We start from the raw sequence: 60,948 nt of genomic DNA, 5'->3' as shown, positions 1-60,948 counted from the left end.
AGGTTTTTCTGACAAAATTTTGTTTCTTGAATATGTTGTAAGGGTTGATGATAGGTACTAGAGTATCTTCTATCTGTACGTTATCAGGGATATGGGAGATCTCAACAAGATGATCTATCTTGTTAGATATGGTTTTCTTACAAGAGGGAGATAATTGAAGGGTAGAAGTATGAGAGGTAATTTCGGTTGACATAGTGTTTAGGGTTTTCTCTTCTTCTATCACAAAGGCTCTGATACCAATAGGGGAGCCGAGAGCTGTTATGGCATAATCCTCACGTCAGAACTCAAAGCATGGATGATCCTCAAGTTAAGGCCATGGGGTCTTTATACTCTTTTGGATCTTTGAATTTGCTGAGTTAGCTCTTTTGGATTACCACCAGAAACAGATCGTAGCAACTATTAGAACATTGCCATTGGATCAAGAGAAGAGAAAGGAGAAAGTTAGAAAGGCATAAGAGAGTATATAAGAGAGAGGAGTTTTCTTAGAGAAACTTGCTTGAGATCTTATTACCAAGGACCTCTCCTTATATAGAATGGAGAGTCGGTACAAACCAACAAAAGATAGTGGATATCCCACTAATTCTAATAATACAGCAAAAGTTAGTGGATATCCCACTAATGCTAACAAACAAAAGTTAGTGGATATCCCACTATCTCTAATAATACAGCAAAAGTTAGTGGATATCCCACTAAGGCTAACAAACAAAAGTACACCACAACTATAGCGGCCTACCACTATCACCCATAATACTTCATAATAAAGACACACACAATAATACAAAAGAGTGGCCGACAGTTGCATGTGAAACACAATTATACAGAAGAGTGGCTGACGTGATCGTAAGACGCCATCATACGAGTCATCATCCATTGGTCACGGGAGTCTTGCATGAGAGCTTCTTGCTGTGCCCTGGTTAAGGTAGGGTCATCCAGAGGAGTTGGAAGATCAGAGAAACAGAAATGTTCAATGGATTGTCCAGTTGATTGATGTCCATTGAAAGTGCAGACTAATGGTGCGAGACATTACCGTCCTTAATTCATTCCCTGTATTGCAGGGCCCGCTTTAGTTCTTCCGTGATCACGGAGGAGCAAGATGTAAAGGGCTATCAAGTGTTCTCCAATAAAGGATGATATTTTGAGTTGCATATGTGTCTTCCCGATAATGGAGATAAGGCCTGCAATATGAAAATAGCATGGTATTCAAGATCCGGAATTGTTTTCTGAGAATAACTGTTGCTCATGAATAAGTTTAAGGAGATCTCTTGTCCATTGATATGGAGTTTTGAACCAGGTAAGGAATCTCCATGGATAAGACCCCGAGTTAGCTTCATTGTTGAAGAAGTGTAAGAGATTCATAATAGGCACCTCTATAGCATGATGATGATCGTAGATAGGCACCATAGAAACCATAACTCACTTTCATGCTTTGGATGTTCAGGGGATAAGTGGTAAATCAAACACCAAGGGTAGTCTGGAAAGAAGAAGTTGGGTTGTATTGGGAGTGAGAAGGTTTGTTGAAAAGTTGCCAGATAATGGAACATCATGTTCCGGGCAAAGTCTGTGACTTGTTTGGTTGTAAGGTTGTTGGGAAGATCTGGTGGTGAAGGAGGTTGTAGGTTGGATCTGGAGGATGAGGAAGCCATAAAGATTATGGGAAGATTTATTGTAGAGGTGAGAAGAACTATAGGCTGATTCTGAGGCTTGGAAAGTCTGGATAGGAAATCCGGGATTAGGTTTCTTATCCCTTTTATATGCTCAACCTTAAAGTCATAGCTTTCTTTGACACTGGAGCTCAAAAAAGCATGATGAATCCAATGGTTCTCCCATCAGAGTATTGGAAGCCCCATGATCAGTTCTTCAGGGCAGCCAACGGTCAAACCTTCAAAACCACTCTGATCACAAGACAGAAGATCGGAATTCAGTTCTTTCCTGATTGCGTTGTATGGACGCACATCATTGGTTCAGATCTTCCAAACAAGGATATCCTGATAGGATTTGATGTTTATCACCAAGCTCAAAAGCTCCAAATCCTTCCAAATGCCTAGAATAGATAAAATAATATTAAAATTCCGTTTCATTTCTAAATTAAATAAAATAATATAATCTTTCTTAGTAAAAAATGCTTGAAAAAGATCAATAAAATTTGAATTTTGATGTATGCTTTTAGAAAGGTCTTATAAAATAAAAGTTCGTCTTTGTTTTAAAATCCTGTAAGGGTGCCCAATGAGAGATAATTTGGATTCAGTATTCTGTTTTATCACATTAACTAACTTGGTGTTAGTTCCACTTTTCTTGTCACCTCCAAACAATACGAGTTCGAGCTCGAGACTCCCTCCATTTCTCATAGGGTTAATTCTCGTAAAGTGAAAAAAGAACTAGTAAAAAGTATGAAGTTCATCCTGCTAACACTAACAATTAACATATACTGATATTCAATAAAAATCTAGTAGTAAAATTCAAAGTTATTTTGGCATACTTGTCAAATAATAATACTTGATTGCCCTCTGCTCTGCTGAAGTATATGATCAATTTGTTTTCTGCTTCTTTGCAAATTTAATATTTATAAAGTTTATGGATAGAAGGATATAAAGTAGTGCAGAGGGCATGTCCATGCTATTAGCACAGACTTCATACTCCCATCTTCTAATCATTCATACAACACAGCTTTGCACATTATGAAACTCATCAAGTATTACAAACACGACTTTCTTGAAATGGGGAGTCCAATATTTATTAGAGAAAGCACATTCTTCCCTCATAACTGCAATTTCAGAACTTAATTTATGAAATGAACCCACAAGTTTACAGATTAATTCAAAAAAAAAAATTGACAGATGAATGGTTATGGATACATACTGCATGCAAATATAATGAAATAGTGTTGCTACCAGCACAAAGAAGGCAACTTAAAAGAGAATGAAGAGGGCAAGTGGCCAGTCCTCCTTATATAATCTGCCCTTTCAGCTGTCCTTACAGCTTTCTCATTCAGTTTTGCCTCTGCATTTGCACGCTTCTCCTCAGCCATTCTTTTTGTTGTGGCAAGTTTGCTTGTCAACTTTTCTTGGGCACGAGCTTTTATTCTCTCGGCCTTTACCTACGAAAAAAATGCAAATAATCAGGCAGCTGGAATTTCATCTATGAACAATTTTTTATGCTTCTGATCTGTGCTTTTGGTTATTACTTGAACTATTCTGGCTATGTGGCGTTGTTTTATAAAAGAAAATGGTCAACAGAGAGGTGAAAGTACATGATCATGTACAATAACCTAAGCATGCAATTTTGTCCATTTATTTTCAAGCTCTCTTAAAGGCTGGCATGGATTACAGTTGTCAGTTAATACTTCAATCTCAAGAGCTCCGAGACATTCTTATGCTTCCAAAATTATTTTGTTTCCACTGCAAGGCTATGTGGGTCTTAAAGTGCCCCAAGAGATGAGATCTATCACTTGTATGCCCATCCAAGATTCTTTGTATTACTAAGAGCAAACTTTCATTTTAGAAATATATATGGTGTTGAATTTGATGAATTTTGTTTACCCAAAAGTACAAGAACATACACTAATTTCTTAAAATTTTGGAGGTGGAGACGGAGATGCTCAAGATAATGTCACAACACTAACGAGACATGTTGGTCTTGCAAGCAATATTATGAGAAAGGCTCTGGACCCTACTTTTTGCAACATTGTGAATAAAGCATTTGACAGAAAGCAAGAGATCCATCCAAACTAAAGTAAAGTGTGTGATTAGTCAATTGTCAACCATCAATCTAGATAAAAAGAGTACCTCCATCTTCTTCATTTCCATTTCTGCTTTCCTCTTCTCATGATTTTCCCAGGCTTGTATCTTCACCTCTTCTCGCTTATACCTACAAAAACAGAAACAGGGCTTATCTTGACATATAAGTAGAGAATTGAAATTCCTTTACAAAATGAATCTTATATTATAGAAGATGGGTGATGGGTCACCTTGCCATATATTTTGCACGCTCTGCCTCATCCCAAGCCGTAGCTCTCATTTCCAAGGGATTCAGGTTTCTTGCTTCATCTAAATCCTTATTCTCAGACATCTTGCAACCATTGGGTTCTTCTCCATGACGCCCTCTGGAAGCAGAACTGGGCTCACCTCCTCTGCTTTCAGTGGATGCTAAACCTGCTTGATATCCCTGATCAGTGCACTGCAGCCCATGCTGACACCTTACAGGAGTGGAGGATCCTGAAGATATAGGGCTCCTTGCTACTGGAGTTCCAGCTCTAATTGGAGTTGCTGTTCTTGAAGGCTCTTGACTAGCAATTGGGGTCATCTCAGTCCCCATATCCCTAACACAGATTGATCTAACAGCTGATGCAGTAGAATTCTGCACCGTCTTATTGATTCTCCAAATGGGCTCATCACAATCTACCTTCTTGGTTTCCGTTGAATCAGGCCAACCATTTGCTTCCTCTCCTTCAACATCATCTCCTCCACTTAAATAGTCTCGTTCTTGTTGTGGAACTGGAGCTATCAATCTCCTATCATCCGCATTTGAGTTTCTTGGCTTGGATTGGTTTTTATCTCCTCCTCTTGACAAACCAACTAGCCATTTTTGTGCATCATCCCATTTAGATGGTGTTGGCTTGCCTAAGGCTGTTCTATGATGAGAAGTACGGTTAGCTCCATTCCCTTTATGAAACTCAAAACTGATTCCATGGCTAGTTGAAATCTCTTGAATTGGTCCATGATTGTAACACCCTTTATCCTCTATAGATCTCATTCTCTAACACAAAGCTTTTCTTGACTACTTTATTACTCACAGAACTGTGTGTGACCAACTTAACTTTAGTGTCAGTATAATGAAGAGTCTAATGCATAACTACCTAGGAGCAGATTTCAAGCAAGTAAAAATGGTCCAGATCCTATTTCTTGAAATCTTAACCTATATAGCTAATACTTTAGGCATTATACTATCTACAGTAATAAAAGATCTAGAAGCAAAGTAAATGGACCAAGATTCATTCCCCAAGAAAAAAAAAATCACTTACTGTTGTTGCCTTATTTTAAACTTAATGAGAAGTATAACAAAATAAAAAGGCATGCGACGCGTTGGAACTTAACCAAAGATTTCGAAGCCAGTTAAATCTTCTTCACTCCATACGTATATCAAACACAATGGACCCATTAAATATCTGCCCACTCTTCAGACAGGAAACATAAAGGTATACTTTATCAAGTAATAAAAGCGCATCTTCACAAGCTTGTTAGTTTTTATATATCAAACAAAAAACAGTAGTGCCCAATAGGAACTTCCATAACATCTCAAACTTACTTCACAGTAGCTAGGGACCCGATCCGTGTGCATATACATACATCCTGATGCTAAAAAGCTTAAAAGCATACAGATTTGCATTAAATTAAAAACAGAACCACCCCATCAAACCTTCATGATTGTCTTGAGCTACTAAAAGAGACTAACACAGAAAAAAAAATATCATATTTTGGTTTCAAAACAAGGAGAACATCAAACTCAGAGAAGGGTTTTAGAGGAAAGCACATCTGCAGAGAATAATACTTTAAAAAACCATGAAATGTTTTTGACACTATCTAAGCTGCAACAAGACAGTAAAACCATAAATGGGAAAGTTTAGATCCATAATGCATTAAAAAACTAAAAACAAATAACATATATTCCAGTTAAAATTAAATAAAAAAATCACAGACAAAAAGATTTACAATACTGCATTGAAACTTGTGTATAGTTTCCACTTAGTAAATGTCTAAACTATACATGTGTACAGTGTAGTTCAGGGGCGGGTGACCTTTGGGGGAGGTTTTCTTTTTTATTTTATTTTTTAATACGGTTGCTTACCATTAATTTAACGGTAACTAGAGGGAGGGTTAAGATATGGATGGGTGAAACGTGGACGGCATAGATTTGATAAGCTGTTGTCTGATTTGGGTTTCTGAACTTTTTCCACATGACCATTATGGGGCAATGAAGGGGTACACTCTTTGTGGGGGTACCCTTAACCCTTTTTCAGTTTTAACCAAGTTTTTAGGAAAAACTTGATACAAATACCACAATCGTTTTAACTACATTTATATAAACAAAATAATTATATAAAATAAATAATTTAATTAGATTTATTTACATATTCAAATATATGTCTCGACTATTTAAACTCATTTAATTTTATTCGAATTCGAATTCAAAAAGTTTAATTTCATAAATAAATTTAAAATTTTTTTAAATTTTGTCGGGCCAAAATTCAACCCTGCCTTAATTTTGAGAAGGCTTACATTAAATGTAAAATATTTCAATTTGGGAGTCGTAACGTGGACTATTTTGCAAAGGCCCATTGATGACTTGGCTAGGTGTACAACGACGTATGGCCCACAACTATATAAAACATAAATGATGAATCATTTTTGTAGGGACCACCATTTGCTAAAAGGGACCACGTGTGATTGGATTGGATCTATTGCGGGTCCTACAATAAGGGATGGTCCAGATCTTTGGCCGTTGTGGACATTTTTCTAATATGGATAATATTAAAAGTGTTTGCATCTTGCATAATATTTTTCTTTTTCTTTTTCTTTTTCTTTTTTTTGAAAGTTTTGAAAAATCATTTTGCTTGCCTAATGTATTGTTAAGAACTACAAAGAGGGAAAGGAGAGATGTTGTACATTTAGAAAATTAATCTAACCAAAATATTGTTATACAATATAATTAAATATTTTATATTTTAAAATATTTACTTCTTCTTATATTTTTAAAAATATAAATAATAAAATAGATTATCGAGTTATTATATAATATAAATTATATATTTATGCAATATAATTTTTTATTTTCATACGGTACTTAACAATGTTAGTTTTATGTTGTGGCTCGATCCTCTAAGATAATAAATAATAAAAATATAATATCGGCCACGCGATTAATGAAGTAGTAAATAATTTAATTAAAAGATTGTTGGTAAATAAATTATTATGAAATTAAGCTGTGGCAAAGTGGCTGTAAAAATAATGAATGGCAGGGTGGTTTTTTCCTCATTCAAACCCACATGCATGCATAATATCAATTAACTCATTTATTAGTTTGTAAAGAGATATAATATTAGGGTCATGAAAATAAATTTATATTCAAAATTAATTAATTAATTAATTATATTTAAATTATTTTATTGAAGAAAAAAAACACAGCCAACAACTACCTCTAGTTATTCTTTTCTTAAAATTAATTTTCTTTAAGAATAATTATTTATATCAATATTGAAAAATAAGATAATTCAAAATCTTTTTTCACATATGTAATAAATGACAAACAGGGATTTTATTGTTTATATTTTTTCACATATATTTCTATAATAATAATAATAATAAAACTTTCTTACTAGGACCCGTTTATATGTTGAGGGCTTGAAGAAAGTGTACCAAACATCCCAAGTCCATAATCATAATGGCCCATTCAGGACAACAATAAGAAAGTTATGTGTCTACCTCCTCCTCCTCCTCCTTCTTTCTTCTTCTTGTTGTAAAGGTTGTCACTTCATTCAATTGAATCATTACATTTCTATGACGAAACTGTGAAAGCTAGAGGCTTTTCTCCATTTGGCTCTTATGGGTAGTGTCATCAACAGAGCTAAACCCAGAAACAAACTATGCTCTTATGGTTATTACTCCCAAAGCAGAGGCTTATCGCATTCCCAAAGCCTCAATTCTGATGATTCAATACTTCCGGTTTTGATTGTTGGTGCAGGACCTGTTGGTCTAACTCTCTCTATACTTCTTACTAAATTAGGTAATGTATCATCAAGATTCTACGTTGTTACATATGGCTTATCATTCCTTTTACAGTTTTAGTGACAGGTATTTGATGTGTACTTTCTCAGAACAAAGTTTATTTCTTTAAATTGGTTCGTGAAGTGCTAAACTGTTACGTAAAAGTCAGCTATGAGTAGAATGTTTTGTTGCTTTGCTTTTTCGTTCGTGCTCCTTCTAAATTTTTGTTTATTGAATTATGGATACAGTTTTCAGAGGATAGCTGGAACCATTGTTTAAATAAATAATATTGTTTATGGTTTCAAACAGGGGTGAAATGTTCCATTTTAGAGAAGAGCAAAGCCTTTTCGAATCACCCACAAGCGCACTTTATAAACAACCGCTCTATGGAGGTTTGATTTTTTTATTTTTTATTTATTAATATATGATATTAATATACAATGCATTCTGTAGCTTAAAAGAAAGAACTCAAGAGTCATATTTTGAATTGGTAGATATTTCACAAATTGGAAGGCCTTGCAGAGGAGATTCAAAGGTCACAACCCCCTGTAGAATTATGGAGGAAGTTCATTTATTGTACTTCACTAACTGGTCCAATTCTTGGGTCAGTGGACCACATGCAACCTCAAGGTTTGTTTGATTTTCACGGGATACTGTGTTGTCATGTAGAATGCAGCTTGATCTTAGTCATATAACTGTATGATCTAGATCACTGGACAAGTATGCACTATTGGAGGGTCCTCAATTTATAGGAGTAGACTATTGAAGATACAAAATCATCTTTTAATGGCTTTCGAAATTTATTGTTATGCATATGTGAATAGAGATTTATTGCTGTTGTCAATGGGCAGATTTTGAAAAAGTTGTCAGCCCAGTATCTGTTGCACACTTCTCTCAGTATAAATTAAGTAGGTTGTTGCTTAGGAAGTTAGAAGATCTGAACTTCCATATTTGTAGACCCGAAAGCGTGCGAGGCCTTGGCGATGGTCCACTCAAGGGAAGAGAAATATTAATGGGACATGAGTGTATATCGATGAATGCCACTGATTACTCTGTTACAGTAACTGCCTCCCATATTGTGGAAGGAAAGTATATGGAGAAAGATATCAGCTGCAGTATTCTTGTTGGTACTGATGGTGCTGGAAGTACCATACGGAAGCTTGCAGGCATAGAGCTAAGAGGTGAAAAAGACCTGCAAAAGCTTATTAGCATCCATTTTTTTAGCAGAGACCTTGGACACTACTTGCTCGCTGAGAGACCTGGCATGCTGTTTTTTATTTTCAATACTGAAGCTATTGGGGTCCTTGTTGCACATGATCTCAAGCAAGGAGAATTCATCTTGCAGGTATAGTAATTCAAGATACATGTTTGTTCATCTCAAATTTCTCTAGTGTGAACTGAGAAGTGAGAACTGGCAGTATTAAGTATTGTTTCATTGCTTATTGTCTTATAGGTGCCATTCTATCCTCCTCAGCAGGATATCAATGATTTCAGTGCAGAGGTATTTCTCTTCATCATATATAGGCTTTCTAAATTAGGATAATCTTTTTTGACCTCCTCAGTAGTTTCCATAGTGTGATTAAGTGTGAAGTTATATAGGTTGAGAATAAGAACTTCTTAACTCTATGTTCATCTTAGCTGTATAATTTGTAATGATAAGATTAAAAATGTAAAGAACATTGTCTTCTCCATCTGAAAAATAATTTCTTTGAAGGGCTCAACTTCTTGTAGATATGCAGAAAGTTAATTCTCAAATTGGTAGGTCAAGAGCTTTCAGACATTGATGTCACTGAAGTAAAGCCCTGGGTAATGCATGCTGAAGTTGCTGAAAAGTTTGTTAGCTGTAACAGTCGGGTTATACTTGCTGGTGATGCGGCTCACCGATTTCCCCCGGCTGGTGGTTTTGGTGAGTTGCTACATTGCATGCGGTTACAAGTTTTTTTTAAGCGTGCAGCTTATGCAAATTTATGTGCTATAACAATAGATTAAAAAAACATACATAGAGATCATCAGCAAGCCCTTGGATTGCATATATATATATTTTTTCTCTTTGCTGTAAGGGAGAATTAGTTGTAATAATTTCTCTGATGCATGTCTTGCCAAGGAAAATTGGAAGTCACTCTATCAGTTGCATTTTGGTTCTCATTATTCATGCACCAAGACAATTATCTAATGAACGTGGATCTATTCTTTATTACAGGAATGAATACTGGCATTCAGGATGTTCATAATCTTGCTTGGAAACTAGCCTCTTTTATGATGGGTATTGCACCATCATCAATAATTCATACTTACGAAATGGAACGGAGACCGGTATTGGTTGTCTTTTCACTTCCACACCTTGTATATTTATTGTAAAGTAATAAGGATCCTTGATATTAACATTCTTTTTCAGATTGCCCTTTTCAATACAGCTCTTAGTGTCCAAAACTTTAGAGCAGCCATGGCAGTTCCTGCTGCACTCGGTCTTGATCCATCTGTTGCAAACTCAGGTAAATAATATTACTATTCCTTTTCTTCTTTGTGATTTGTTACTACTTCCTCCGTTCCATAAAGATAGGCTCACTTTCCTTTTCACTTGTCCCACATTGTAGCCCACTTTCCTGTTTGAAAGGATAGTTAATTTATTAATTACCTAATAAGTCCCTATTTATAGTGTATCTGTATAGACAAACCCATTACTTCAATAACATAAACCATCTAAATTTAGTGGAGTAATATGAGTAAACAGAGGGTTATATTAGCAAATGTCTAAGCAAATCTATTACTGAACTATATTAGCTTTATGCCTTAAATCTATGTGAAAATGAAAGTAGGACTTCTTTACAGGATGGTTTGAATCCTTTCTATGACAGTTAATAGAAATATTCTCTTACTTCTTCCAAATGCTGGCCATGAATTCTTTCCTTTTAACCCCTTTCACTTGTTAGCAAAATGGAAGGAAGGGTCCTTACTGATTTTACCCCCTGTCTTGTCAGTGCATGAAGTAATGAATGATGGGGTTGGTTCCATTTTACCATCTGGACTACAGAGGGCCATTTTGGATGGAATCTTCATGATAGGTCGTGCACAGCTCTCAGAATCTCTTCTAAATGAAAGAAATCCGCTTGGATCTTCAAGGCTTGATAAAGTGAGGCGTATCTTTGAAGAAGGAAAGAGCCTTCAGCTCCAGTTTCCTGCTGAGGATCTTGGTTTCAGGTATTACATGCCAATCATCTTCTTACAAATGTCATGACTCTAAATCTGGTTGCTGCTACATCCTGGAAACTTCTTATAGTAAAAGTTTACTAAGAGCTCCTGATATGGACTGAATTGAACAAATACCTACCTCTGTATCACATTACTAACATTATTTACAATTTTGACAATTTATTTTGTTATCTCATATATTGATCATGGGCCTTTCATTTAAGGAAAAGATCGACAAGTGACTTTCATGTCAAGAACCCTAAAAGCTTCATCATGTGATCTTGTTCCAGTTGTAAAAGAATACAAGTCAATTTGGCAATTGTAAGGAACTTTCTGTGTTTTTCTTTTATTTTAGGTACCTTAAAGGAGCACTTGTACCTGATAATGATAGCAAGAAAGGTGTTTTAGAACCACCAACTGGTCGTCGAAGGGACTATATTCCTTCTGCAGATCCAGGGTCAAGAATGCCACATATGGATGTTCGCGTATTGTCGAATTTATCAAGTGAGGTATGTGGATGTTTTTGTTTAGTCGTATTCTATAGTTATCAAGTAGGAGATTACTATTGGATTTGGACTAAGGCTGACGAATGCCAAGTTTTAGCTTGCTGATTCACAAGTGAATTTGGACATTTTTTTATGGAAACATGTTAAATTTTATAGTTTGTCAATCTAAGGCTGGTTCTGCAATTATTTTCTAGGTGACTATTTCTACGCTTGATCTTTTGTCTGGGGACAAAATTGAGTTCCTTCTCATTGTCGCACCACTTGAGAAGTCCTACCAACTTGCTCGTGCTGCATTGAAGGTGGCTGAGGTACTCAAAGTTTCTGCTAAGGTTTGTGTAATGTGGCCTTCTGACTATGCTGATATATCTGAAGCATCTAGTAAGAAAGCATTGGCACCTTGGAAGAACTATATAGACGTTTTGGAAGTTAAAAAATCACCAAATCTGCCATCATGGTGGAGTATGTGTCAGATGACTGACAAAGGAGCAATTTTAGTCAGGCCTGATGAACATATTGCTTGGCGTGTGAAGTCAGGTCTTGATAATGATCCTGTTTCAGAGATGACCAGGGTTTTTTCTGCTATAATGGGGGTCAAATAACCAAAATAAAATTAACCATTCTGAAAAGACACACACTATAATTCTGCTTATGCTTTGAAGGAGCAGTAATCCCTACAGGGAAATTTCATGGATGCTATATGTAATTGGAATGGCAGAAAATCCTTTGCAACAATTGAAGAATAGATGATTAGAGGTTGTCTGCAGAATTTTCATGGCCTAAAATTATTTGGGTGCAAATCACCATGGTGCCAGCACTAGAATTTTGCGTCAGTTAGATATAGAATTTGTAGCAATAAATATGATTGCAAAACATTGTTCTTTGGGATCATATAGAACTTATAGTGTGCTGCAGTCATTCATTTCTTTCCCTCTGGGCATGTCTAATGAGGGTTAGCACATGTATAGCATGGTTGAACTTGATGAGTAGGATAGTCACATTGTAGTAATGCTGTAGTATATGCATGTATCCTCCAAAGAAGATTGAAAATGCTTTGTTTTTTTTTTTTTTTTTCAGTTTTGACGAAATTGTCCTTGACATTGATGGATTGATACAGCACATTCTTTCTGAGTCTGGCACTTTGTTGTCTGTTAATCACTGATGTAAATTACAGTTTTGTGCACTTAACAGTTCATAGGCATATTATCATCAGTAACTTCTCTCAGAAAGCCTCTAGGGGTGAGTCAATAAACGAGTTGTGAACCAATCTGCCTGGATTTCTGTATTTTTCATTGCAATTAGGCAGAAATTGTTCAGTATATGCAACAGACATGACTATTACAACCTATCCTGCAATCAATCAAATTACATCTTTGAAATGTTACTGTTAGAATGAATATATGGTATGTTTAATGCAGAATATGCCAAGTTAGAGACAGCACAAACTCAGCAATCAAACTTATATGACCCCCCTTATGGTCATAAGTCTGCAAATTTTCCTTCTGCCCTGGTGTGTGATCAGAGTTTTAACCATCAGATGTACTGCTAAAACAACTGTGAGTTCCTTGTGCATCAACTTTGACTGCTCGCCATTCTAACAATAAAATGGCCAACGACTGCTGTAGTAATTCCAAGCAAACAACCGGCAATTACCTAAAATCAAAGAATAATTCAGATACCATCATTTACACAGGAGAGATTGCAGGCGTGTTTCAATAACAATAAAAAACTATGTGTGGCCACCTGAGGAGGGGTGTGACCAAGAAGCTCTCGCAGTGGCCTGCTCTCAGCCAAAGGATGCTCAGCAGGAAGCTCGTACACAATTTGATTCAAGACCTAACGAAGAAAAGAAAACAGATAAACAGTTTTTAAGTACCAGAAGATAAAAATCCCAGTGCATATCTCAATGGCTCAATTCTATCTGAAAAAGAAATCAATGGCAGAAAGAACTCTTTAACACATAGCATACAGCCAAATGACATTCTGTTAGTGAGACATGTGCAGCAGAGGGAAACAAAGGAGAAGAGTTGTGAGAGAAGGACAGAGAAACATGATAAGAGGAGTAGGTTAAGCATTATACCTCTGCTTGGCGTCCAGCCTGTAGTCTTACACCAGTCGCATCATACATCACCTGCCCACCAAAATTCTCTACATTAAAAGATTTCTCTACATATGTTTATACAGTGTTTCATCAATGAAAAGCTATACAAGTAAACAGGAATCATAGTAATAGAGGAACGAAAGATTTTTACAACACATGCTAAAATCAATGCAGCTGCAAACAATGATCCTCCGAACCCTTCCTGGAGCCCGATGGCTATGGCAAGTGCAGTAACAGTGGCAGAATGTGATGATGGCATTCCACCGGATCCAACAAGTTGCTTGAAATCCCATCGCCTTTCTTTATACCTGCAAATTTAGGAAATCTTAAGACTCTTTAAGGTAATTAGACTAAAAAATTATCAGAAAATTTGGCAGCATTTCTTCCATCATTATCAAGAAACACATCAACATGCAGATGGACTACGAAGGCCTTTGCTGTATCAGAGTCATTAAACAAACTCATAGGTCGAAATCCCTCTACTGAAATTCTACGTTGCAACTGAGTTTATAAGGAAAGATAAGAACATCAAGACTATTCCAAGAATAGCAAGTCACCACCAATACTAAATTGGTTTGATTCATCAAAATGGCTACTATATCCATCCTGTAGTCTTTCCCAATTCGTAATACCTCCCCTTCTCCATCCCTATGCAACTTGACAGTGTTGTAGTATTCCAGAATTGCTCTCTCTATCCAGCCCATACATTACAACAGACCGAACCTAAGACAATCAATAGTTAAGTTGTCCTTTCTTGAAATACAGCATTATTGTACCTAAAGCAAATGAAAACGTATAATCTGTTTTGTTGCTGGAGATGACAATATTAGCTCAAAAGCTAATTCAAATTCGTTACAAGATCTAACCAAAACCAGAAAGAAATAAACCACCGGTCTCATTGACAAACAAGTAAGGACTAAGAAGCCAAGCTATCTTCCCAAACAAGAATAAAGAAACAGAATACCAGATCCCAAAAAATTGATAAGATTCCAAGAAGAGAATGTGATGCAAGTAACATACCAGGAAGTGAAGACCTTGGTAGATTGGGCGATAGCAAAAGCAACAAGAGCAGAAAGAAGAGGATAATTGGTGTATATAGATGAACCAGACGATGAAGAAACCGAGTTATTAATGGACGATGACCCAGATGCTGCAACACCTGCAATCTCCTCCATCTTTCTCTATAATATCCAATACTTGAAAAAGAAAAAGAAATACAAAATCCTGTGTCTTTCTTTATTTTCTTTCTTATATCTTTCTTTATTTTCTTTCTTATACAAAGAAACTCAAGAATTCAGTATTTTCTTTTAAAGAGAGATCAAGGCTTGAATTTTCTTGAAATAATGGAGGAAGTTAACAGGCGTTGTTACAAGGAGCTATGGTTGATTACAATTCAAGAAAAAAGAGGAGAAAGGTGAGGGTAGGTTCCTGGTTTTGTATGTTAAACAGGGACTAATTGTTAACAAGGCTGGTTCTTGATGGTGGCAGTCTCTCTTTTTTTTTTTTTTCTTCCTTCTTTCTTCTACTTTTTTTTTTTTTCTGTGTATGAGTTGTTAACTAACGGTCTTTGCTACTCCTTCTCTCTCCTTTCTTTTAACTGAATATGCCTCTACTTAAAAATTTGGATGTCTCGCATATACCCCTAAGGCACTGTTTGGATCCCCACAATTCTTTAATATTGTCACTAACACTATTAATCCTAGTATTACTACTTGCTAGGAACTCTATTTTATAATTTTCTTTTGATGGGTTCTTCTTTTTTTTCCTTTTCAAGAGCGGACTTAGAAGAGGCATACTAATGAATGTTATTTCAGGACTTGAATTTTACTTGTATAATTGATCGTTAATATGTAACTCATCATGGTAATTATTTTGTTTCTCTGAATCTTTAAGGGGTAAATAAGTAAATAAGTAATGTGGAAAGAAATAATATGTAGTTCTCTAGAAAATGGTCCTAATTCTCTAAGTTGTGAAAATTGTAGCAGATTTGACCATCACTAGCTATCCATGCCACAAACAGAACGAAAATGAAGGTGGGAATTTGTCAATCATTGAAAAGTGAGAACTGAAGAACTCATTATAACCCAATTTTCCAAACAGTTGAACTGAACGATATTTTGTCCATTAATCCATTCTGCTACTTATTATTCAATAATCAAATGTCGCTCTCTTATATGTAAGAGATTAAAGCTATTTTATTCATTATGATGATTAAATTTCAAATAAATAAATAAAAATGCAAGAAATTAAAGATTATAATTTGACGAAAACAAAAGCTACTTGCAAAGTACAACACTTTAGAACAATAATACTAATGATGTAAAAGACTTCTAAAAGGGGAAAAACTTTTGAGGTTTTCGATCAGGCCCTTTTCATTTGATAATGGAAATTTAACTGTAGAAAGATGAAAGAAAGAAAGAGAGAAGAAGAATTGCCCATGAGGCAGGCAAGTTGCAAGTTTTGAATTTTAGATTTCTTCTGTTTTAAGCATTGGAAAAAATTTGTGCACCTTCAAACAAGTCACAACATCCTCTTGCGTACACAGCACTTTGATAACTTGATTATTTGACCTATTTTTTATTAGGTTTTGATTTGATATTCAACAAAAAGATAAAAGAGATGTAAAAATGGAAAGAAAAGAAAAAAGCATAATCCAGATTCTTTTAACTTATACTCATGTGCTCAAACATCCTTATCTACAAAGCCAATTCTCAAAGTTAATGTCACTACAATTTGATGATTGGAGAAAAAAAAATAGTACTATGAATAGAAGAATATATACATTGATTCTACTATTGACACCTTCATTGCTTTAATGTCTTTCAATAATTTGATCTATAGCAGTATAGCACAGATTCTCCAGTCTCGGATAATTCAGTAATCCTGCCAGGTTCTTTTTTTGCAGAAAGGAAATCATAAGCCTCTCAGGTAAAACCAGACTGAAAAGAATTGGCATAGTAATCTGATTCATGCTGTGTTTGCAAATTGTGATTCAACTCCCAATCCATAAAACCTCTGCAAGGAAACAACTCAGGTGTTGCTTTATTTAACTAAAAGAGATCAGCTCAGGAAGAGCATGGCTTCAGTTCTAATGTTCTATCTCCTCTAGTTAAGTAGGAGGGCATGTCCAGTACTTTTAAAAGCTACATTGCTTCTTTCCCAGCAAAATGCATTAATTCTGTCTTTGCAGCTTCCATAACCACTTGAAAGTCTATATGAGTATACCTTCCCCTGCAATTAGAAATCAGCATACACTTTCACCATAAAAATGCCATGCAGCAACCAATTTTTCCCATGTAAGAAAGGCGTCAAACTTTATACAGCTAAGTAATTAACCAAACTATTCAGATGAAAACAAAAAAGGAGTAAATACCAGAAATGAGTTTTCGACCAAGTTGCAGATGGATAGGCTGGGCTAGGAATGCCCTGCATTATTCTCGCAATGGCTCGGGGGGTAAATTTGGCTTGTGAGTTACTCTGCAGAAAAACCTGCATGCCAGACTCACTATTAACACCACTAACCATTAGTTGCCTCGAGCAGTAATACGAATAAATCAGAGTAATATCCTTACCTTTATATCCGCTCGCAAAAATGGGCTGCAAATACAAGTGTCACTTTTTTATTAGCAGTGAAATGACAAAAACTCTCGTAAAAAGAATAATATCAAATATATGAATAAGCAAAGCTAATAGTTTGATTTTGATTTTGATTTTAAGAATACTGCCATTTACTGTTGTTTTTCTCTCAGTTTGTCTTATTGAGGAAAAGAAGGAACTTTGCCAACCTGCTTTGACGCATCTTGTTTGTAATATCATTTCTACCATCTTCCTTAAAGTAATCCAAAATCTTCCTTTGCAAGCAAGGAGTGTGCTGGGAGTCATTGCAGCCTTGCATCTTCTCACACTCATTTACAGCAAAGACTGCAGCATTAAACATTGCATCTAATCTTCGAACCTGATTTCAGAGATGAACTATATATAATTTGTAGATTGAGAAGAAACAGGTAAATATGAGAGTACCCAGAACAGTCCAGTAAATTGGCTCATTAACTTGGACAACAATGATATGATCTAATGGCTATTACAAAAGAAAAGATGATCCAAATGGGGTTAACTCTGTACTGGTGGCTATAACAGGTATTGAGTTCATAGCTAACTACACCAAAATCCATATTGAAATTGAGAAACAAATTTCAAAACCAAAAGCATAAAATCCAATCACCTTAAAACGTTCCAACTCTGATAACCATGTCGTAAGATGGGCTGAGAGAGAGCAAAAATCCCCAGGAACTTGCATAACTGAATAACAATAAGCCGGGTCCTTAACCTCGTATGTTATTTCTCCCTTCAACTGAAATAATCCCAAAAACAAGTCAAAAGGAGAGTTTTATGCTCACCACCCTATACAAATAATGATGTCCTTTTGTCTGTAGGGACAAACTTTTTAGTGTAGCATGTAAGGAACTTATTTATAAAGAAGTGAACCTCACAATATCTTCATACGATAAGCCTAAGAAGTGGTTGAGGAAATTGGAAAGGTGGCTGCTTGGTTTGGTGTTAAATTATGCAATTCCAATTGAAAGAACAATGTTGCAAACTCTCAGAGATTACGTGGCAAGTAACTAAAATGACATTCCAATAAAAGAAAGCCAAAAGATTATGGTCATTTTCAAACCTTCACCATCAGGAAGGATTCACAATATGTTGATCTCATTAAATGTCATGTTTCTGAAGTATAGCCAATTATAAAACCTGGTCTCCCCACTCTTGCAAAATTATCATCAATATACTTCTTCCTTTTAATTCTCTCAGGTGTTACAGCAATTCTCATTATTTTCTACTAATATAATGATGGTCGATTTCTGGCAACTACAATAAGCATGAACCTGAAAAATTAACAGGAAATGAGAACACGATTTACTTCCAGAATTCAAACCTTCAAATTCTGCAAGTGATTTGATAGTTCAATTGCTGTAACCCCAATGGTATTCGCAATAGTAGGTATGTCAAACACATATTGCCCTTGCCTTGTTTCAGACCTGAAACATGATTAAGCAAAATTCACTAATCCAAGATCTTGCACCCTAGAGACGGTGTAAGTCTGTAAGATAACTGTTACAGTCAGAAATCATGATTACTCACTTTTTTAGAATTGCTGAAACAACGATATCCTTGTCAGCCAGCAGCACTGGGGCAGTCTGCATTTACATGTCTCATGTGCAAGTAGATGAGTACTATGAACAATAACAAGCAGATGATTTTCCAAATTATTGTTGAAAATTACTATTTACTCCAAATATTGGAATTAATAAATGCATAGGAGACAGATTCTGTCACTAAATTAGGGCGGAAACTATGAGATTGAAACTTTTCAAAGCTAATGCATTGCTCATTCAAGCAGCTTGTTGTTTTCTCACAGCAATATATTAAGCCATTAATATATTCAAGGAAGAATATTAGAAGTCCAAGACAAGTAGAACTCAAATGACATTTCCAACCAACCTTATAGAAATTCAAAGTGCAAGTTACATTTAGCTCTGGCAATAGACGCAAGTATTGCACTTCACCCAACTCCAACTGTGTTAAAATTGTTAGCATAACCTGCCAGAATCAAAGATCCACTGTCTTTTAATTTAACAAACAAATAAAAGTTAATGAAGGTGGCTAAAACTCAAATTTCTGAAACTAGATCCAGCAGTAATACATGGGAAGTACCTCTTCTTTGACATCCAATGTGCGAGATGCAGATGCTTTGATTATTGAACAAATTTTCCCACATGTGCAGTTGGTAAACACTTCACATAGGAACTTGCTTACAGTATATTCATCTATACCATCACTGAGAACACAATTTTATAAATCAGCTCCAGATATTTAATGGAATCCCATATTTGGACAATAATATTCATATATAATCACCTGTGCATAAGACTTCGAAGCTTGTAATATGTGGTATCATCAAAAAAGAGATGACAGTAGGACAACCTTCCATCCCGTCCAGCACGCCCGATCTCCTGAAAAGAAAGAAATTTATATCATTTCAGTGATCTCTGTGACACAGAATATCTCTTCTAGCAGATAGTACTAAAGGAGAAATTTCAACCTGAACATACTCTTCCAAGCTTTCTGGCAGACTATAATGAATTACCTGAAACAGACAGTTAAAGAGTTCCAGAATTTATTCCTCTATGATGGCACCAAATATAGTGCATATAGTGATCGCAAAGATGCTCCTCCAAGGGCAGCAAAACATACAACTTTGTGATCCTGTGTGGAATGTGGTAACGTGAATGCAGAGATACCACACAAATGAGAGTACAGTTTTTGTTCTTACAGCTCCAACATCACTCTTGTCAAGCCCCATGCCAAATGCCACAGTTGCGACGACCTTTTTATTTACAAATTCATCAGAAAGAGTAGAGAGGACACGTTTACTCAGTCTGCCGTAATTTATATAATATACTAAGTACATTTATAGAGATGATAGACTCTTCTCACCACTCTAATCTTGTTAGAACAGAATAACTCCTGTATGCGACTGCGATCCTTAGAAAGGATAGCGCTGTGGTAGCTCTAGATGTATACACAGAAAAGAAAAGGTCAGATTGGCATACTTTTTGTGCAGCAATAAATCACATGAATCAATTATGAAATATGAAAATTATGATCACAGTACTAACCTTTGCCGAGATATTGTTATCACATAAGTATCTGCTTATTATATCAGTTTCAGACTGCACAGAAGTGAAGGTGCAGCATTAAGCTTTATCAATTACCACACAAAATTTCAATGGGTATTCAATAGAAAGGAAAAGTATAATCAAATTTACAATTGTGACCAGATTTTTGGAGTGTACTAGGATAACCTATATATATTAGCTTTCTTAGTGCAAGTTCTGTTCAAGACAATGACATTGGTATTAAATAAAAGAATTTCTGAGACAGTCCTTTTCATTCAATCGAGTAGATATCATGTTAAAAACCTCAGTCTAGGTGATGATTTGGCGATTAAAATAATAGTACTTATCCAGTGAGGCACTCTTGTTTAAATGAACAGTGCGATGATTAATCCAGTGCAGCATGACTTCAACGTCATTTTAACAAAGCACTAGAAACGAACAAGAAAGGAACATTTTAAAAATATGCGACAGATCACCTGAAATTTGCAATATACAATGATGCTCTGGACATCCACGAAAGGGGAAGACTTTATCAATGTTACCAAATCTTTCATTCTGTAAAATACAAGGCGTTAGTTAGTAAATGGTAAGTTTAACCAAGTCATTCTAAATAAGAAACCCAAGCTTAAAAGAAGAATCTGAACTTGCCTATTTCCAGTCAAAGATACCGATAATTGTAAGTTATCCCTCAACTGGGAATTTTGAACAAGATTCGAGGAAGGAATGTCTAAAGCAGACATGATAACATTTAAAGTTGTGGTTGTGGCAGTTGCAGTCATCGCTATAATGCATCCAACTTTGAGAGTAGAACGAAGTAAAGATGCCCTAAGCCTCATGTATGAGGGCCGGAAATTATGTGACCTATTAACAATTTTTTACCGCATGAATAAGTTTCTCGGAGACCAGAAAATAAAAACGAGATGCAGCTAAGAAAGCGAAGAAAAGGAAAAGCTACAGCTTAAAAGAACTGACCATTCAGAAATACAATGAGCTTCATCAACAACAAGAAGGGATATAGAAGTAGCCGAAATAAATGACAAGAATTCAACATTTAAGAACCTCTCTGGTGAAACAAAAAGCACCTGATAAGCAACAGATTGCAATTACATAAGTTTCCTATAGAAAGACAAAATTATTTCCAACAACATTAAAGTAAACCAATCATAAAATTTAATGTTCCTAAGACATGGATAACCAAAAACAACCAAAAGAATCACCTTTATGGCCCCTTCTTTGACTAAGCTGAGAGTTTCAGCAGCCTCTTGAGGAGTCTACATGGTTCAAAAAAAATCTCTTAAAACAAAAGACCCAATTACATATATAACAAGAGAAAATAAAAAAATAGATTAAGGGACCATAAAAATGACCTGACTACTACACAAAAGGCCACCTTGAATACAAGTAGGCAAGTGTTTGAACTGGTCAATCATCAAAGCGACTAATGGACTCACAACCAAAGTAATCCCAGCCAAAACCACCGCAGGTATCTGATAACACAAGGATTTACCAGCACCAGTAGGTAAAACTAACATCGTAGACTTGCCATCAAGCACCATTTTTATTGCTTCCAATTGTCCTTCTCTAAATGAATCAAAACCATATATCGCATTCAACAACCTCACCAAATTCTCATCAGAGGCTTCATCTTTAGCTGCCAAAACCGCCTCCTCAATTACTACACTACCCTTCCCATCCTTCACCTTCTGTTGTACAATTTCAGGAACAAAAAAATTATCAAGATCACTCTCCTCTTCAGCTTTATTTTTCCGTTGGCTTCTTCTATAAGTGGTTCGTTTTTTATTTTTGAACTTGCGTTTATAATTATACCGATTCGTATTAAGTTTAACAAAATTACCTTCACTGCCATTATTGCATTTACGCAATTTTACTGGAGGCAAAGGTGCATTAGCACCTATCAGATTAACTTTATGAAGCTTCTTCTTCTTGTTATTGGAATCAGATCCAGCAGAAATCGGAGGGCCAGGATCGTTTTCAATTGCCTCAAAATTGAGAGAGGTTTTCTTTAATTTTGAGAAAGAAGTGGATTTCGAGAAGTAACCGGCGGGGAGGGTTTCAACAGAAATGGAATTGTGATTTTGAACAAAACGGTGGCAGATTTGGAAGGGGGGAGAGGAGAGAGGTGAAGAGAAAGGTTCAGTTTCAGGTTCGCGTTCGGGTTGAGAGGGTTTCGCAGGTGGTTTTTTTGAACGGGAGTTGGATTTGGTAACTTTGGCTCTGGATTTGAGGGAGGAGACTAGAGTTGGCGGCGGAGGAGGAGGGGATGCCGGTGATAGTGGAGGTGGTTTTGAGTTTCTTGGAGGAGTGGCGGAGACGTGAGAACCGTCGGAGTTCGAATCGGATTCCATTTTTGGTAAAATGAAACAATGAGAAGTTCAGAGGGGAAATCATATGATTTAGAATTTTCCCGCCAAATATTTTCGTGATTCTTTCTAATCTTTGGTAAATGTCCAATATAGGGCTATAAATTATGCGGCTCTAAGCCCATCATAGCTCAGATAAGGCAGGCCCAGGTCCAGGATTATGGCATAGGATAAGCAACGGTCAATTAGGTTCAAAAATCCAACTAAAAAACTGAAGTTCCTCAAATTCTGAACTAAACTGAATTTTTATTTTTTATTAATTTATAATTTTTATTCTTTTATTATATTTATTTGAGAAAATACTCGTATTTTAACAAAAATCAACGAAATTATTTATTTTACTAGGAATTAGTTGAATAATATAAAATATATGTATAATATTTTATTAATAAAAAAAAAGTTCGACGAGTTTAATTTAACTGAAATTTTAAAGAAAAAAATCAAACTAAATAGATTGGTTCGATTTTGTTATTGGGTAATTGAAAATTGTTAGTGGCTCCTAATTATCAAAATTTTCATATAGTAATCCTATTAGTATTGCTATAAATTAGTGTTAGTTTTTCTATTTTTATTTTAATTAATTTTTGAATTATTATGTAACAAAATGATTTATTCGCTTAAAATGCATTTTTTATTACAATAAGAAAATAGCAGGCTTGATGTAAAGAACATTATGAATATGATTAGTATTTTTTATTTTAAATTATTATGACTCTTTTATTGTTATAAGTAATAGTTCTAAGGAAAATCAATAAGAAAAGAAAATCAATAATTGGAGGCATTCATTCATTTAAAAAAGGAAAAAACCATTCAAACGGCTAGGAATGTGGAAACAGAAAAATTATATAATTGGAATATTTTTATAATAACTTCACCTAAACCTAGCCATGGACATGGACATAATATTGGACAAGCAAATGAAGCTTTTAACAGCTATAACGAATATGAATGATTTGATTTGTTTTTCTTTTTCCTTAATTCACACTTCTCTCTAACAAAGGACTTTGAATCAAAAAGGTTGGGAGTACCTAACAAGAATGTGGCAACTGGAGCAGCAACAAACACAAAGTCTCCATTGCCTTTTCACTAATATCAACCTAATAACAAATAAAAACTTTACAATTATGTCACCAACACATGCGTGGTGTTTCTTACAAATAAATTGGAACCAACAGAAACCAATCGCCAATTATCTAGAAACAGCCCTCTCAAACACAGTCAACACCATTAACATAATAAGCACCCAGTTAACCATATGGCTGGCTGGAGGTGAATTGAGTAGCAGAGTTATGTCGCGAGCAATGTCAGTGCGGTATTGATCGAAAGACTTTCACATTATTGTGCAATTACACTTGGATTCCAGCTTTGGAGGCTTACTACTGTCCATGTTATTGGGAAGGCCAACGTTACGCACCATAGGTTCGTTGGCATTTTCATCATTCTCGGTCTTGCTAGAAGGGGATTTTACATCCAATTCCATTCGTTTCTGTTTGACTTTCAGAGGTTTTGATGTACGTTTCCCACTAGTTCTGCTGCGTGAATCCTTTCTGTCGGCGGTGGATTTTCCCAGAATTGTAACTGTTGGTCGAGAAACTTCCAGAGGGCCTGAATCTTCTTTCTCAATGGCTATTGTTGCAGCCTGGTAGGCCAGATCATGGACAATGGAGCTACAGAAAAGTATTGTATCTGTTGCTTCTTCAAGGGTTAGGCTTCTTGCCTTGCTTCCTCCATGAACCATTACAGTTGAATCCTCTACCACAAGCAAAGAATTTGTCAGAGAATTGAGCTTTGTACTAGTCCTATGTCAAAGCTGAAATTAGCAATAAAATGTGTTGCATGCACATAGAAATTGCAAAGCATCATTCTATAGATCTAGTAGAACAGACAAACATGTCATTCTAGAATCTAGCTTTGCAGGTGTAAAAACACTACATTATTCTCACCAGAAAAGATTCATTGAAAAGAAGATGCTATACTAGGCACTGCACACATATCAAGAAAAAAGCACCTTCATCTATAAGAGACATGTTTAAGCCAATTATAATTTCCAGAAAAAGATTATATAAAAATAATCAGAAATAATGATATCACATAGTTAAAATTGCAAGAATATACATACCGAATATGCCTTGTATGTGATCTGAGTTCTCTTGCTCCAGAACAGAATCAGATGCATCCTTGTCTGGAGGTGTAGGAACTGAAATATCCTGAAATTCATTTACGGAGTTGCTCTTTGAATTTGCAGAGACATCATCATTCTCTGAGCCAGAGGTACTTTGACCAAAATTCTCAGTTTCTATTTCTGATATTGAGGCCAAAGAACTATGAGTGGGAACCCCAGCATCATTTAGTCCATCATGACTAGTGTTCAACATGGTATGTTCCAATTCTATATTGGGATCTGGAGAAATAACTGATGCTTCTACATCTGAGACACTGCCTGCATTATTTGGGAAATCATCTTCATTTTCATGTGAATGACAGTAGTCATAATTTGGAAATGATGCTTCTGAACTTCCGTCTAAATGAATGCTATCTGAGCGGCATGCGAAACCTGAGGTAGCAGCATCGGTTAATCTATAACTCTCATTCGGTTCACGTGAGCCTTCCTCATAAACTATGGCATCACTGAAAGATTCATTAGGAGCACCCAAATCTTTGTTTTCTGAAGCTACAAATTTTCCACAAGAAGTTACAATCTCTCCTTCTAATCCGTCTTGTCTCATATCACCAACAAAAGCCTCACTGTTCTCTTCATGGGTGCTTGTTACTAGACCTAAAGCACGGTGAGTGTGGCTCAAAGTTCCAGAAAAAGATGACCCGGTGCTTTGAGGTCTCTCATATCTGTAGTTCTCTATATCAGATTTCCTACCACTTAACTGCCTCTGAACACGATTCTCTACATGCCTAGCCGAACCGAAATCAATAGAGGATGAAGCAGAGGTACTGCCATGTCCAATGGAGCTTCTCAAACTGTTTGCACTGTCTCTAGTGTAAGAGAAATCATCATAAGTAATGGTAGAGGCAACAAAAGTCCTGGCCTGAACAACAGGCCCCTTGCTGCTGCTTGACCTCTTAAGCAGTACAGAGATGCCAGCACCTTCTGAAACATCCATCTTATGACTTCGATAATCATTAGAACGCATCAATTGATGACCTCCAGATTCACTATCAGATCGTCTATGATTACCAGCTGGCTGTCCAGCTCCATGCTGGTTAGCAATCCTCTGCTCATCTCCCTCCACCAGCAACCTAGCAAGAGAACTGTCAGGGGAGAAACTATCACTTTGCTCCTTGTATGAAGTTTGACCGTGCTTAACATTGTCTTCCTGCTGGGTAATTCTTGCCTCTACCTCGTCAGAAACTTTTGATTGGGACTCAGGCATGGGCAACTGGGTTGGAGGCTCATCAAATGGTTTGCATTCTTCAGAAATATTCAGAGACAAGATTGAGCAATTCTCAGTAGTTACTACTGTTGTCTCTGGACTGGTGACAGCCATGAGATTGTCTTGTCCACTGCAATCTGGACATAGGTTTATGTCCCTTTCCACCATTTCAATGGCACAATACCTGCTACCACATTTAGAACAAATTTTTGCGTTCTCATGACTATCAACTTCTGAAAAATCAGCTTTGACACATAAAATCTCAGAAGCAGAACTGATTTCCATATCAATCTCCTGATGGCTGAATTCTTCGGAGTCATTAGGCTCATATTCAATTGCAGGATTTCTGTCAGAATCACCGCTCTGAAAGTGAAGTGGACCATCATCAGTCTCATGCTCAACATCCTTATTTAAGGCATCTACCTTATCAAAGGCAAATACTTCTTCCTGAGCATCAGAATATGTTGTTTTTCCACTTTCTATAACCGTATCATCCTGGTGGTGATCACTTCCTTCAGTATCATGTGCAATACTGGTACCTTGATCAGAACTTGCATTGCTACTTGTTGTAACTGAAGAATTCCTAGATATGAGAGGACGGTGTGCAGAAACTCCTTGCCCAACATAAAAGGTAGAACTGGGCACACTAGATAAGAGTGGTCTGAACATGTTCTGAGGGCTCTTCCGATGATCCTGTACAATTTTGATCAAGAAAAAGATCAGTTCATTACTACTTCTATAAGTATTAGTGAACACGTGAAAAGAGTACAAGACAGTCTCCTTTTTCTTTTTGATAATCTTATGGCATTGGCAGCAACGAAATATCTACTGCTTCAAATTTCTGACAAACTACATTATCCCCCTGGATCCCAGAGAAACTTCAATCTGGACAAAAGTTTAGGATGGCCTAATCTTTCTGGTTTTTCGTCATCACAATTAAGCCAGTCTCTTTTACTTTTCTGTAATTACAGAGAGCTGATTTATTCAATATTTAAAACAATGATTCTATCCTTTTTCATTTCTTTAAGAGGAAGGTGGAAATTCTCAGACTGATTTTGAATAGGATGGGTTGAACTTACAAGGGCCTCCCACATGTTTCCAGAAGTTACAGTTCACTTCCTCATGGCTTCAGGTGTAATAAATGGTTTAAATCTTGATAGTTGGCTTACCAGGGAGAATAACTGAGGCATTTTATTGTTCAATGGATATGTTAATCCATTTGAAAAAGCTTTTGAGTTTGAAGTCATAAGTGAGAAGTGAAAGGAAGGTTGTTGAACACGTCTGCTAAACAACTTGCAATTGCAAGGGGCACGTAATTTCTGAAATACCAAGAAGATTTTTGCACTTAATGCCAGAGAACCAATCATAAGATTTATGTACTTAGTCTGATGCTATAGAAGCTAAGTTTTATTATTCTAAGAACATGAGAAGAAATATTGTGACGATAATGTGAAGCAATGTAAAAACAAGCAAATGAACAACTCAGCTAATCAGAACTTTGTTAAGAATCACATGAATGCAGTTAATCAACTGAAGTAAGTATGTATACCAACTAATTATTTAGGCATTTGAAAAGAGAATACTGATTTCTAAGAAATTTAACAAGGAAGGATGGAATTCAGTTCCAAATGACACAGAAAATACCATTTGACGAAGAGCAGAGTCAAAGGATCTCTTTGGAGCAGAACTTGGGGATAATATTCTTGTTGACTTCTTAGAAAATGCCACCGCTCTATTATTTATAAATGTGCCAGTCTTCTTTGAAGCTAACTTATCTAAGCTACCCACATGAATAGATTGCAGAGAGTCCACATCATCATCACCAGATGAAGCCACAGATCCTCTACTACGTGAGCTAATTCGATCTCGATCCTGACTCTGTGATGAACTAACACTTCTAGTAGCAGTTGGCGACATTGATTGCCTGCCAAATTTTGAAGTTGACTCCCTACCGTTCCTAGATGCTGGTGAGGAACCCCTTACGTATGATGCCGGTCGATCTGCCAGAGAAGTGCGAAGATTAGGTGGTGCTTCAGAGGAGAAACCCGGGATATTTGACTGCCAAGCCCTTATTTTTGGTGATGCAGAATTCCCACGACTTGTTCTTACAGGGGAAACTCCCCTGCCTCCCGACCCTGTGCTTGTCCTGCTTGGAGTTGGAGTTGAAGACCTTGGAGCAGGTGTTGACACTTTACTTGGGGGAGGAGAAGGTCTACGAGATGGAGTAGCAGGCCGTTGGGTCTGAGTTGGGCTAGAATGAGGTGCTGATGATGGCCTTCCCCTAGACTGGAATGAACTATTACCAGACCGGGGTGATGGGCTTAAGCGATTTGGACTTGCACTTCCCCTACTACTTCTATAACTCTTCTCCATCTGCATATTCATTTACAGGAAAATCGAGAAGATTAAACATCTTTTTCTTTTCTTCTTTCAAATAACCTTTAGGGGAACACGAGCAAACATTGTGCTTTATTATACAAAAGTTATCAATGACCTACCGTGGATGATCTTGATATAGTAATAGGCTGACTCCTGGGTCTGCCCCTAGATGCAACATTAACTGGTGGTGGTTCATCATCCAATGAAGGAAAAAGAGGAGTGTCCGGAGGAGTTAATAACCTAAACATCAATAACACCAGGTAATCAGCAAGAATAGAGAAAAGCACTTATATGGCAAGAAACTTAAACTATCATCCATGACAAATCCATTATTTCAGACATATGTGGATCTCAGTTTGTAGCCAACCTTTTCCTATATAAGAAATTGCAGGATGTCATAAAGCCTTAACAATCTAAAGCTCACAGAGTAACTAGAATGGGAAAATTATAACCCACCAGTCATAATCATTCTTCTCCCCATCTGCATTAAGCAGTTCGCTACTCTCTCCCCGAACAGGAATTGAAATTCCAAGCTTGAAATCTGAAAAGTGTCTCAACTTTGATGCTGAACACAACAGTTATAGAGCAAATAAAAGAAAATAAAGCAACATCATTAGCCAGAAGAAACAGACAAATACTTAACATAAACCAAAATAGTGAATAAAGGTCGGTATAGAAAATTACAAAATGTGTCTTCTAAGTCGTCAGATGACTGAAGCAAAAAATTCTCTCTTTCTCTGGACTGCATTTCATTGAACAAAGCAAGATCATCATCTTTCTCCTTGAAAAGCAACCCACCTTCAAGACTTCGGCCTCTCTTGTGAATCTCAGCTCTGGGATCCCTCCCAGGAGAATATCGCAATGCCGGAGACGGAGGCATATCCACTACAACTAAAACTTTCCAAAATAATAATCACTTCAACCTCTCCTTGCAGCCACAGATAAGATGATCATTTTTCCATACCCAATTGCCCATTTTTTGCATACAATCACGATAACCTAGCCTTGTATTCAAAGTCCCACTAATTTACTCTCACTTCAAGAAAAAAGATTGAAGCTTTAGCCAAAAAAACAAAGCAATTATCCTCAAACAGTTTACAGTAACTGAAACAACTGTACCATTCAAAAAATGCAAAAAGCTCAGCTACCCATATCCAACAAGAACCAAATCAATAAATTCATCACCTTTCAATCACAGTCTTTAAGAACCCTAATGATCCCATGGTACCGAAAACCATGAAATTTCTCAAATTTCACCCCACGCCCCATACCCACCAATTCATACTCAAATTCAACTTCTATTACCCTTGTAACCTTTCACTAAGCCTCAATTTCAGTAAAAACTCACCATTTTAAGCTCATTGAAAACAGCTTGACTTTACCAGACTAGACAAAAACCAGAAACTCTTAAAAGTCAAAAAAAATCTTCAAAGAAAGAGTTGATTGCTAATAAGATCTCAAATTATAAGAAACAAACAAACTTTAAATGCTAATTACAATGCCAAGAATGTTTGGTAGCTAAGTTGGATCTAAAGACATTTAATGTCTTTTGTGGTTTTAGTGATAAAAAAAGAGTGTGGAGATCGGAGATGATCGATTAGAATAAAGTTTCTAGCTTTCTCTCTCCTCCAAGAAAATGAGAGAAAGTTACAAAAAAAAAAAAAGTATTGAGACTATAAACAAACTAGCCTCTCCCTCTCTATATCGTGTTTCTTTCTTTTTTTTTTCTCTCCTCTGCTCAGATTTGCTTCTTTCCTTCTTAGCAAGCTTTGATTTTTTTTTTTCTTTTTCTTGCTTTTTCTTTTGCTCTCAGATTTTTTTCCTTTTTATTTCCTTTGTTGTTATGTTAATATTCATTAAGACACTGATTTTGTTATGTTAATCTTCATTAAGACACTAATTACATTTTCTGTAATAAAAATAAAAAATTTAAGTAAAAGGCTAATGGTTAATTGTGATATCTCTGATTGGTCTTAATTATAATATCTCTGATTGGTCTTTTCTTTTTCAATGAGTTTAATTGTTAAATAGTATTTTTCTGGACACGTGGCACTGTTCGATAGGATAGTATCTTACTTTCACAAACATTATGCTGGAATTAGAGAATTTTAGCAGAATTAATTAATTTTGTTTTTAAAATTATGTGGAAGCCAGAATACAAGAAGGGAGTTATCATCAGCCATGTCCACTAATGGAAAGGTATAAAGAGAATGATGTCGTTTTAATTGGTAGGTGATAGAGAAAACTTAAAAGGCTTCTTCTAGCATAATGATAACAACTCTTTACTATCAAGGTTTTGGCTTCCAACAAATTTTATTGTGTATTATATGTAATATAGAAATAATCATTTTGATATGAAACAAAAAGGTAAAATAAAAAAAAAATTCTGATATAATAAGATAATATTCATTCATCGATCGTTATAAAAATAATAAATTTATTCTGAATTTAATAAATATTAATTAAAATTATTTGATTTTTTTTTTGTAAATAAAAACATTAATCACAACCCTCTTTGCAAAAGATTTTAGTGTTTCTATACAACAATACTAAAAGTGTATGCCCATTGAATTTGATATTTGATTGGGAATTTGTAAGTTTTTGTTGATGTTGTGATTGGTAGCACATAGCTTGGGGAAAGATCAATATTTGATTATAAAGTCCATATCAAGATTTATTGTACAACAAAATCCTTATTTCTCATTATTTTTCTACATTTAGACCCTTCATCTATTTTCTCCAAATACTTGTGATACTTTTTGTTTGTATAATTGACATTATAAATATATATTTATTAGTGTGATATGTTTTAATTTATTTATATTTTCTTTTTTTGACATTAAATCAAGTGTATGGTGCTACTACTGTTTATGGAGTAGGGGATTTTTTATAAATTAAAAAAAAAAGTTCATAAACTAAAAAGAAAAAAGAAAAAAATATAACAAAATGATATCCTATTTTATCAAAATGGGAAGTGATATTTTTCAATTAGAATTAGAGAAAAAAAATAAAAAGAAAAAAACTAAACATGTATTAATACTTGATAGTAGACGACGCAGTTTTGTAGGTTTGACCCGTTCTTACTTTCTACTTTTTAGCAAAAGTTGCACGTGAGGCTTGTGTTTTCCCGTTTTCGTTAATAAAAAGCTCAACACCTTATTTGGATGAAGGGAAAGGCTAGGGAATGAATGCATGGGAAAGAAAGAAAGAAAGATCGGGAGATTAGTATTTCCCTTCAAAAAATACTGAGGAAAATAATGTAAAGAAATTTACAAAAATAACTTAAATAGATTTTGGAGTAATTTATATTACTTATTACAAAAAAAAAAAAAAATCTTTGGTTTGGTTATTGACAGAAAAATGTCCATTAATTTAAATTTATTTATTTGTATCTATTATCATAGACATTAATAGGAATTTATCTTTTGTAATACATAATATAAATTAATAATTTATTTTATTTTATTTTTTTATCGATTATAAAATATATTTTAACATTATATTTTGGTTTTTAAATTTTAATATTTTCTTTTTTTTCTGCTTTTTGAATTAAAATATAATTATTATTTTTTTCTTTTATCCAACCGTTTCCAAACAAAATTAGAAAGAAAAATAAAATATTTTTCTCATTACATGCGATTTCTTTGCCCCATTATTCTTTCTCTTCCTGTTCTTACCCCCCCACCCATTTCTTTCTTTCCCAAACATGGCATAAAAAATCTAATAATGATGGAGACAAGTGGATCGCATCTTTACTTAACAAAATGCCTCTCAATGAAACGTGGCATGCTCAATGGTAAATTCTGGTGGATCCAACGGCTACAAACCGCTGAATAATATGTTTCCTTTTTAACATTTCCGAGACGGGGCATGTCTTCACCCTTCACTAGATTTGTCTGATAATTGACAATTTTCAACGATCTCACCGGTCAAACTTCTACCCTGTACGGCCAGACAACCGCTAGATTCTCCTTTCATTTATTTATTTTCTTATTTTAATCCTTCTTTTTTACTTACTAAATAAATCATAAATTATATATTAATAATAAATTATTTTATTCCTCATTGTAAAAAAAATTATATGATAAAATACAACTTACTAAGACGTCACTGTCATGACACAAAATTTAAATCCATAATTATTATTTTAAATCTATTATAATTAATAAAAATAACTTAACCGGTAATTAATCTGAAAAGATTAGCTCAAAAACTGTTTAATATAATTTTAATTAGCTGAAAATATATATTTTAAAGTTTATCCATTAGGGAATTAATAAAACTAGTAAATAATGATTATTGAAAGTTTAGGATGATAATGAATAAGTAATGATGTCGTTTATTGCCAATAGTGGGTGGTTATCAACTGTCGTGGATGGTGATTGTAAAACAATGACGAGTCAACTATTTAATTATGGTATTAGTTGTATATTATAGTGAGTGATTGATTGATGATTGAGATTTTAAACCATATAAAATAATGGTGGTCCATATATTTCACAACCATTTCTCATTTTCTTTAGAAAGAAGCTGCCTTGAGTTTCTCTATTAATCAACAATTCTTTTTTTTTTTTAATATAGTGGAAAAGGTTTAGTTCCACTTATTATTTTGTTGAATTTATAAGAAATTTGCTAATTATTTATAGAACAAAAATATAAAATTTGATCATGTGATTTAATAGAAAAAATTATATAGTTTCTTTTGTGACACTTTAGTACTTCGAGAAATAAAAAGTTAATAATTTATATTCAATTTTAATAATATAGTTAATTCAATAGTTGTAGTTCATTTTTTTAGTGTTAATTGGTTGAGATTCTAACATAATTCCACTCGTTATCAATTTAACTTTCAATCCAAGACTAACCATGTTAATTGTTATAGAGTTTTGTGAGAAAAATCAAATAAAAAGAAAATAGTCTTATAATTTTTTTTTTTTTATAGTCAACTCCAACGAGTTTTATATGATATGACAAAATCATAGAACTCTATTTTCATTATCTATTCGACAGTACCAGTTTTATAGCCACTGGACTTTATTTAAAATTCAATTTTTAGAACTCTTAATGATGTTAATGAATTTCGATACAAATTGATAATAATATTAATTATTATGGTATTAGAGTATAAAAAAAATACACATAATCTCTTATGTCAACAAATTAGATCACACGGTCAATTTTTATATTTTTTAAATTATTTAATTATAGTTTAAATTGTGAATATGAATTATTTAAAGCTAGCAATGTTGTCTTAAAATTGATCCTCAATTTTAAAATTATGAATATAAATTATTTAAATAAAGAATCTTTTGTGTCAAAAAATTAAAATTTTGATATTATTACAGTACTCAACTCAATCTATTAGCGTTATTAACTTATGATTATATATTGCTAACATGATATTAATCATATTTATTAAATAATCTTTATTAATAATTATTGTTAAAAATGATGTCTTTTAACTAATTAATATGATATAAAAGATTTCATATTCTTTCTTATGTAGTAGAATTTAAATTTTAATCTTCATTTTTAAAATATAATTAATTAATCTCACTTTTACTATTAAAACTAAATACGAATAAATATATAACTAAATACTAATAAATATATGCATTGTACTACTATATTTAAAAGTATAGGACAATTTTTCTATACTTAACATATTATATAGTTTTATTTTTATTTTTATAATATCAAATTTCAATATTGATATAAAAAATAAAAATATTGTATATGAATTTTAAAATTCTTTTTACTGCTAGCATAAAATGCTAATATTATATAAATATTTTAAGAAAAAACTACATAATTTTAATAAAGACTACATATTTTTAATATAACAAACTAAAAAAAAAAAAAATTATAACACATGTGGAATCTTAGATATAAACTCTAATTCTAATTTTATCTAAACCTCACGCAGCTTCCATCCTCACAAACTCTTTCTCTTGTCGCTGTCGTCCTTACTACAGTGGTCGTCGCCCTTGCTGCAGTCGCATCCATCCTTGATTATAGTTAAAGATTTTGATGCACAATTAATTGTTTGATCTTGTGATTCTTTGTAGATTAGATATAGCATTAGTTGTTGTTAGTTAAGGGCATGTATGATTTTCTTTCATTTATGCATTTTCTTTTTCTTTTTTTTTTCAAAAAAAAAAACAAAAAGCATATATATAATATATTTGGTTTGTTACTGTAATATTATTTAAGATTGGTTTGTTCTAAAGTAAAATTTTGTAATGTTAAGTGTAATATTGTTTCTTTTTTTTTTTTTTAGATCGTAAAATGTCAAATGTAGATAATACTGTTGAATGTGTAGATAGTTGTACACATTTTCAAGCGATAGATATCTCATCGAGTGCGTTTTTGAATGTTCACTGCAAATATATAATAGTTTATTTGGTAATATAAATAGAGATCCATTGAAGTGCGTCTTAAAATATTTACTACTGCATTTTATGGCTTACAAAATCTACCGGCTGAGAAATAGGGCATTCATAATATTTTAAAATGTAGTAGGAGCTGGTTGGTTACGCATCTGATTTGATATCCATAAAGTATATTTAATAACTATTTAACTTAAACATATTTTAATCGAGTCAGATAATATGTGAATATTCATATTCGAATTTCGGACAAGTTTGGATATGCATCTTTCAATGAATTCCAAATTTTTTAATTGGATAGATATCCAACCTATTGCGGTTTCTAATTAAACTAAATATTTTAAAGTTTGGATTGTAATTTGAGCTCAATTTTAAGTTTGAGCCCAATTAATAAAATAAAATAAAAAAATCCCTAATCTTGTAAATAATTAACTATGTTAAATTCAAGTTATTAATATATATAAATTAATTTATTCATTTGTGTTTTTTATTTATTAAATTAACTCACATTATAAATTTTAATGGTAATTGCATATTTCATCGTGATATAGCTCTGAATTTCGCCTTTCCCTCCCGTATATACATATATTTGTAATAAAAGAAATTAACTCTTATCCCAAAATTTAAAAAAAGAACTAACAAAATTCCAAACGTCGTCGTATACGGCAGTACCGTCGCAGTTATACACGAGCAGAGCTTTGCTGCGCTCAAACGGCTTCAATTTGTGCAAGAACCAATGTTGGCGGCGCTGCGATCTCGATCTTTCAATTTATCAAGACAACCAGCTTCACTCCTCCATGGATCATGGAAGCTAAGGTTTTCAGGTTCTAGCCACGTATTCTCTTCATCAACAATGGAATCCAGCAGCGGTATCAGCATAAACAAAGGCTTACTGGACCTAAATGAGGTTGAGAAAGTTCTCACCGACGTGAAAGCCGACGACGTGAAAGTGATACCAGTTCAAAAGCAATGTGATTGGGTTGATTATATGGTGATTGCCACTGGCAGGTCTACGTGGCACGTCAAAAACATCGCTCAAGCCCTTATTTACAAGGCAGGTTTCGCTTTGCTCTTAAGTTTTGTTTTTCAAACACTAACTTTCTGTTTGTTTCTCGAGAATTTTTCCTAATTATAGTCCGAATGAATCATTTGCAAGAGTTGATGTAACTTGTGGCGGCATGAATTCGTATTTTTTTTTTCTAAACATAAAATAATTGACTAAATTGATTCAGCTGAATTGTGTTCTTGCATTTTTACACTTTCCAGCACTGTGATTGAGTTATATCTATATCGATAATTTTGTTAAGTAGATGTTTATTTTTTTATTTGTTGTAATTGAATGAATAGTCTAAGCAAAAGCAGAAAGGAGCTCAAAGGATGATGCTCCCTAGCGTGGAAGGGCAAGAGGCTGGAAAATGGATCGTCGTAGACTCTGGTTTGTTTTGCACCCTATTGGATAAGAAATATTGAAAACTTAATCAGCTAATAAACTTTTTTTATGGACCTTTGGTTCAAAGTCAGGAATGGGAATGAGAACCGAGAGGAATGGGAATGGAAATGATTGTCTTTTATATGGTATTTGGTTCAATATGGAATGGAAGTCGATTTCCGATTATTATGGATGCCAATAATGATGTTTAATTATTGTAAAATAAATTAATGTTTGATTTGTTATTATTGTATGCAATATGTATAAATAATGTAAATATAAATAACAAGTCATTATTTATTTGTTTGACAATTTATTATTAGTTTAACTTGATTCCATTGGCAAAAAAAAGTTCAATCCCAAGGGGAAGAGAGGAATGGGTGATTCCTATTGATGGGGAATTCCATTCAGATTCCAGAGTGATTTTACGAACCAAAGACTTGTTTATAGGAATTACTCTTTCCATTCTCATTCCCATTCTCATTCATACTCCATTTTCACGATCTAAATAACTAATTATGATGAAGTTAAGTTGACTGAGATTCACAATGATGGTTTAATAATTTTGCAATTATTTAGCTTTGTTGTTTTTTGCTTTTATCTTCTTGTGTCAATTTTTTCTCCAGGCAAGGTGATAGTTCATGCTCTCGATGAGAAGGCCAGAGCTTATTACAACCTAGAAAATCTTTGGACTTCCAATACCTCTAGAAAAGAACCAGTTCAGGTGGGTGACGATGTTGTCGTTTATATGGAATTATGTTCTTGCCATATTTTAGCAATATGATTGGATCTCTAATAGCCTCTATGTGAAATTTATGCTTTAAATGCTTTAACCATTTCCATCCTTGCATCACTGTCCTTGTATTATTATTCCATAATATGTGATGTGAAAAGGAGGTGGAGGAAAGACTACATTTGCTTGTCAGATAAGTTGTTCTGTCATACCTTTTTGCTCATACCTGGTGCTGAGATTATAATGTTAATGCAATATCACCTATCTAACATGTTCAAACAAGCATTTAGCATCAACAGGAACCCAATGTTGTTTTGATAGTTAAGGGTTAAAGCGCATTGTAGAACCTGTTAAGATCAAAGTCCCTCCTTGTAAGGTTTTATGGAATTCTGAGAATAATCTTGCTGTCTTTCTTACATAGCATGTTGGACATATTGAATATTCAAGACCTATCATAGGCTTTTTGATTATTGTCGGAGGAAAGTGGGGGAGAGAGTTTTTTCTGATTATCTCTTGTATGGGAGAAAAGAAGGTTATCATCTGATAAGCAGCAACCTAGAATGGAGACCGATAATATTTTAAGGCATTGGCATTATCTTGTTTTGTCAGATGGGGATATGCCTGTGATAAGGTTTCCACTCAGTGTTGATCTGTCTATCACAGTGGGCGGTGCCTTTATTTAGATTTTGACATCAATCCTTGTATAAGATGGCTTCCTATTTTGTCGCTCAGAGCTTTGAAATCTTTTTAATCCTGAATTCTGGTTGCCAATATTAGTTTCTAACAAATTATTAACTAAATTCTTCGGGTGGAGCCAGAATGGGTTGAGATTGTTTCGTCTTCTATGTTGTGCTAAATATTCTGTGGTAGGGACAGAATGCTAGGATAACTAATATCCTTTTATTTTTTCTTTGCAGGAATTAGAACAAGCATTTGTTAAGATTCGTCCCAAGAATAATTCTAAAAAACCAGCACAAAGACGCCCCTAAGCCTTCCATGCCGTTTTCGTTTCACATCATGAAGTAGTTTGCTTCCTTGCCTGTGTATATGGTTAATGACTTAATGTCTTGTGAAAGTTTCTTCTTCAGTTAGATACCCAATCTTATGTTTTATTCTGTTGGAATCAATCTGCCACAGTTCAATCTGCCATGAGTTTATTACGACATTTATACTAATCCAAAATAGAAAAGGAAAGTTAACGTAAATTAGAAATAAGAAAGGAAAACAAGACTGAAATCCTTATAGGAAAGAATTATAAAGAAAATAAAAATAAAAATAAGAATAATACCGTAGGAGAAGGGTTATACCATAGTTCATAAACATATAAGCTGCTACTAAGTATCATCTTTTTCTCCGGTTCCTCCTTAATTCAATCAAATGGCTGTTCAAAAGCCAAAGAATGGCATAGCCAAGTGCAGAAGGAAGCCTAATTCTAACAGGCTGAGCTGCATGCCTAGAGAATTACTGACAGAAATTCTTGCACGTGTAGCCTCCGAATCATTCACTGATTTCTTCAACGCGAAAACAACTTGCAAGGAGTTTCTTGAAGCAGCATCGGATGATTACATCTTCAAGCACGCATCCATTGATTGTTTCCCAGTGATTCCCTGGAAGATAACAGATGATGCCTCGACTTTCTTAGACAAGTGCAAGAAGAGTGAAAATCCTGAATCATTATTTAGACAGGGAATGATAGATTATTTCAGCACCACCTTGGAAAAAAATTCCGGACTCGACTACTTAAAAAGAGCAACTAATAAAGGCCACAGGGTTGCCACTTACGTATATGGTATAATTCTTGCGTGCTATGACGGGGAACTGAGACAAAAGGGTCTGAAATTACTTGCCAAGTTGGTAGAATCGAAATCAAGCTTGATTGTTAATGAATGTAGAGAGAAAGATTGTTGGCGAGATGTGGGTGCATAATTATATAGTTGCAGGTGGACCAACAGAAAAAGAAAAATACATGGACAGATTAACAAACTGCAGCTGTAATTATTTGATTAAGAAGAGAGTGTCAACTGAATCAAGATGGGAATTTTCGTTGGATAAAGAATTTGAAGATGACGATAAGTTTTCATGCCAAACCTGTTTATGGGACCGTGAAGCAATTCGGTTTTGTAGTATGCTCAGAACAGGACTGTTTAAGTATCAGTTTCCATAATAAATTAATTATTTATTAAATATTTAATCAAAATCTTGGTGTGTTCTTGATTGTACTAAATTACCGTTTAATAGAATTTTAATTTCTCATAATCTTGGTGTTTGTATTGTTAATTAAAGATAAATATTTCGGCTAAGCGACGTCGTTGAAAACTTTCACACACACACACACACCGTAGCAGCTGAAATTAGTTGAGCGGAAGAACCTAACTTTCGCTTCTATTAAATATCTACAATTCCAGAAAACACCCTCTAGTTCCCAAACTATAACCGCTTTGCCATTAAGCGGCAATTGCTTGCCGCCAGGTGAATGGCAATTTCAAATGGTTGCATGGTAAATAATTTAAAAACTGGATCCAATTTACCGACAGAAAATAAAAAAGAAAAATTAGATAGTCACACGCACAAACCTTGTTTACATCGCCACTATAACCAGTCTCCGGAGCTAACAAAGCAAACCATTTAGTTTTTTTTTTTTCTTTTCAAAGAAAGAAAACACAGTTTAATAGGTTTACATATAGAAATTGAACGCAATTTGTTGCCTCTCTGGCTACTAGTGCTATTTCTCTGTTTCGCTTCTCTTGGATTGCTTCCGGACATTTGAAATCGCTAGCAATGGCTGCTTCAGTTACCGGATCCAATGTTATCACCGGAATTTCGGCTAATTTCGGAAGTTCTAGTGATAAAAGAATCGGTCAGGTTCGGCAATGGTCTCCGATTTCTACCGGAATCGGACACCCCCAGTCTTCTCGCAGTAGCCTCCACTGTAGATCAACACGCTCATTTGCTCCTGCTTCTTCTGGTATTTTTAATTACTTATTGAGATGTGATTAACTTGTTTAATTGACAGTTTCTGAAGTAAGTTTGAGATATAATTTGGCAGTTTTTTTCTTCTTTTAATAATGTACACTTGTACAGTGGTAAGAGCACAGGTAGCTACGAGTGCTGAACAGGCGAGTGCTGAGTCAGCACAGAAGGTGGAATCACCAGTTGTGGTAGTGACTGGTGCTTCTAGGGGTATTGGTAAAGCTGTCGCCTTGGCTTTGGGTAAATCTGGTTGTAAGGTTAGTTTACTATTGTATATTTTGAAATTTTAGTGTATATGTTTTATTTTGAATTTTTCATTTTATGTCCTGTTAAGGTTCTATAAATTTATGTTATTTTGCAGGTATTGGTAAATTATGCCAGGTCGTCGAAAGAAGCTGAGGAGGTTTCCAAAGAGGTAGTGAAAATTAATCTTCTTGGCAAGTTTATATTCTAGGAATTCTTGTTGTATACAATTTACTTTAGTTCTAATCCTGTTTGTAATTTATGTTTTGCTGCATTAATTGAGTTTTTAACGAGTCCAATTTTGTACTATTATACATCAATCATGTTTTATTATGTTAATTTTGTTTAATCATCTTTTGATTTCGAACCTCTGCCATTAACTGTATCAGGAATTGAAGAATAAGTTGAAAAAATATGAATAATAGTACACACCTTTTGTCCACAAAATTGTCTTGGATGTTAATTGATTGGCTTTTTATCCATACTGTATCTTGTTCTTCTTCCAAGAGATTGTCATTTTGACTGCTATAACTTTGGCAATGGCGATGTTGCTGCATGATTGAAATAGCCACTGAGTAGAATTTCTATGGGTTATCATGCAGATCGAGGCTTATGGTGGTCAGGCTCTTACATTTGGGGGTGATGTTTCCAAAGAAGCTGATGTGGAAGCAATGATGAAAACTGTGAGAAAAAATTTCTTCTCTTGGTTTATTTAATGGCATTTGTTAGTTATGCTTCATGACTTGTCATATAATCATTTCTGCAGGCTGTCGATGCATGGGGAACAGTTGATGTTCTAGTAAATAATGCAGGTAAACAATAAGTCACTTTCTTTCTATCATTCATTTTTTTTGAAGTGCAATAATTTGTTTACAATGGTTTCAGGAATCACACGAGATACATTGTTGATGAGAATGAAGAAATCTCAGTGGCAGGAGGTTATTGATCTTAATCTTACAGGCGTATTCCTTTGCACACAGGTATTTGCATCAAAACCCAACTGATTGGTTCATTGGATACTTATTTTCTCTTATTTATACTGAGGTAGCGTGTTCATTGCAGGCAGCAGCCAAAATCATGATGAAAAAGAAAAAGGTAAGATCTCATGTCTTTCTTGAGTCCACTAATCTTTCTCGTTCTCATCAATTTGGGATCTATTGGGGCCCTTAAAATTCATAAACATGCTATATTAACCCTTTTTCTCTCCATGTTTGTGTTTCATTCATTCTCCATTCTATATTTGCCATTCTAATTTTTGTTCTTTAATAGTATTAGATGGACATGATGGATTGATAGCTTTGAGAATATCTCAAAGGAAGTTTACAAATTTTAGAATTTATCTCGATTTCAATGGGTATAATACATTAACTTGCAAACGAAAAAATATGCAGAAATTAAAGGTAAAAAAAGAGTGAGAAAATTCCGGAAAGTTCAGCTGAGATTGAAACAAGTGACTTTTGTTTGTCTTTCTTGATTTCCATTCATAATATAATTTTCTCACTGTCCTTCGGATTTCACAGGGAAGGATTGTTAACGTAGCATCAGTTGTGGGTTTGGTTGGCAATGCGGGGCAAGCCAACTACAGCGCTGCAAAGGCAGGAGTTATTGGACTGACAAAGAGTGTTGCAAAGGAATATGCAAGCAGAAATATTAACGTGCGTTTTAAGAGTTATAATTTTTAATTTCAGCTATGAAAATTTGTTCTGATGAAGGTATATTTTCTAGGTCAATGCTATTGCGCCTGGATTCATTGCATCTGATATGACTGCCAAACTTGGGGCAGATATTGAAAAGAAAATCTTGGAGACTATTCCTTTAGGTGAGTGACAAAATCACAAAACTGAAATTTCTTCATTTATAATTATTATAGATGTTGGATTAGTTATTTCTAGCATGCATTTTGCTTGTTAAAGTATTATTTTCAGCTTCACATGAATTCTTACAAGAGCTTAGGATTTTTTGTAAGTTGACAAAACTGGATTGAGTTTTTGGTAAAATCGTTTGCAATTGAAATTAATAACATCAATTGTGCATTCAGGAAGGTATGGCCAACCGGAAGAGGTTGCAGGATTGGTGGAATTCCTGGCTCTAAGTCCTGCTGCCAGCTACATCACTGGACAGGTTGAGAATATATTTTGTTTTGATTTATCTTTTTTATTTTTTTTGAAGTTTTAACTGGAATAGATATAGCCTGTTTTGTTATTTCTTTGTTCGGTTGCTTAGATTATGGCCAAGCTTAGACATGGGATTGCTTGATACTTAACTTGCTTTGACTGCACCATAGCATGCTATGTCTTGGCTTTGTGTAAGAGATGCAAGGTCAGGTTAAGGCTATGCGTGGTTAGTTTCATCTATTTAGCCATCTTAAGAGGACTCTGAGGTTGCAAATTTATTGGGTCAAAGAATTAACTGAGAGAGAGCTCAGTGCTTGCCTTTTGATCAATAGATGCCCTGGTTTTCAATTGTCACATCATGGCATGCTTGCTATCCTATGGCCTATTAGACCCAGCAAAGCTGAGCTTCATAGACTCGATTTTATTCAATTCAATTCCCCTTTCCGTAGCATGATTAGCCTCGCTTTTTGTTGACATGCCTAGCCATGTCCATTGTTCCACAGGGAAAGCCTATTGTGTATTGCACGGAAATCCTTTTCATGGTTGCTGAGTTATGTATTGTTATTTTGCAGGTATTCACTATTGATGGAGGAATGGTGATGTAAGTTGACCAGGTGGCATTTTTGATTGAGCTTGAACTGTTTCTAAGCTCCAGTATTCAAGTTGGCGGATTCTCTCAAGTGGGTATGAGTACTGGGCGGTCTTTGACTTTATATGTGTTTGTAATAAAGAAATGATCAAACAAGTTTTGATAGAATCTCAGTTAATTATGTCACTGAAACCAAATGATATGTATTTACAGTTTTTCCAAGTATTGGTTAGCGAATGAAAAGTGTAATCGACGTAGTGTTTGGTCTAAACTGAATAGTATCAAGTTTATTCTAATTTTGCTATTGGGCACAGTTCAGTTGGTAATGGAATCGTCTTCAGTTGCTATCGGAGGAATCGTTTTCAGGTGCCTCTAGAGGCTTCGTCTCCGGTCGTTTCTATAAGCAGAGAGGTTTTGAATGAGCAAAAAGTTCATTGTAATTTGCAATGCTTCTTCCAAGGATGCTCTCTTTCTAAAGATGAGTTGGTTCACATGATAATGTGAAGAAAGAGCTCAAGAGCTAACCCTAAATAATTAGGTGAATAATAATATCTTGATTTGGTTAACATGTTATTATGGTACCATCACTTTTTGGTACAAACTACTAACTAATTTCAGCCAACAAATTTAAAGAATGGAATTCAGTGATTGTTTAAGTCAAGTATTCGGTTGAGTAGTGATGACTTGAAGCAGCAGAAGAAGTGGCTTGTAAAGGTGCTCAATTTCTTTTTTCCTTTTCATTTTTCATTTCTTTATCGTGTTGAATGGAAATATGGAATTAGTCATTGCTAAGCTTCTCTAGGTATTCAAACTGAGTTTAGCATATCACATTTTTCTTTGTGATTCAGGAATCCCAACCTGTGAGTTGTTACCGTTATCTTAAATCCCATCTCATTTCCTAATCCCACCTTTACTGAAACTCTAAAGCCAGTTTTATTATTATTAATCATAATGATGAATGTGATTTGTCTTGTTAATTAGAGAATAGTATTATTTGTATTATTATATTATTTATACCGCACTCTTTATATATTTTAAATTTTTAATTTTAAAGAATCATTTTATAAAATAAGACTCTAGTAGATTTTATTTTTTAAATATAAAAATAGAAAGTTTATTTGGTTAAGAGCTAATTTTTTTATTTTATATTAAATAAATGCATTATAAATTTTTATACATTTAATTATTGATATTCATAATTTTTATTTTTTATTGGTAAAAGTTAAAAAAAATAAAAAAATTTATTAAAATCATTAATATTTTAAAATATAAATTATATATTAAATTTAAATAATTTTTTTATATTTTAATATTCATTAAAATATTTTTTAAAATAAAAGGTACTAATACAAACGTTGTGACTAATATTGATAGATTACGTAACAAATTGAGTCTAATTACAAAAATTTCTCTTTTAGAATTAACTGTACTAAAATTTATAAGAAAGAGAAGGAGTGCAAATAGAGGAGGTGGTTGAGTGGCAATTCTATTGAAAGAAAAGGGAAAGAAGAGAAAGAAAAAGAAAAAGAGAATATCCATTTGAGCATAAAGTATTACTTGACAGCTTATTAATGCAATGCCTCCTAGCCATATGCCGTCAAGCAATGTACTAGTTTTTCCCAAAAACCTGATTGTCTGTCCTTTTCTTTTTCTTTACTTTTCCTTCTGCTAATAAATTTTAATAGCAAAAATTGTTTGCTTATCTGATCTTAGTTATCCATTATTTAATCTTACATTATTATTGTAAGTCCACCAACCCTAATAATACAACCTGTTTGCATCATGATTTGATAGTGACACAAATGAAATTCCACCAATGCAAACTTGGATATTCTCTTGCCCACAGCACAACTCTCACCTCTTATGCTTCTCTCGAGCTTCTTGCCTGCAAAAATAAATATCCTGACATTTACTTTACTTCATTCAAAACCCTGTCATCTTTGTATTAGATTCCCTGCAGTTTGGTTGACATGGATGCTAGTACAGTTATTTGTACCTCAACTTTGGCTTCATCCTTCGTTCTGTTTCTCTTCTTGTATCTCCTTGCTTACTTTGTGGTTTTCAGGAACTGGGATAAAGAACTAAGAAAAGAAGCTTCAAGTTCTTTCATGTCCTTAACTCATGGCACTCCTGCTGTTATCCTTGCTATCCATGCACTGCTCCAAACCCATAGCTCACATACTTTTGCTTCCCCAAACAGCTACTTTCATAACAGGGTTCTTGAGTTTAGCATGGGTTATTTCTTGATGGACCTTCTGCACTATCTAGTCTTCTTTCCTAATGGCATTCTTTTCATTCTTCACCATCTAGCAACACTATTTGTGTTTGCGACTTGTCGATTTCTGGTTTGTTATGGAGCTTATGAGATTCTTGTGCTTCTTATACTTGCTGAAGTTACTAGTCCTTGCCAGAACATATGGAGCATTGCTGGTTTGCGCCGAGCTGATGATCCTACTGCTGCAACGTTGTATCAAGTACTGTCTACTCCTTTCTTGGTTTTCTACTCTGTTGTTAGAGGCATTCTTGGTCCTCTTTTTGTGTTTAAGATGGGATTGTTTTATTCAAGTGGAGAAGCTAATGGTTTAATTCCAGGATGGGCATGGATTTCTTGGATGGTTGTGATTAGTACTGCAATCTTGGTTAGCGTATTATGGGTTTTAAATCACTGGATATATTGGTTGAGAGAAAGAAGTCGCCTAGCAAGGAAGAAGGTAACTTAGAATTTCTAGGGTTCTTCAGGGTTTAGCTACAAGCACATTGCCCGACTGGGCACTGAGATTGCTGTGGATGTCAACAATTCCCTTGTAATTCTCCCTTGTATCTCTGGGGATTGTAAAAATTCTTTTATGTGAAATAGTAAGACAGTATATAAATCATAGGCTAAATGGATTTCTTTCAAAAGAATAGATTGCGGATTACACCAGAAAAACATGAAAATGAATATGATAATCTCATCAACAGCAAATTAATAGTGTATGAATTACAGAATTAATTATTAATGATCAGTTAGAATAGGTGATAAAGAAGATGAAGAAATGGGAGGATGAGATCCTCCTGATTTATCCTAACTAAGCAATTAACTTATGTATATCTCTGCACTACTCGGCTCAGCCAAAATCACTCCTTGCCCTAGAAGAGGCTCACTTGAGCAGGTTCCTGGCCAAAAAATTCCAAGCCTGTGACATACTGCATGGAGTCTGGTAAACTCATTGACTCACAAAATAAGTTGAACGACAGATCTGATATTGTGAATCAGCTGCCAAATTAAGATGCCTTGAATATTTTCCATCCACGAGTTATATGCCTATGACTGAAGCATTCATCTTGTCAGGACTCCCACGGTAGTTAAGCTCTACAAAGGTGCCTCCCCCTTCTCCCTTGGCCAGTCTTCCCGGGTTTATACAAACGCACTTTGTTTGCTCTTCCCCTTCAATTCTTCCGCCAAGGGACAATACCTGCGTCCAAGAGCATCCTTGAAGAGTTAGAAGATTGAACCATCTCTCAGTCAGAATGGAAATTGCATTTCAACTTTTGCACTTTTCTTTTTCTCATCTGATACCTTATTGCAGCTTTGAAATAGCAACTAGTTCGAAAATGGAGGTACTTAGCACAAGTATATACCTTTATAAAATACTTCATATCTGAAGGTACAATTAGAATGTGAGGCACTGAGGGAATATGAAGAGCTTCTGGAGCAAGTGAAAAATCCAACGGAACATCTTCTGCTGGTGGATATAACGGATAAAAGCTGTTCCAATAATTTAAATATAAAAGGTGTTAAATACTCCAATGCTTTCATCTTGTCAACCTACTAAAACATCAAGTTCTCACAAAGGACTGTTTAGGGCATGCCTGCGCTGGCTAAGAATATGATTTGCAAGTCTGCTCATTCGATTACTAGGAGTTCCATCTGTTGGATTTCGTGACATCTCCTCACTGCCAAGCTGTTTTATAATATCCACTGTGCAGCAACCTACTCTGACCTGAAATTAGAATTGTTAGTAGGATAATTATTCTCATGCTTTGATATACTTGCATAACGACCAAGGAAAAAAGAACCTAAAGCACCCATGAAGATTTAAACATCTGATGCTTATTTACATAGCTAATGGAAAAACATAAAGTTCAAAGTGGCTTAGGTAATTGGAAGCATAAAACGTATAGGTAAATGCATGCTAGAGTTTCAAGTATAAAGCATCATATTTTGAGTTTTAGCACCATTTTACCTGATTTGCTTCAAAGATGCCTGGATTTGTGAGACTCCGTATCTGTTAAAAAGGCAGAAAACTGATTAAAATGTGTAAGCAGCAGATAGTAGACAGGGAAACAACCTTCACTTGTAAAAGGTAAAATCCTAAATTTGTTGACCATGTACCTGATGTTGAAGATTAGATCTATGAATATCAAAAGCAGGCTGCACAACCAAAACTAACAAGTTTAAATTTCATTAATAAATATATACTTCCTTGTAATAAAATAGATAGGGACATATAGTAATGTATGCTTGCTTGCTTTTCCTTTTTCTCAATCAAAAAAATTGTAAAATGAAGTGCAACTTATATGCAACCATGGGAAAAGAAAATAAAGAGATTTTATCTATACTAACTATAGCTGTATATCACCTGTGGGAAAACAAAATCATGGTTGGCATCCCGTGTGGATGGCACTATTAACACTTGTGCATCAGAACCCATGTATTCAACATAGTCTTGCAGCTGAAACAATAAACAGAAAAACAAAAAGATGATGATATTTTTTAAAATGAGCTTCTAAATAAGAGACAGTGCCCTTTCAGTAGATACCCTTCTGAGAATCTCCTGTCGAAATATTTCATCAAAGCTCCCGTCTACAGTTCCTTTCTTAATCTCTGGATGTTCAGAATCAACAAATGGTCCCAGCTGAGCAAAATGTCTATAGTAAGTAAAAAAAGAAAATTCCCAGGAAGTACGCCAATTATGATGTTGAATTTAAAAAAAAAAATATATATATATATATATATAGGGTCTATTACCAGTATAAGCAATTGCGGTAGCTTTCTGCTTGCATATGCCAGCAGTTCTGTCAGAGGCTCAAACATTAAATTGTCTAGGGTGGTAAAAGGGCCTGAAGCAATAAGCTGTCAATAAAACAAAGTTACCCATAGGTGTCAAGCGATTGCCAGTGGATTCGAAAAGGAAACCACCATACATATTATAAGCTACCATCAGATATATTGAAGTGAAAGGTGTCAGAAGTAGTGAAGTTAGAGTTTTATAAATTATGAGCAGCAAAAATTTAAAAAAAATAAAAGACCGGTATTAAAACTCTCCCCAATTTGAAAATGAACTTGATATATGTCTGTAACAACTCTCTGTAAATCCGTCGCTTACTATTTCCTCAGTGAAGTAACATTCTAAAACATCTTGGGACTATTCAAATAACCAAAAAATGTTGCATTATTGGATTCTTCAATTGCTTGGACCTTTTAATCTCATCTATCTTATCCAACCACACCAGTGGTCTCTATGATACATGTTATTATGGAGTATGGTTAGCACACAAAATAATATTACTTTTCATATCTGTAAGTGATGCAGAAGGCAAGATTCCATACCACTGATATCTCCTGTGTACAGGATGAACCAATTGATTCGATCTCCTGATCCAGAGCTTGCTTCTTCGCTGGAGGCAAATTCCCATCAGGAGCAGCAGATAAGGGAATAGAATCTACCAGTTTTGATGCAACTAAACAGTGCCCACTAGGATTATGACCTTCAATAGCTACAATCTGCAGAACTAAACCCTTCTTGGTTAAGCTTGAATTTTGCATTCATGATCAAATATCTAAAATCTTATCAACTTTACCTTCTTACCTGTCCAGGGAAAATGGAGAATTGGCTCAAGTTATGCAAATCTAAATGAACGCGCTGCCCTCCAGAATGTTCAATGCTGTTAAGACTCTGAAAGATTTAGAATCCATACGTAACAGTAAAAGCAAGGATATGAAATACAAAGATCATAAGAACTTCCACTTGACAGATTCATCCTAGAGATTCTCCAAAGGAATCTGTCCAAGAAAACCTTGGTCATCTTATCTTTCATTAAACTAAGAGTATGAAGGAGCTTACAAAAACCATCTAAGATTTCCATTGTTAATAAACAGATGCACAAGGGCTGTATTACATGTAACTCCAATTTACCTGCTTTGCAATAAGACTGACTTCTCATTCAAACGACCTTCTCCATCACAACAGATCATTCCGACAGCAAACACATTTCTCTGAAATAATAGCTTCTATCAGATGCATATATCTATATCACGCATGTAAGTTCTTAACATAAAAAGATACTAGAAAGTGGAATGAGCAATTAGATTTGTTCAATGCGAGCTAAAATAAACTAAAATAAAGAAAGTCAAATAGACGAAAAAGTAAATAAGGGAACCTAGTCTAGCAAAAAATGTTGTAAATTACATCGAGTACAAAATGAAGGAAAACATTGTAAACAAAATGGCAAGCATTCTCTGTTGGTGTTACTGCAAGTCCACAGTATTTCTAGAAAGACAGACTAAAGAAGAAGCCAAATGACCTGTGAGGCAACAGTAGGGTCCGTTGGTTCCTCATAGAGTCCAGAAGCAACAAGTGCAGCTGCATGCTTTCTGATGCGGTTGTCAAGTGCATTAAACTATATGACCAAAACAGTAATGTCAAGATGTCAGTGCAATGCATAAACTAGAGGTCAGGATGAATCACTTTATGCTAATAAGTAGCACCACATACCCTGTCTTCAATCCGGTCATACATGAACCGGCAACCTGGCTCTGGCCCAGATCCATGGACCACAAAAGAACACTTCTTTCGCGGTTGCACCCTCTTAATAATATCATCCTCCATATTTTCACGAACATGCTCATTATCACCATTCTCGGTATCAGGTAGATTATTGATGTTGAATTTCACCACAAACTTATCAGTTCGTCGTCCAAAGGGCGTCACATGCTTTGATCGTTTTCCAGAAGAATAACCATTTCCAGTTGATTTAATTATCGAATCAAATGGTTCAGAATTAAGTTTTTGAGATTCATCTGTTGGAGTGCCAGGAACTTCTTCTTTTAAATCTTCTCCTTCGTCATTCAAAATCCTATACAAGAGAGGTCCAAGTTCCTTGAAAGCATAAACTTTAAGTAATTTTTTTACAATACTAAATTGAATACTTGACTTCCAAAAGGCAAAATCACTCTTATGCAATCACAACAAACAAGATAAACTGAGCAAATTCAGGAAATAACAACATTACACAAGGGGCTTACATGTCCACATCTTTGCTAGAGTAGATGTGCAAATCAGGTTCCTCTTTAATAATAGCTTCTTTCTGTTCATTCTGTAGATGTAATAAAAACCCATCCATTTCACCATTTTGTACCGTCGATTCATCTAGCTGTCTGTTCCAAATCACACAACATAAGTACCAAAGTTTCTAAACTTTCACCTCTCAAAGTAACACCAGGTATTCAAAATTAGCAATTACACTGAAGAAAACAAAATTAATTGATCAATACCTATTAAGATAATAAACTTCCCAGCTGGAAACAAGATCTGCTGGCTTGAGATTGTAATTTATACAGAAAGTAAGACCTAATAATCAAATCAGATTGGTAAAATAGATTAGGAATTGGAGCAACAAGCAAAAACAAAAAGAAAAGATTTTCATTTTTTTTTACATTTCTTGAGAATTTGCTCTTCTTCATGGTCTAGCGTGAACCCGCTTTTGTTGAATTCTGCTTTAATCTCCTCTTCCATTGTTGATCTCTATCTCTAGGGTTCTTGTGAGTTGCAGAGATTGGAGGAAATCAGGATACAGAACAAATGGCGGGAAACTTGTGAATAAAACTGAGGATTTTCGCGGGGTTTTAATCGGACTATTAATACTCCGAAGTTCTTTGACTGTTATAACGAAAATGCACTCATAGGGATCCGGGTCCGGTCCAAGATTTAACCCGTTAAGATAAACAGTGGGCTAAAGGCCCAGTGGCTTGTGAGAGCCATTTGCCTATGAATTTTATTTTGAAAAAAAAAGTAAAACTATCTATATTTTTTTATAAAAATACTATATATTTTTTTTACTGTATAAAAATATCAAATACATAATTTTTTAATTATTTCTTTATTGATTATTTTTTAATTTTTTTAAATTTTACCACAAAATAATAAAAAATAAAAAACAATCAGAAAATAACTAGGCTGTGTTTTTTTTAAGTTAAAAAAAATAATATTTTTGAAAAAAAAAATTTACCTAGTACAAATGATATTTTTTATTAATTTTAGAATTTTTTTTATTTTTTTATTTTTTCATAAATATTAATAATTTTATCTTTTTCTTAAAAAGTTTACTAATTAAAAAAAAACTAAAAGCATTAATTATTAAAATGCATAACAACCTGTAATATTTATTAAAATTAAAATATAAGAATAAAACTAAGAGAACAGTTATGAATCTTCTTTTATTACAAATCATATTTTATATACAAGAAACATGCATAAAATAAAAATGCAATAATTTAAAGATTGAACTACAAATTGAAAAGCCATCCTATTCTCCAAAAAATCATTCTACATTTCAGTTTCTAAAGGATTTGATTGAAAATGTAGCATGAGATTGCTATATTGGCAATATACTCATGAGAAGAATTGATAACTCTTGGCTGAAATGATGATTTGCCTTAGGCCACCAATGGGTGCTAGCACTGTTAACAAAACGCCAAGCACAATGCATATCTGCAAATCAAACCCAAAATTTAAATCGTTCCTTCTGCAGTTCTTTTGCCAGGAAATAATGGAAAGAAGATTGCAAGTAATGGTTATACGTTGGTTAAGTTTACATACCCAGTTTATAGTCCAAGACAGGCCGAATCTCTTGGGTTTACGAACGACAAGCCAAATAATGCAGGGAAGCTGATGAACAGTAAATATTTAGGGAATTAATTAGATTTCCATGCTCATGATTTGAGTTTATGAATATAATCTTGTTAGAAATTTGATGCACTTACATAGTATGTAGTTGGGGCGAAAGCAAACCCTCCGAAAAATCCAAGCAAGCCACCAAAGAAAGGAATGCAGATAGCAATGAACATTGTAAATGCTGCAAGTTTTGAAGTAGATACAAATTAAAACAAGTCAGATAGTCCTTCTGACATTGCTGTTGTAACTGCAATGCTATTTTCTGAATAGAATTTGCACTTAATTCGGTTGTAGATACATCGGAAAGTTATATCAGGATTGAGCTGAGAAAAGTGAAATAGCAAGCACATACCAACATACAAGGTGCGAGTGATGAAGCGAAGCCTAAAGCAAGGTTTGAAACTCAGTTTCTTCACTAACACAGTTTCGATCATGTCGAACACTGGCATGGCATATATCTATACTTCTCCAGAAAATTCAAAGAAGAACATGTCATTAACCATTTCATACTGATAAACCATTTCATTAGGAATAGAATAATAATCTGCAAAACCCTGAATTATGAATTTATCAAATTTAAGACCTGATAGCTTCCTATAACATGAATGACGACGAATATGTTAGCAGTTGCTATAAGCCAAGCTGGTTTTTCCAGTGAGATGAGAATGTTGTCGTCCACAGCGTTGCCGAAATACCAGTAACCAATCAAAGCAACAGGAAAGTAACAGACGGCGACGATTAGGTAGGCAACGATCACTCCTTTCCACATTGGTTTCTTGGAAGGTACTTCAGGAGTAGAAGGAATTGTCGCTTGGATCTCCAGAACAACATTATGACCAGCATATGCAAAAGCTACATCACCTAATGCACTCAAGAAGTGAAACAATTTTCCCGTTGAAGTGCTAGCTTTGTTACTGTAGTCCACATCAGGATTAACCCCCTTATGCACCGTAGCTGCCCAAGCAATTGTAGAGTAACTGTAAAAGACAAGAAAAGGATGTTGTCAGAATGTTTCGTTGTATCATTCTAATATTTCAATATCCGGTGAGAAATTTCACTTTTGCTGAAAATGGTCAAGCAAAATGCGAACTAGCTTTCTGAATCAGAATCCTTGCTAAAAGTAATTACTTACCTCAAGGACATAACAGCTGCAGCCAGGGAGACAATAGTAATGGAGTTGAAGTTTGGAAGATGTGAGAGGACAAAGTGAACAGAAGCGAAGATCATTATGAAATAAGTTGTCCTGATGTCTTTGCAGTTAGAGCAAACCAAATCATGAAACTTCTTCAATGATTTTCCTCCAGTAACCATATAGACAATGTTCACACCAACTTCTACAATTAGTTGTTGTGGTACTACTATCCATAGGCCTAGCTTTTCTCCAAATGCATGCTGACCCAGTTCGTGGTATCTATCGAACCGCTTACCAGGCACCATTTCGTGCATTTCCACCATTTGCCAAAGCGTATATAGGGTAATGATCCATGACAGAATAAGTATAACGACACCAGGACCCCTACAATTAATAAAGAAACAAGAGTTATCACATATTTGCTTGAAAATCTGAATTTTATCACACCAAGAAATGTGTTTCTTGAAACAAAAATTTACAGTTTTCTTTAAGAGGGACAGAAATGTAAAGGAGCATACCATCCGAGTGAAGCCATGGCATACGGAAGGCTAAGGACACCAGCACCAACCATGGCAGTTACATTGTGGAAGGCAGAGTACCACCATTTGGCATTCCTGGAAGAAGTGATTGGAAGCCAATCATCTATGGCCTTCTGCTTTGCAGCGGCATCACTATCTAGTGGCTTATCATATGCCATAATTATGATCAAGACAACTTCAACTTCTAGTTTGGATGATAAATTAAGGAAGACTGTGATATGAATACTGATCCAAAACTATGGTACATATATGGACATATGAATGGATCTTGAAAAGCTATAATTAGCATATTAACATAGTTAAGGGTGATAATTTGACAGTTGGTGGTCTAAGCTGCTATGTCTCTTTTATTCCAACTGAATTTTGAATCTATCTCAACTGTCCTGACAGAAGGAACATATTAAGTGGCATATAACATGTAAAAATTACCAGCTTGCCTAATAGTGATAGGTAATTGAAGTCTTGAGAGGGGGTTTTTTTGGTACATCTGCACAATTATGAAAATTTTACATAACTAACTATATAATTGATACTGATAACTGTTGTCTTAAAGATTCTTTGGAAGACTGAATCTTTTGTTATTGACACTCGATGAGGAAACCCATTTACAAAATAAATTTTATATTCATAAAAATAAGACAAGTATAACTATGGTTAGAGCACTACAAGTTTCCTCAAGTACATTTCTTTTAGAAAAATGCTAAACATCCCTTTTAGCCTTATTCATAAAACCCTTTTTCTTCTTACATTCAAACAAAATATTACAGTTGGTATTGATACTCTTCCACACATAAAAAGAAACTCAACATGAAGAAAACTACAAAGTAACTGCTAGAATCATAAAGTAACTTCTGACTGCTCATCAAAATTCTAGTCTTTTCCGTTGATCTTGAAAAAAAATCCAACTTTTTGTACAATAAATTCAAGCCACCATAGAAGCAGCATGCTTGTAACTCTGATCTTGATGTCTATAGCTTATAGAATTTTCCACTACCAGACCTTGTGCACCAAAACAAAAATACTGGTTCATCAATCGCTTATTGAAGGATGTTTGTTTATGCTTCAAAGATTGGTTTGAGCTTGACGACCCTGCAATATCAATACCCCTTTTCTTCTCCACTGATGCAGGTGAAGCCATGGATGATATTGAAAGGGGACTTGAAGGTGATTCGCCTGGAACAGCTAAATGTGGTGTTGCCTGAATGACACCATGTGTTAGCCCTGCCGTAAATTTCTTTCTTGTTAATGGACTTGGAAGACCACTCCTGAAAGCAAATAACCCATTGTCGCTTGAAAGGGATGGCATTTTTGAGAATCTCTGCCTAAGTGGAATTGGATGGTCTTCCAGACTTCTTGATAAATTAATTGAGTCTACAGATTTATCATCTGCCAACTCATTGCTAGCAGATCTTCTCTCTTTCTTTCTTCGCCACTGAAGAAGAGACTTTAGGCGCCTTGCGGTATTATTCACAGAAGCCAACTTTTTATCACTAACTGAGTTAGTTGTCTCACATTCACTTACTTCACTCAAACATGTACTGTAATCTACACTTGTTACCTCACAACTGCCGTCAGATGCATTGTCAATACCAGTGTACAAGAATATCTCAGCATCAGGAATTCTAAAAGAAGTGCCAGGACTCATTCCTATACCTTGCCCTTTTAACTGTGAAGCAATAGCACTTCTGGCCACATTGTCCTGACACTTCGAGATCCCTCCAGCAGAGATCAACTGCTTGATTAGAATTTCAGAAGATGCTGTTCTTGGTCTTTGCTTGAGTAGATCTAGTGGAGTCATTCCGTAAACATCACGAATATTCAAATTGATTAATGGCACGGTCATGAGAAGTTCCACCAGATTAGATTGAATATTCTCAACGACAGCCATGTGGAGTGCTGTTCTTCCATCATTATTCTTGACATTGATGATGTCTTGTATGTTCATGATCTTGCCACTCACTAAATGATTAATAAGCTCAATCTGCCTATCCACTCTTCGGAAACCAGGAGTTCGAAAACCTGACACTGCCATATGGAGAAAAGTATCTCCAAAGTAATTTGTTATGGTGGTTATTGAGGGAGATGCAAGTATGAGAATTTCTGCCACAGCTAAGTAACCCCTGTAAGCAGCAATATGTAACGCTGTATTCCCTTGATAATCAGTACAGGTGATAAAGTGAAATGATGCTATAAGATCCTTCACTACCTGCACAAGTAAGATGATCATGTTATTCTAATGTGTCAATTTCCTGAAAGATCCAAGAATATTCTCGAGGAGGGCATGGAGAACAACATGAAATTTGTCTACCTATAAGCACTTATGAAAATGGAAGGATATTAAGAATAAAAGGCCATTCATGTTGTGTCCATGAGAAGGCTCTAAAAATGCAAGAATTGTAAGAATCAACATGTTACAATTATTTTATGGCCATGATATCCTGTATGTTGCCCATGTACCAGAGATAAAAATTCTTGCTTAATTGGGATATTTATCTACTAACAACCTACCTTACAGAAATAAAGTAAAACTGGGAGATGAATGGGACAAGGATTGGTCAATGGAAGTGCAAACTCATGGGCTGATCCCCACTATGACCAGAAGAGGCAAATGGGAAAGTTGCAAGATATATTTATCAAAGGATTAGCAAGGCAAGATGTTGAACAGAAAATTTAGAAGGACAAAGACACAGTGCAAATGTAGAAGCTGAGGATGGCCTGTCCATCTGAAGAACTACATTGACCTTTATGAGGAACATATAGTCTCTTTGTCTCTTAAAGTAGGTATGCAGATTGGCTAAACTGCCACGTGAAAGATATCGGCATCACATATGCTCTTGTGGCAATAAGATGCCATAATCAGCAGATTCGATTCTAATTAGTGGTTCAATTACACAGTCACTATGTTAAGCTCGATTAAAATTTGAATTTTTTCCTACTTAATAACCTTCTACTCACATAGATAAGCAACCTTCCATGTCAATATCTAGAAATCCACGGTCCCCAAGGGAACACCTCCCGCAGCTTAAAAAGTTGAGTATTTCCATCAGGATTTTAGTTTCAAATCCTCCCAGGAAGAGGGTTGGAGGGGAAGGGGAGAACAAACCCGACTGCCCTGATTGTGCAGCTCAATGTTACTAACAGAAAATCCAGGAAACCAGAACTTGCAACTAAGCCTAAAAGCTTAGGCTTCAAGAAACGGGCCATAAATTTATCTCAAGTACCACCTGATAACCATATGATTAAAACTAATACACGTTCCCAGTTAGATTAAGAAAACGATAACCATATTCTGACAAACAAAAATGGTAAAACTGCAGAGTAAGAGATAGAAATATAAGAATGAATGGCTACATCAAGCATCTGATAAATATTAATTGAATAGGTCCTACCTCAACCTGCCCTCTCCCTGATGCAGTATGCAAGATAGTGGACCCCTGAGCATCTCTATAAGCCAAGACATTAGAGCAATCTCCTAGAAGCTCTTTCAAAATCCCCAAATTCCCACCTCTAGCAGCAGCGTGGACTGCTCTATTCATCATATCCTGTCTAAAATCTGAATGACTCTCACTCTGCCCCTCCTCCAACTCTTCCCCGGAGCTAAGTCCACACGGCCGCAAACTAGAGAAATTAAGCAGGATCCTGAAAACCTCAGAATTCTTGCTTCTAGCTGCAGCATAAAGTATATCAGTGACACCATACTCTCCTTCTCCAAAAACAAGAAGTGGGTCTCTCTCTAACAATTCCTTGACAAAGCTCTCATCACCAGCAGAAGCAGCAGTGTACAACAGCCAACCACCATATCCAGCTCTAATGAGAGTATTGTGACCTTTCTTTGTCTCACATTCCAAAAGTAGCTTCCTAGCCACTATAGCACGACAACTGGCAACATCATCGAACTGTTCTTCATCATCCCAGACAGTTTCAAGACGGCGAATTCTGCGGAGGGAAGTGAGTTTGATAAGAAGATTGGTGTCAAGGTGGAGAAGCTCCCTCACCAAGTCATAGTGACCATTGGCAGCTGCAAAATCAATTGGTGATGCATACCACCATTGGTCTCCTGTACTTTCCCACCTGAGAGGAAAGTATGGAGGTGGCATTTTTAGCCAAAAATTAGTAGTAAAAACGAAATATTACTAGAGTTTATAAGTGAAGATCCAGTTCGGGTTTTAAACAGGAAAGTTCACAGATTTGAAGAATCAAGAGGGTGTTGTCCAGTAAACTATTATGTCATGTTAATTAGAGCCTTAAAGTGAAAGTTAAGGAGAAAAGGCCAAAAAGGTTGATTCTTTTTACATAGGAAAGTTCTTGGAAAGACACAAGAACTGAAAATCTTGGAATCGACGAATAAGAATCAGTTAAACAGTTACTTAAGAGAGAAGAACAGAGTGCTTTTAGATGATGAAATGAGAAGAAAGAAAAAAGAGAAAAAATCCATTACTGTATGTTCAATGAACAGTCGATACATATATCAAGAAAAGGAGAAAGAAACAGAGACATTAATGATCGAACAGCAGAAAATTTTTTAAGGTGGAAATTTAGAAGAGAATGGATGATGATTACTCAGTTAAAAAAAACACCAACCTTTCAACAGTGCATGGTTGGAGAAAGATAATGAGAAAAAGATGGACCACTTGATTTGTGGATTTTTTGGTCAGATTCTTATGGTGGAGAAAAAAGAACAAAGAACTAAAAAGTGTGCATCATATTATAAAAAAAAAAAAAGGTGTAGATTTCCTTTGGCTTGTGAAAATCGCACATTCAAAGAGAAAGAGTGCAATTATGAAGGCTATGTTTGTTCTGATTACAAGAAAATAAGATAAGAAGAAACTTATGAGAGTTCTTGGGTGAGCTTGTGTTTATACTGATATATCTCACATTGTTAGTCTGTTACTATCTTTTGGCTTTAACACAAAGACTTTTAATTTTATTTGTATTCCTTCTGCACTCCTATTTTATTTTATTTTTGGAAAAAACTCTCTTTTTATTAACTCTGAATTATTTATTAAAAAATAACATATATATATATATATATAAGTATTTTATTTATTATAGAATAATAACACGTATATATAAGTGTTTTATATTTTGATATTAAATAATTAATATATATTTTATTATTTAAAATTAATAAATATATATTAATTATCTATCGATTTGGTGTATAGATAAAAATATACACCAAGCCTACGTAACAATTTTTCATTACACTTTACATAGAAAATAATATGAATAACATAAAAAATAATATAAATATAAATGAAACTCGATACAAGTTGAACGTTAAACATATAAGAATAATATTAATAAAATTTATCAACAAAATACTAGGCAGTTTTTCTGCAGGTATTATTATTTCCATAAAAGAAGTCACTTGTTTAGAGATTATATTGAAATCTTTACTTTCATCTTTTTCTCTTGGAGGAAAAAAAAAAAAAAAAGGAATACTAATTAAGGATACATTATGTGACTTATTTCCAAATGCCACAAGAAGCTAGTAAACAATAAATTCTTATTTCTTATGATTGAAAATGAAATGGTAGGCAGACCATCAAAACATTCAGTTGGTTGGTGAGCAAAAGAGAAAGAAAGAGACCCAAGTATGTACCTTAAATTTGCAGGTAAATTTCAACTACAGTCCCTAATTTTATGTATATTTTCTATTAAAGTATCTAAACTTTAGTTAAGAATATAATAATTTCTACATTTTGATTTTAGTAACATTAAGATTATTTTAGCTCGATCCCGAAATAAATCTTACTAAAATACGATTCGATTTTATACTGTGCTACTATGAATTCTTTTACTGATGCTGCATAATGTTACAATGAAATTCTTTAAAAAGAAAAAATGAATCAACAAAAAGAACTTTTTTCAATTTATGATAAATTGAAATTTAGGACTATTATAGAGGATATGCATAAAATTGGGGTCTGCAAGTGAAATTTACCATAACTGAACTACATTTAAGCAAAGCAATAATTCTTGAACTGTTTCTTCTTCTAAAAAACCAATTTTAACCACCAACAAAATCAATCTTGAAGTTCTCATTGTTGTTTTATTTTATCCCTACAGAGAACATGAAAGTTACCAATTTGATATTCCTGAATATATGATTAAGTTTACAGCCATCTTTCTTTGACAGTTGATTAGCAACTAATGAAACTTTATTACCCACAAGCTAAACTTCTCTGAAAAAAAATATAATTTGTTGGGCAATATTTTATTAATTAGAGGTGATTAAGTTGTATATTTTCAACTCTATAAAACTATATTTCATGTATATTTACTAATATTACTATATATTTTTAGATTTTTCTTTTGGAAGTATAAATTTTTAGATATTTAGAAAGTTTCCATCATTGCTAATTTAACCTTATATATTTATTATTTGTATGTTATCAATAAACTTAGTATACATCTTCAATTAAAAGAATTAGAAGTAAAAATAAATAAATTAAAAGAAATCTGTACAAGTAGGGGAAATTAGTTAAACAAAGAAAATGAATTTTTTCTTTGTAAATTCTTTACGGTCCATCTTCCATAAATACTTAGTTAGTTTTGTATTATTCTTTCAAAGACTAAAGAAGCTTTTTAATACATGGAGAGTGAGGACCAATCATTTTTATCTCTTGAATAACTTATGTATTTTAAGAGAGTTTTAATTTTCTGTTTTATATTTTTTATGCCTTTTTACTTAATTACAATGATCTTGAATTAAATATGTCAGGCTAATTTTTATAAGTGTTTAGTTTAGCTTTTTACTTATGTATGAATTTTATTTATTATGAGTTTAATGAATGATTTCTTTATTTTAATATCTGGATTAGTTTCATTTATTATTATTGATTGACCATCATATCAATTTAATAGTAATATTTATTATGAAAATCTTTAGGATTAAAAATATTATAAACACTATCTTTACTTTAATCTATCCAAGTATAAGAAGCCTAGGTTGCATCATTAGCTAGAGTGATTTGGAAAAAAGATACGTCACCATCTCATTTATTAGATTTGAGCTTAAGAGAAAATAAAGAGTTTGTTAAGTATAAGCTAGACTAAATGCTAGTTTATCAATAAACATCTCATTTGTATATTTACTTTCTAGTTTATTTAATTTCTTTTATAAATTTTAAAACTATTTTCAAATATTGACTTATAGTGTTTAGATTTATTTTTAGTGTTTTTGTGTAATAGTTGGTCTTTATAGTATATGCTCTACAGCGTACTAATATTCGGTTCGTACACTTGCAATTACTAAACTTGAGACATCAATATTTATTAATTTTTTAATATTTTATATAATTATTAATTAGTAAAAAATAATAAACTATATTTACAAACGCAATCAGTTTGATAAAAATTTATGAAATGTTGGGTATTGATGTATGAATATTAAAGAAGATACTGGAGTAGGTAACAAAAAGAGAATAAAAAGGAATTAGATATGGAAATCTTGTTCTTTAAATTATTTGGTGAAAACCCATGAGAATCTGAA

General features: G+C 34.4%; 12 protein-coding genes across 14 annotated transcripts; 5 read left to right on the top strand and 7 right to left on the bottom strand.

Annotated features, from left to right (window-relative positions):
* Positions 1 to 2,750: 2,750 nt before the first annotated feature.
* LOC8278448 (uncharacterized protein At3g61260) lies at positions 2,751 to 5,978 on the bottom strand. Its single transcript, XM_002514943.4, has 3 exons — positions 3,965 to 5,978; positions 3,783 to 3,864; positions 2,751 to 3,094 (listed from the first exon to the last, which is right to left on the bottom strand). Exons 1-3 carry the CDS (start codon positions 4,747 to 4,749, stop codon positions 2,885 to 2,887), a joined length of 1,077 nt encoding a protein of 358 aa, XP_002514989.1. The 5' UTR covers positions 4,750 to 5,978; the 3' UTR covers positions 2,751 to 2,884.
* A 1,465-nt stretch (positions 5,979 to 7,443) lies between these two features.
* LOC8278449 (2,4-dichlorophenol 6-monooxygenase) lies at positions 7,444 to 12,520 on the top strand. Of its 2 annotated transcripts, none has more exons than XM_002514944.4 (11): positions 7,444 to 7,776; positions 8,067 to 8,149; positions 8,252 to 8,387; positions 8,609 to 9,102; positions 9,211 to 9,258; positions 9,489 to 9,663; positions 9,958 to 10,070; positions 10,153 to 10,249; positions 10,736 to 10,955; positions 11,302 to 11,455; positions 11,647 to 12,520. In XM_002514944.4, exons 1-11 carry the CDS (start codon positions 7,596 to 7,598, stop codon positions 12,049 to 12,051), a joined length of 2,106 nt encoding a protein of 701 aa, XP_002514990.2. In that variant the 5' UTR covers positions 7,444 to 7,595; the 3' UTR covers positions 12,052 to 12,520. The 2 variants fall into 2 exon arrangements, with proteins under 2 accessions (XP_002514990.2, XP_048233112.1); XM_048377155.1 differs by having other exon boundaries at positions 7,635 to 7,776; positions 8,715 to 9,102.
* A 185-nt stretch (positions 12,521 to 12,705) lies between these two features.
* On the bottom strand, positions 12,706 to 15,376 carry LOC8278450 (uncharacterized membrane protein YuiD). Its single transcript, XM_002514945.4, has 5 exons — positions 14,571 to 15,376; positions 13,702 to 13,858; positions 13,530 to 13,580; positions 13,193 to 13,285; positions 12,706 to 13,102 (listed from the first exon to the last, which is right to left on the bottom strand). Exons 1-5 carry the CDS (start codon positions 14,723 to 14,725, stop codon positions 13,022 to 13,024), a joined length of 537 nt encoding a protein of 178 aa, XP_002514991.1. The 5' UTR covers positions 14,726 to 15,376; the 3' UTR covers positions 12,706 to 13,021.
* An 802-nt stretch (positions 15,377 to 16,178) lies between these two features.
* Positions 16,179 to 22,699, bottom strand: LOC8278451 (ATP-dependent DNA helicase Q-like 5). Its single transcript, XM_048377459.1, has 19 exons — positions 21,598 to 22,699; positions 21,448 to 21,501; positions 21,203 to 21,312; positions 20,879 to 21,091; positions 20,707 to 20,785; positions 20,231 to 20,284; positions 20,049 to 20,123; positions 19,885 to 19,938; positions 19,654 to 19,698; positions 19,470 to 19,564; positions 19,266 to 19,389; positions 19,053 to 19,151; positions 18,693 to 18,748; positions 18,487 to 18,589; positions 17,773 to 17,901; positions 17,336 to 17,505; positions 17,123 to 17,147; positions 16,924 to 17,039; positions 16,179 to 16,781 (listed from the first exon to the last, which is right to left on the bottom strand). Exons 1-19 carry the CDS (start codon positions 22,594 to 22,596, stop codon positions 16,694 to 16,696), a joined length of 2,688 nt encoding a protein of 895 aa, XP_048233416.1. The 5' UTR covers positions 22,597 to 22,699; the 3' UTR covers positions 16,179 to 16,693.
* An 830-nt stretch (positions 22,700 to 23,529) lies between these two features.
* LOC8278452 (flocculation protein FLO11) lies at positions 23,530 to 30,276 on the bottom strand. Its single transcript, XM_002514947.4, has 6 exons — positions 29,061 to 30,276; positions 28,833 to 28,941; positions 28,496 to 28,616; positions 27,642 to 28,370; positions 24,731 to 26,690; positions 23,530 to 24,363 (listed from the first exon to the last, which is right to left on the bottom strand). The coding sequence occupies exons 1-6, from the start codon at positions 29,254 to 29,256 to the stop codon at positions 23,942 to 23,944; spliced, it is 3,537 nt and encodes a 1,178-aa protein (XP_002514993.1). The 5' UTR covers positions 29,257 to 30,276; the 3' UTR covers positions 23,530 to 23,941.
* Positions 30,277 to 35,428: 5,152 nt separating this feature from the next.
* Positions 35,429 to 38,074, top strand: LOC8278453 (protein Iojap-related, mitochondrial). The gene is made up of 4 exons (XM_015716636.3): positions 35,429 to 35,819; positions 36,113 to 36,200; positions 36,821 to 36,918; positions 37,845 to 38,074. The coding sequence occupies exons 1-4, from the start codon at positions 35,502 to 35,504 to the stop codon at positions 37,914 to 37,916; spliced, it is 576 nt and encodes a 191-aa protein (XP_015572122.1). The 5' UTR covers positions 35,429 to 35,501; the 3' UTR covers positions 37,917 to 38,074.
* Positions 38,075 to 38,216: 142 nt separating this feature from the next.
* On the top strand, positions 38,217 to 39,124 carry LOC8278454 (putative F-box protein At1g67623). The gene is given in 2 exon segments (XM_002514949.4): positions 38,217 to 38,825; positions 38,827 to 39,124. Coding segments are annotated over 2 exon segments (786 nt in total). The 5' UTR covers positions 38,217 to 38,304; the 3' UTR covers positions 39,092 to 39,124.
* Positions 39,125 to 39,512: 388 nt separating this feature from the next.
* LOC8278455 (3-oxoacyl-[acyl-carrier-protein] reductase 4) lies at positions 39,513 to 43,147 on the top strand. Its single transcript, XM_002514950.4, has 11 exons — positions 39,513 to 39,892; positions 40,009 to 40,154; positions 40,259 to 40,312; positions 40,743 to 40,823; positions 40,907 to 40,952; positions 41,026 to 41,120; positions 41,203 to 41,235; positions 41,661 to 41,795; positions 41,866 to 41,959; positions 42,179 to 42,261; positions 42,827 to 43,147. The coding sequence occupies exons 1-11, from the start codon at positions 39,706 to 39,708 to the stop codon at positions 42,857 to 42,859; spliced, it is 987 nt and encodes a 328-aa protein (XP_002514996.1). The 5' UTR covers positions 39,513 to 39,705; the 3' UTR covers positions 42,860 to 43,147.
* A 1,043-nt stretch (positions 43,148 to 44,190) lies between these two features.
* On the top strand, positions 44,191 to 45,728 carry LOC8278456 (TLC domain-containing protein At5g14285). Of its 2 annotated transcripts, XM_048377401.1 has the most exons (2): positions 44,191 to 45,317; positions 45,436 to 45,572. In XM_048377401.1, the coding sequence occupies exons 1-2, from the start codon at positions 44,814 to 44,816 to the stop codon at positions 45,463 to 45,465; spliced, it is 534 nt and encodes a 177-aa protein (XP_048233358.1). In that variant the 5' UTR covers positions 44,191 to 44,813; the 3' UTR covers positions 45,466 to 45,572. The 2 variants fall into 2 exon arrangements, with proteins under 2 accessions (XP_048233358.1, XP_002514997.1); XM_002514951.4 differs by having other exon boundaries at positions 44,201 to 45,728.
* A 30-nt stretch (positions 45,729 to 45,758) lies between these two features.
* On the bottom strand, positions 45,759 to 50,936 carry LOC8278457 (DNA polymerase alpha subunit B). Its single transcript, XM_002514952.4, has 16 exons — positions 50,543 to 50,936; positions 50,381 to 50,456; positions 50,132 to 50,263; positions 49,602 to 49,962; positions 49,411 to 49,506; positions 49,023 to 49,102; positions 48,696 to 48,771; positions 48,437 to 48,610; positions 47,855 to 47,959; positions 47,646 to 47,741; positions 47,466 to 47,558; positions 47,219 to 47,257; positions 47,070 to 47,111; positions 46,696 to 46,826; positions 46,465 to 46,591; positions 45,759 to 46,298 (listed from the first exon to the last, which is right to left on the bottom strand). Exons 1-16 carry the CDS (start codon positions 50,619 to 50,621, stop codon positions 46,140 to 46,142), a joined length of 1,866 nt encoding a protein of 621 aa, XP_002514998.1. The 5' UTR covers positions 50,622 to 50,936; the 3' UTR covers positions 45,759 to 46,139.
* A 361-nt stretch (positions 50,937 to 51,297) lies between these two features.
* On the bottom strand, positions 51,298 to 53,683 carry LOC8278458 (lysine histidine transporter 2). Its single transcript, XM_002514953.3, has 7 exons — positions 53,430 to 53,683; positions 52,912 to 53,295; positions 52,363 to 52,756; positions 52,132 to 52,237; positions 51,869 to 51,960; positions 51,705 to 51,773; positions 51,298 to 51,596 (listed from the first exon to the last, which is right to left on the bottom strand). Exons 1-7 carry the CDS (start codon positions 53,606 to 53,608, stop codon positions 51,498 to 51,500), a joined length of 1,323 nt encoding a protein of 440 aa, XP_002514999.1. The 5' UTR covers positions 53,609 to 53,683; the 3' UTR covers positions 51,298 to 51,497.
* A 371-nt stretch (positions 53,684 to 54,054) lies between these two features.
* On the bottom strand, positions 54,055 to 58,301 carry LOC8278459. The gene is made up of 2 exons (XM_002514954.4): positions 56,840 to 58,301; positions 54,055 to 55,656 (listed from the first exon to the last, which is right to left on the bottom strand). The coding sequence occupies exons 1-2, from the start codon at positions 57,545 to 57,547 to the stop codon at positions 54,373 to 54,375; spliced, it is 1,992 nt and encodes a 663-aa protein (XP_002515000.1). The 5' UTR covers positions 57,548 to 58,301; the 3' UTR covers positions 54,055 to 54,372.
* Positions 58,302 to 60,948: the final 2,647 nt, after the last annotated feature.

The sequence above is a fragment of the Ricinus communis genome, chromosome 7 (genome assembly GCF_019578655.1).
Source record: "Ricinus communis isolate WT05 ecotype wild-type chromosome 7, ASM1957865v1, whole genome shotgun sequence".
Lineage (NCBI taxonomy): Eukaryota > Viridiplantae > Streptophyta > Magnoliopsida > Malpighiales > Euphorbiaceae > Ricinus > Ricinus communis.
This window is presented reverse-complemented; position numbering and strand designations above follow the sequence as displayed.

Bases quoted from the DNA above. Each gene is read 5' to 3' on its own strand.
- LOC8278448 (XM_002514943.4), bottom strand. From the start codon at position 4,749: ATGAGATCTATAGAGGATAAAGGGTGTTACAATCATGGACCAATTCAA. The intron at 3,865-3,964 runs GTGACCCATCAC...CTGTTTTTGTAG, and splicing joins CGTGCAAAATATATGGCAAG to GTATAAGCGAGAAGAGGTGA. The intron at 3,095-3,782 runs GTACTCTTTTTA...TTTTTTTCGTAG, and splicing joins TGGAAATGAAGAAGATGGAG to GTAAAGGCCGAGAGAATAAA.
- LOC8278449 (XM_002514944.4), top strand. From the start codon at position 7,596: ATGGGTAGTGTCATCAACAGAGCTAAACCCAGAAACAAACTATGCTCT. The intron at 7,777-8,066 runs GTAATGTATCAT...GGTTTCAAACAG, and splicing joins TATACTTCTTACTAAATTAG to GGGTGAAATGTTCCATTTTA. The intron at 8,388-8,608 runs GTTTGTTTGATT...GTCAATGGGCAG, and splicing joins GGACCACATGCAACCTCAAG to ATTTTGAAAAAGTTGTCAGC.
- LOC8278450 (XM_002514945.4), bottom strand. From the start codon at position 14,725: ATGGAGGAGATTGCAGGTGTTGCAGCATCTGGGTCATCGTCCATTAAT. The intron at 13,859-14,570 runs GTATGTTACTTG...CTAAATTTGCAG, and splicing joins ACCAAGGTCTTCACTTCCTG to GTATAAAGAAAGGCGATGGG. The intron at 13,286-13,529 runs GTATAATGCTTA...TTTCTTCGTTAG, and splicing joins AGGCTGGACGCCAAGCAGAG to GTCTTGAATCAAATTGTGTA.
- LOC8278451 (XM_048377459.1), bottom strand. From the start codon at position 22,596: ATGGAATCCGATTCGAACTCCGACGGTTCTCACGTCTCCGCCACTCCT. The intron at 19,390-19,469 runs GTGATTATATAT...TTGTGTTCTCAG, and splicing joins CTTCGAAGTCTTATGCACAG to TGATGGTATAGATGAATATA. The intron at 19,152-19,265 runs GTACTTCCCATG...TGATTCTGGCAG, and splicing joins CATTGGATGTCAAAGAAGAG to GTTATGCTAACAATTTTAAC.
- LOC8278452 (XM_002514947.4), bottom strand. From the start codon at position 29,256: ATGCCTCCGTCTCCGGCATTGCGATATTCTCCTGGGAGGGATCCCAGA. The intron at 28,371-28,495 runs GTAGGTCATTGA...ATGAATATGCAG, and splicing joins CTATATCAAGATCATCCACG to ATGGAGAAGAGTTATAGAAG. The intron at 24,364-24,730 runs GTATGTATATTC...TGCTTGTGGTAG, and splicing joins TCACATACAAGGCATATTCG to AGGATTCAACTGTAATGGTT.
- LOC8278453 (XM_015716636.3), top strand. From the start codon at position 35,502: ATGTTGGCGGCGCTGCGATCTCGATCTTTCAATTTATCAAGACAACCA. The intron at 35,820-36,112 runs GCAGGTTTCGCT...TTGAATGAATAG, and splicing joins CTCAAGCCCTTATTTACAAG to TCTAAGCAAAAGCAGAAAGG. The intron at 36,201-36,820 runs GTTTGTTTTGCA...TTTTTTCTCCAG, and splicing joins ATGGATCGTCGTAGACTCTG to GCAAGGTGATAGTTCATGCT.
- LOC8278455 (XM_002514950.4), top strand. From the start codon at position 39,706: ATGGCTGCTTCAGTTACCGGATCCAATGTTATCACCGGAATTTCGGCT. The intron at 41,796-41,865 runs GTGCGTTTTAAG...TATATTTTCTAG, and splicing joins ATGCAAGCAGAAATATTAAC to GTCAATGCTATTGCGCCTGG. The intron at 41,960-42,178 runs GTGAGTGACAAA...TTGTGCATTCAG, and splicing joins CTTGGAGACTATTCCTTTAG to GAAGGTATGGCCAACCGGAA.
- LOC8278456 (XM_002514951.4), top strand. From the start codon at position 44,814: ATGGATGCTAGTACAGTTATTTGTACCTCAACTTTGGCTTCATCCTTC.
- LOC8278457 (XM_002514952.4), bottom strand. From the start codon at position 50,621: ATGGAAGAGGAGATTAAAGCAGAATTCAACAAAAGCGGGTTCACGCTA. The intron at 47,742-47,854 runs GTAATAGACCCT...CATTTTGCTCAG, and splicing joins TACCGCAATTGCTTATACTG to CTGGGACCATTTGTTGATTC. The intron at 47,559-47,645 runs GTATCTACTGAA...TTATTGTTTCAG, and splicing joins GACAGGAGATTCTCAGAAGG to CTGCAAGACTATGTTGAATA.
- LOC8278458 (XM_002514953.3), bottom strand. From the start codon at position 53,608: ATGGCATATGATAAGCCACTAGATAGTGATGCCGCTGCAAAGCAGAAG. The intron at 52,238-52,362 runs GTCTTAAATTTG...GGAGAAGTATAG, and splicing joins ATGTTATAGGAAGCTATCAG to ATATATGCCATGCCAGTGTT. The intron at 51,774-51,868 runs GTAAGTGCATCA...ACTGTTCATCAG, and splicing joins TCGCCCCAACTACATACTAT to CTTCCCTGCATTATTTGGCT.
- LOC8278459 (XM_002514954.4), bottom strand. From the start codon at position 57,547: ATGCCACCTCCATACTTTCCTCTCAGGTGGGAAAGTACAGGAGACCAA. The intron at 55,657-56,839 runs GTAGGACCTATT...TTACTTGTGCAG, and splicing joins CAGGGAGAGGGCAGGTTGAG to GTAGTGAAGGATCTTATAGC.